Genomic DNA, 72,089 nt, shown 5'->3' with positions numbered 1-72,089 from the left:
TTGGATTATCACTTCTGTTTATGTAATATAGACAATGCAATTTCCCATAGAAACTGCCTTTGTGGCTAAAGCTGTGCAACTTTAACGATGAAGTTTAGTAAAAAAAAAATAGTCGAACATAAAGTTGATATGCACTACCGTTTTTTATTCAAAGGTCAAAACATAAGGCTCTGCGACATATTTTCAACATTTATATGCCTCGAACTTTTTAGAGTTTAAACTTATACTAAAATTATGTACTTCCCCTACTTTTATTTTTGGTCTGCGTCAGAATTCATTTTTAACCGGTGCTTTGTGTTTTTATACTAGAAACATTGCCAAGTTATTTCTCTATAAAGGTTTATGACCCCTTCTGTGGCCTGTGAATTATGAACTTTTCTAACTGCAATAGTATCAAAACACAGATAACGAAAAATAAGGTTGGGCCATCTTGTACATATACCGAGGGGAAACTTCTTGCAGAGCATTTTATTTAAAGTTTCATTGCATTTTTTCTATGATAAGCTAGCGTTTATTGTTTTCAAAAAGTCCCAAACAACCTTTAAATTCCAAAGCACCTCTTGCTGAGTCACTTAAGTCGAGCGCACCTAGAAGGTGTACTTGAATTGGTCCATATTTTTATTTGTTTTAACCAATATCTAAATTTATAAACTTGTTTTAAGGAAATCATTGCTAGCACGGCATGCAATAATCCTCTATATATCAAGTACCGAATTGCCAAATTTGAGAGTACAAGGGAAAAGGCTGTGAATTTTCTATAAAATTTCCATATGTTTAGCACTGAAGCAAAACAAGGGTACATAATCCTTAAACATAGAGATCATGTCTGAGAACCTGTACGTAAACAAATTAAAATATTCATGAATACTATATAAATAGGCATGACTTGTTCAACCTATACTTACATTTATTCAAATAGAAAACTCTTGAAAAAAACACTTTTCAACAAAACATCTTTATCCGAATTATAGCCTTAAGGAAATTACTGCATATAACTTTTCTTTAACAGTACATTTCATATCCACATCCCTGTTTCACTTTTTAAAGAAAATTTAAAAACAAGACTTTAAATATTGTCAGCTTACCCTATGTGCATGTTTGCTGAGATAAAAGGCTAGAACATTTTTGAATCAAACTGAAATCATTTCAGTGTGCTATAAATGTAAAGTTTAGTAACATTTAAGATTATATAAAGTATCCAAACATGCCTCTGTCTCCATTCCTAATCTTATTGATTGTCTATTTGTTAATAAATTTTCTCAATTTCTGGCTATAACGGTAGGATTAGAAATCTTGTTACAACAGTATCATCTCTTACCATATTTCTAACATAACTTAGCTAATACATGAACTAGAAGTGTTTAAACAAAGCCATATTTGCAAATGTTGTGTTTAAGAAGTCAACAGTCTGATGTATGAATTCATTAAAAAAGAGCTGAATTATATACCTTTATTTTTTGCATTACTGCAAAGCACAGTTATTGTTTTGGTTGGGTTTTTTTTAACAAAAAACCTTAAAATAATTAAATCATGGCATTTACATGATGAATAATCTGTTTTATAATCCTGGTACCTTTGATAACTATTATGACCCATGGGGAAGGCATTTGCTAATTTTTTCTTCTGTTTCTGTGAATATTGAATATTTAGTACGCATTTATGATAGAAAACATTATTATTAGTGTTTTTGATATATTTTTGTGTTTCTAGCTTTGATTTTTTTTTTGGGGCCCTGGTTAACAAAAAATCAGATGTAATGGTTTTTTTTATAGCTTTCTTTTGGGTTATGGACAGGACAAAAACACCCCAACAACAATAATCATCAAGTATGAGTTTAAATGACTGCAGAGAGTAAATATAAGTACTTCTTAACCATTTAAATTACATATAAGCAAATTTTTGCACCTGTCCTTAGTCAGGAATCTGATGTACAGTAGTTGTCGTTTGTCTATGTAGTTCATACGTGTTTCTCGTTCCTCGTTTTAATATAGATTATACCGTTGGTTTTCACGTTTGAATGGTTTTACATTACTATTTTTGGGGGCCCTTTATAGCTTGCTGTTCGGTGTGAGCCAATACCTTGACCTATACTGTTTTTCTTTTATAAATTGTTATTTGGATGAAGAGTTGTTTCACTGGCACTCATACCATATCTTCCTATATCTATATACATTATGAATTTATTTTGCATTCAGGGCTTTAAGTATACTATGTTTACTGTAAACTTTCAATTTATGCTGAATAAAGGCTACAATAGTATACTACTGTTCAAAAGTCATTAATCGATTGAGGGAAAACAAATCCGGGTTGCAAACTGAGGGAAACACATCAACTATAAGAGGAAAACAACCAAACAACAGAGACACTAAAGTGCAACAAAAAGACAACAATGCAACACACACAGAAACGAATTATAAAATAACAACTGCCATTTTCCTGACTCGGATTTTGTCTAATGCTTAGTCCGTTTCTGTGTATGTTACATTTTAATGTTGTGTCGTTGTTCTCCTCTTATATTTAATGCGTTTCCCTCAGTTTTAGTTTGTTACCCCAATTTTGTTTTTTGTCCATAGAATTACGAGTTTTGAACAGCGGTACACTACTGTTGCCTTTATTTGGTACAGGAGATTTTAAGAAAAAATGGTGGGTTCATGTCATCATATCTAATGCCCTGTATTTTCTCAATCTTCATAACATATCTGTAAAATTTTATAATTGAGTTAATTTCATTAAAATCTCTGAGATACACCAGCTTTGGTGAAATTCTATATGTTCTCTTTTTTCACCAAATATAGGTTGCACTTCTGTCCCATCAATTTCCCATAGGAACTCCCTTTGAGGCTAACGCTGTGCAAAATTAACTACAGAGTTTCTTAAAAAATTATATTCTAGAAAGGAAAGTTGGTGTGCACTACTTTTTTATTCAAAGGTCAAAATATAGGGCTGTTAGGCCTATTTTCAACATTTATATTCCCTGAACTTCTAAACTTATACTAAAATTATGTAATACCCCTACTTTTATTTTTGGTCTGCCTCAGCATTCATTTTTCAAGGTACTTCGTGTGTTTATACTGATGACATTCCCAACATATCTCTCTTTGGAATGAAACATAGAGATCGTTTCTGGGAACCAGTAGGTCAACAAATTAAAACATCTATGAATTTAATATATCTCCCAGTGTGGCTTGTGAAACAGTTGTATTTACATATGTGCAAACTATACATCTTCTACATATCAGAGACTTAAGTAACATACCATCACGTTTGATTAATGTGCTTTGTTGTCTTTTTTATTTCTTTTCACAAGGGAACTATTTGTTGCACAACAAGTGAGGGAGTTGAGGCAATATATGCGTTATTGATTTTACATAGGCGGTGGTGGTACCGTTCTCCTCTGTAGCACAGTCAATATCGTAAACTTGGATATGCCTGATAACTAAGTTCGAAGCTGAGACATTTTCACATATGCGATTAAATTTTTTAGGTACGAAGTGTTATTCATTTTTCCTTAAATGAGCACATCCCGAAAATCGTTTTGTGATGCGGCTCCCAGCTGGTGGTAGAAAATCTCTTTTTTCACACAATAAGTTCTTTGAAACTTAAATACTTTGTATACATTTAATAACTGCATAGTTTTTACACATATATATATTCTATGGTCCGTTACTTTTCAAATTAACACAAATGGTTACGCTCAGGCAGATAACTGTAGCCGTATTTGGAACTTTTAGAAATTTTTGGTCATCATATCTCTCGTCTTTGTTTGACTTTGTTTGTTATTTTGACCTGAGCGTCACTGATGAGTCTGGTATAGATGAAACACGCGTCTGGCTTATTAAATTATAAGCCATGCATCTTTAATAACTATAAGCTTGTCGTAATGTTCTATTGTATTGTTTGTTTGTGAGTTTCTCTGTCCTGTATATTCTTCCATTTATTTGTATTGCAGTCCTGTCATGTAATGTTGTCATTTTAATGTTATATTTAACATTAACTTAAAAGCGGGAGGTTTGGTTAGCAACAAAACCAGGTTCAACCCACCATTTTTTCTTAAAATGTCCTGTATCAAGTCAGGAAAATGGCCATTGTTAAATTATAGTTCGTTTCTGTGTGTGTTGCATTTTAGTGTTTTTGTTGTGTCGTTGTTCTCCTGTTTCTCTCAATCGATTACTGAATTTCGAACACCGGTATACTACTGTTGCCTTTATTTATCAGTCACTCGTTAAAAACAAAAATAAATCATGTCCAATATCGCAGAGATTTTTTGTTTACGCGCAACTTTTGTGTTCCTGCAGTTGAGGGACATATAATTAGAGGTATTGACCGATATTGAAATCCATAGTTCTGATTTTCACCATTATGCCTTTCTGTGTGTATCTTTGTTCATTTTTGACAGAAAAAAAGTTATTTCAACACTTTAAAGCAATTGCCCTTTACTCGTTGTATTTATCAAACCGGAACATGCTGAATACTATGTGTAAGTATAATTGATTTATTCCATATACATTTACAAGTCAAACTATGGATAAAACATCTGACTGAGGATAAACTTCAATTGCAATAGACAGATAAAATTGAGAAAGGAAATGGTGAATATGTCAAAGCGACAACCACCCGACCATAGAGCAAAAAACAGCCGAAGGCAACCAATGGGTCTTCAATGTAGCGAGAATTCCCGCACCCGTAGGTGTCCTTCAGCTGGCCCCTAAAATATGCATAATAGTACAGTGATAATGGACGTCATACTAAACTCCGAATTATACACAAGAAACTAAAATTTAAAATCATACAAGACTAACAAAGGCCAGAGGCCCCTGTTTAAGCATTTGATTTTTTCATGTCTTAAAGTGAATTTCGACTGGGAAATTATGCAAAAATATAGATTTAATCAAAAACCCAAAACATACATATATATATATTTTTACCACTAAAATTATGTTATTTCAACATTAAAAACCACACTAAACTGCTGTGAATTTCATAATTATCATATAATTAAAACACAGTGAATTAAAATAAATTTAAAAAAATTGTCCTTTCACATAATTCTATATAAAAAAAAGTTTTTTTATATGTATTTCATTGAAAACCTTTTATTAGTGAGAGATGTACATTAGGATTTTTGGTAAATATTATTAAATCACACGTTTTATGATGTCATTTAAGGGGGTAGACCTTGGTTCAGGGAGATAACTCTTTAAATCAGTTAAGCGTTTGTAAAAGTCAAGTTCATCAATGTATTTTAAGCATTTACCTGAAACAGATTGAAAATAATCTATGTAACCTAGAAGCTTAGAATATATTTTTGAAAATGGTTGAAACAAACATACTGATGATTTTAAGAGTTATTTCCCTTAACCTAGGTCTATCTCCGTAATAACGACAATTTAAAATAATGCTAAGCACAGTTTGCAGTGCTACATAACGAACAGTTGCCTCATGGTTTAACTCAAAATATCGCGTCGAGGAGATCAGTAAATAAGCATTTCTGTTTAAAAACAACACCATAGCAACAATAATCATATCAGCATATTTTTAATATCCTGACTGTAATTTGAATTGCAATAATACATAAACAATTTAGAGCTTACCAGTGATTCATAACCTTATAAAACCTCTAGTTTGCTGGAATGATATATATGAAACTGAAATCAGACAAAAATTGACTCAGGTTGGGTTAGTTTTTTTTTCATTGCATTTCAATACAAACTGTACTATTGAGAGAGAGAGAGAAATAAATTCTTCATATTTTTATCGCAATAAAAGAAAAATGACTTCCCAACCATCAGTTTAACCTTTTATTATAATTGGTTATACATGTAGCTTAATAACTAAATAGGTGAAGCACCTTGTTTTTTTAAAGGTTTGACCCTTCCCTTTTTCTCAAGAAAAGACAAAATTTCGTGATTTGCAACTGTGCATTAAAATATAGCAATAAATACTTTTCTTAAAAATATGTGTGTCAATTTATTAGCATATTTCAATGACAAGCTGCTAATTATTGATCAAATATTGGTGTAAAGCACTTGTTTTAAATTATACTCGTACGAAGAGTGTTATTTCACTTGATCATGATTATAAGCTGATCCTGTAGACTGTATTCATCTATTGATCATATCGAAATATCAATTGCAAGACCTCAAAATGTAGTCATTTTGACATGTCGTCTTGTTTTATTATATAATTTTTTTTTATATAAAACTAAATGTTGGTTATCTGAAATTTGGTAAGAAACTATTCAAATATATAAAAACTGCTGTTCAATATTCTGAATGATGTTTGTTTTGTAAATATTCCATTTGTTTTATATACCTTCTGTTTTTGGCTACCAACAGTTTCTGTTTCCTTTTTTTTTTTACCTCCTGGCCCTAACTTCAATAACAGTATTCTTCGTCCTATGAGGTTTTACGAAACCAACTTTCGGAACTTTTTTGATTCTTTCTCGGAATGTTTTGTTACGAAACCGACTTGTGATAATATTTATGTACGTATCGGCAACAAAATATATCGAAAGGTTGTAGGTATTCCAATTAATCGCAGACTTGTTTTGTACTGTTATAAATCACAGTTTTTTTAATTAGTTATTAGTGGCTTTGAACTAGCTGTCAGTAACTGCGAGTACTCTCAGATCTGTTCTAAGTGTCTTTTTGTTTTTGGGATAAACAAGTTCCTGGCCATGTCCCCTCTGTATTAGTTTTATGTATTTCTATTTGTATCCAATTGACGAGTTCAGACTTTTTCAACAGATTTTTATAGTTCTTTTTTATGTTGTACTGTTACACCACTGTTCCAAGTTAGGGGAGGGTTATGATCCCGATAACATGTTTAAAACCACCACATTCTGTATGGAGGTGCCTGTTCCAAGTCAGGAGTCTGTAATTCAATAGTTGTCGTTTGTTGGCCCCCTCACGCATTCACGATGTCCTCAATCAGAACCGATCCCTCAAGCATGAAATAATGAAAATTTGTAGTTTTTAGATTTATTAAGACGTCTATTATCTTCGGACAGTGTACACGCCGCCTAAAACGATATCCATACCCATTGACCGAAAAAAAAAACTAATTTTGAACTTGTAGGTCTGTTAATAGAACCATTTCAAAATTTAAATGTCACTGTTTCGGAAATGTCTCGTGGGGCAACAGATAATGCCACGTTTTTTTTCTTCAAATAATGTCACGAAAATGATCATGGGGGAGATTTGTAAGACTAAAGGACAAAAAATAAGATTGAACAAACCTGTTTTACTTACGATTGATTGTCAAGCTGGTCTCCGAAACATTTTGGGGGATTGAAACTTGGATTTGCATTTTGTTTTTCAAATCAAATTATTTCTTTGTTTTAATAAATGACAAAAGCACATTATACATTGTGTTCGTTTGACGTGTTTTTCTTAATTTACCTTCCCCAGGAAAGCTGTAATCTAATTTGTGAAAGCCATGAGCCTGCACATATAATAATCTTACTAAAACAAGACTGTTAAATTGTTTCTTTTAAAATTGTGAAACGATAATGACTGATGTACCCAATATTTATTATGTCTGTTTAGTTTTAGTTCACGCATCATTGTAAATATAACGGAATTTGATGAGACTGTCATCAAAGTGAGAGGGTTAGCGCTATAAAACCAGATTTAATCCACCATTTTCTACATTTGAAAATGCATGTACCAAGTCAGGAATATGACAGTTCTTGTCCATTCGTTTTTGATGTGTTTTGTCATTTGATTTTGCCATGTTATTATGGACTTTCCGATTAGATTTTCCTCTGAGTTCAGTATTTTTGTGATTTTACTTTTTGTTTGTGATTAGTGTTCATTATTCTTTATCCGTGCCAACTCTTTTTTTCATTAATAATTACATTAGATGTATGTTTCATTATAATATTTTATTCTGATTGGCTAACAGCACATCACGTGTTATTCCGTAAGCAGTTGCATTGCTCAATACAACTTTTCACTCATGATAACACGTGCTCCAACAATAAAGTGCACAGGTGAATTAAATAATAAAATATATAAAATTCGTGTTTTCATGATCATAGCTAAAACAATGTAATTATAAGTATTGAATGCTTCCTATTGTAACTTTATAGGGTTGTAAAAGCGTTGACCGTGCGTACATTTTTAGAATGAAGCGCTTCCACGCTTTATACAAAATGTACTTCGGTCAACGCTTTTACACCCCAATAAATTTACAAAAAGAAGCATTCAATTCTTAAATAAATCAAAATATACCTAGCACTGATTGATATTAAATTTGGGAGAACATATAATATAGTTTGTAATTTGATTTTTTAACATTCCAAGTACACCTATATCTGAAACAACAGACAGCGTCAAATTGTAATGGCACAGGACTCATAAACTTATTGGTACAACTGAGTTAATGAAAATCTCTATAGTCCGTTGGTCACATTTTTAAAATTGATTTAATGACAATTTCAATCTTCGTTTGGTTATCCATGATTCTTTAAAATTCATAATTCCAATTACAAGAATGAATTTTAGAAAGTAAATTGTTAAATATTTATGTTATCATATAACAACCCAAAACTGTAAAATACGTTTATTTGCACCTGTCATACGTCAGGAACCTGATGTTCAGTGTTTGTCGTTTGTTGATGTGGTTCATAAATGTTTTTCGTTTCTCGTTTTTCATATAGATCATACCGTTAGTTTTCCCGTTTGAATAGTTTTACACAAGTAATTTTTGGGGCCCTTTATATCTTGCTATTCTGCGTTATCCAATGCTCTGTGTTAAAGGCCGTACTTTGACCTATAATGGTCTACTTTTACAAATTTAAACTTGGATAGAGAGTTTTCTCATTGGTAATCATACCATATCATCTTACATCTAGACAAAGTTTTCCATTTTTGTCTTTCTGAAGGAGCGGATCGAGTCCACAAAGAGTGATAATAAGATCTTCAATTCTTCAGTCTTTTCTAAAAGATTTCTATCTTATATCCATTTACCTCAAATACACAATTTATTAGTCAGAATGGACACATAGCTGAACTTGGACGTTTTGTATAGCCCATAGTAAAATTACCATGACGAGCTCGACTAAGCGATAATATAAACTATATCGCAAATACGCAGAAACAAACCAACCCTTGACACGGAGAAGATAAAGTTTTTTATGACCATTATTATCAATGACGGATCTTGCAAAAATTCAAAAAATATCGCAGTTTGATATTGCAATGCGTATAATATGATAATTTATTTTGCTGTCATCGGTCTTCGTTTCTTGTGACCTGAACAATATATATTTTCCTGCGGCAATAGACATTATTTGAATTTAACCGGAAGTGAGACATCTTTTTCAAATGCCTTCCTATCTGAATTTTATAATTAATAGTTTAAAAAGGTCTATGCCAAATTTCATGCTTGAAGCAGGATGTGCACAATTCGTCTGAAATATGTTTGTAGCCGCTGGACTATTAGTATGCATAATTACAATTTAACAAATGATTGACTTCACAAAAAAATATGCTGAAATACTTAAATATTTGGACTGCGATGAGTTGTTTAGGCAGAAAGGTTTTATATTCAGGACGAAAATAAATAAACAAAATACACTTTAAATGAATGGGTCAATCGGGATAAAAACAGAAAATCTTAACAGCAGGTTCAAAATGATAATTTATCATTAGAAATTGGAAAAGTTTGCACTACACTATGCCACATATGAACCCTTAAAAGAGTTGGTGCAAACATTTGTTGTATATCTTGCTAAATTATATGAAAATGTGTCCTAAAGTAGGCTCGTGGGTATAAATCGATTTTTAGCTCACCTGGCCCGAAGGGCCAAGTGAGCTTTTCTCATCACTTTGCGTCCGGCATCCGTCATCGTCGTCGTCCGTCGTCGTTAACTTTTACAAAAATCTTCTCCTCTGAAACTACTGGGTCAAATTTAACCAAACTTGGCCACAATCATCATTCGGGTATCTAGTTTAAAAAATGTGTGGCGTGACCCGACCAACCAACCGAGATGACCGCCATGGCTTAGAATAGAGCATAGGGGTAAAATGTAGATTTTGGCTTATACATATAACTATCTGAAACCAAAGCATTTAGAGCAAATCTGACATGGGGTTGAATTGTCTATAGGTCAAGATCTATCTGGACTGAAATTTTCAGACAAATCAGACAATCCGTTGTTGGGTTGCTGCCACCAAATTAGTAATTTTAAGGAAAGTTTTGCAGTTTTTGGTTATTATCTTGAATAGTATTATAGATAGAGATAAACTGTAAACAGCAATAATGTTCAGCAAAGTCAGATCTACAAATAAGTCAACATGACCAAAATTGTCATTTGACCCCTTAAGGAGTTATTGCCCTTTATTGTCAATTTTTAACCATTTTTCAAAAATTTTAGTATTCTTTTAAAAAAAACTTCTCCTCTGAAACTGCTGGGCCAAATTTAACCAAACTTGGCCAAAATCATCATTGGGGTATCTTGTTTAAAAAATATGTGGCGTGACCCGACCAACCAACCACGATGGACGCCATGGCTAAAAATAGAACATAGCGGTAAAATGTAGATTTTGGCTTATAACTCTGAAACCAAAGCATTAAGAGCAAATCTGACAGATATTAAATTGTTTATTAGATCAAGATCTATCTGGCCTGAAATTTTCAGACAAATCAGACAACCCGTTGTTGGGTTGCTGCCATCAAATTAGTAATTTTAAGGAAAGTTTTGCAGTTTTTGGTTATTATCTTGAATTTTATTATAGATAGAGATAAACTGTAAACAGCAATAACGTTCAGCAAAATAAGATCTACAAATAAGTGAACATGACCAAAATTGTCATTTGACCTCTTAAGGAGTTATTGTCCTTAATAGTCAATTTTTAACCATTTTTCTAAAATTTAAGTATTCTTTTAAAAAAATCTTCTCCTCTAACACTACTGGGCTAAATTTAACCAAACTTGGCCCCAATCATCATTGGGGTATCAAATTCAAAAAATGTGTCCGATGACCCGGCCTACCAAACAAGATGGCCACCATGGCTAAAAATAGATTTTGGCTTATATCTCTGAAACCAAAGCATTTAGAGCAAATCTGATAGGAATTAAATTGTTAATTAGATCAAGATCTATCTGCCCTGAAATTTTCAGATGAATCAGACAACCTCTTGTTGGGTTGCTGCCCTCTAATAAGTAATTTTAAATAAAATTTTGCAGTTTTTGGTTATTATTTTCAATACTATTATAGATAGAGACAAACTGTAAGCAGCAATAATGTTCAGCAAAATAAGATCTACAAGTAAGTCAACATGACCAAAATTGTCAATTGACCCCTTAAGGAGTTATTGCCCGTTATAGTCAATTTTTAACAATTTTCATAAATTTTTGTAAATTTTTAGAAAATATTTTCCACTGTAATGACTGGGCCAAGTTCATTATAGATAGAGATAATTGTAGCAACAAGAATGTTCAGTAAAGTAAGATATACAAACACATCACCATCTCCAAAACTCAATTTTGTCATGAATTTATGTGTCCATTGTTTAATATGCACAAAGACCAAGGTGAGCGACACAGGCTCTTGAGAGCCTCTAGTTTTTAAATATAGGAGTTCCCTATTTTTTTCTAAATGCTCCCATTCAAATGCATTGATCGTCCAAAAAATGGGGGAGGTTCCAATCCCCCGATCCCCCTGAATCCGCCACTGCAAATTGTGAACCTTTAACTCGATGTATGAAAAAAATCATAACTGGTTGGATTAATTGCGTTTAAATTTCTTTCCCTGAATGACATGCGTAGAGAAAGATGTTATACCTAAATTCAAAATGTTTTATTAAACAAACAGAAAATACGTTTCTCTTTCCAATCTTTTACTCCCCCACTCCACTAATTTCTTTTCATCTACTGTATTAATTCTTAAGACACGTCCATTTAAATGAAGTCTGGTTGATCCCCAGCTGATCCCCCTGTTTGAAACAAACTGAAATATGATCCTCATTAAATTCGATCCTAAAATAGTCACTTTATAGGAATAAATATTCAAAAAGTCGTTATAAATTCCATTGAGTCTAAAACTAATCCAAATTAGATTTCTGTTATTCGGATATTCTTAGATACATTTCTTTTTTGGCAGAAATTACCAAAAATTGTTTTAATTATCTTTCTAACTTTAAAACACTGATTTAAGATTTAGTATATGGTGTCCCAATTAAGGTTGTGCTAGTCTACAATGTGGGAGGTTTTTAATATATAGAACGGCTACTACATTTCGAACAGGTATGTTATGATTTATACTTTATTAATATGATCACAGGTAGTACCTTCACGGTGGGTATGGTTGTCCTGCGAGAGAACGTACTGTGCTGGTGATTTGGTCCTGACGGGTGCTGGTGGGTCCTGATTCTGTGCTGGTGGGTTTGTTTACATTGTATCAGAACCGCAATAAAACGACTGTTTTGTTGCTTAATTTTTCTCTGATGCGTCATAAGTACCATGCAAAGTATATTACAACAATATAAAATTGCAAAAGTCGTGCAAGTTCGTTAAACGGAATTGTCCTGACGATGTGCTGGTGATAAGAAAAACGGTCCTGGTTCTGTGCTCCTATGTCCTGGTTCTGTGCCTTTATATTTTAGTTAAAAGTGGCAAATATTCAGTCAAGATCATTGATGCTGTACTGTTATTGACTACTAGTAATTAACTGTTGTCTGCTTTCTTGAAATTGACATTGTTATGAATCTGTTTACTGTTATTATGAGAGAGAAAAAAACCTATTTTTTAGCTCACCTGGCCCGAAGGGCCAAGTGAGCTTTTCTCATCACTTGGCGTCCGGCGTCCGTCGTCGTCGTCGTCCGTCGTCCGTCGTCGTCCGTCGTCGTTAACTTTTACAAAAATCTTCTCCTCTGAAACTACTGGGCCAAATCAAACCAAACTTGGCCACAATCATCATTGGGGTATCTAGTTTTAAAAATGTGTGGCGTGACCTGGTCAACCAACCAAGATGGCCGCCACCGCTAAAAATAGAACATAGGGGTAAAATGCAGTTTTTGGCTTATAACTCAAAAACCAAAGCATTTTGAGGAAATCTGACATGGGATAAAAATGTTTATCAGGTCAAGATCTATCTGCCCTGAAATTTTCAGATGAATCGGTCAATCGGTTGTTGGGTTGCTGCCCCTGAATTGGTAATTTTGAGGAAATTTTGCTGTTTTTGGTTATTATCTTGAATATTATTATAGATAGAGATAAATTGTAAACAGCAATAATGTTCAGCAAAGTAAGATCTACAAATAAGTCAACATGACCAAAATACCAAAATGGTCAGTTGACCCGTTTAGGAGTTATTGCCCTTTATAGTCAATTTTTAACCATTTTTCGTTAATTAAAGTAATCTTTTACAAAAATCTTCTCCTCTGAAAATACTGGGCCAAATTAATCCAAACTTGGCCACAATCATCTTTGGGGTATCTAGTTTAAAAAATGTGTGGCGTGACCTGGTCAACCAACCAAGATGGCTGCCACGGCTAAAAATAGAACAAAGGGGTAAAATGCAGTTTTTGGCTTATAACTCAAAAACCAAAGCATTTTGAGGAAATCTGACGGGATAAAAATGTTTATCAGGTCAAGATCTATCTGCCCTGAAATTTTCAGATGTATCGGTCAATCGGTTGTTGGGTTGCTGCCCCTGAATTGGTAATTTTTTTTAGGAAATTTTGCTGTTTTTGGTTATTATCTTGAATATTATTATAGATAGAGATAAACTGTAAACAGCAATAATGTTCAGCAAAGTAAGATCTACAAATAAGTCAACATGACCAAAATGGTCAGTTGACCCGTTTAGGAGTTATTGCCCTTTATAGTCAATTTTTAACCATTTTTCGTTAATTAAAGTAATCTTTTACAAAAATCTTCTCCTCTGAAAATACTGGGCCAAATTAATCCAAACTTGGCCACAATCATCTTTGGGGTATCTAGTTTAAAAAATGTGTGGCGTGACCTGGTCAACCAACCAAGATGGCTGCCACGGCTAAAAATAGAACAAAGGGGTAAAATGCAGTTTTTGGCTTATAACTCAAAAACCAAAGCATTTTGAGGAAATCTGACGGGATAAAAATGTTTATCAGGTCAAGATCTATCTGCCCTGAAATTTTCAGATGTATCGGTCAATCGGTTGTTGGGTTGCTGCCCCTGAATTGGTATTTTTTTTAGGAAATTTTGCTGTTTTTGGTTATTATCTTGAATATTATTATAGATAGAGATAAACTGTAAACAGCAATAATGTTCAGCAAAGTAAGATCTACAAATAAGTCAACATGACCGAAATGGTCAGTTGACCCGTTTAGGAGTTATTGCCCTTTATAGTCAATTTTTAACCATTTTTCGTAAATTAAAGTAATCTTTTACAAAAATCTTCTCCTCTGAAACTACTGGGCCAAATTAATCCAAACTTGGCCACAATCATCATTGGGGTATCTAGTTTAAAAAATGTGTGGCGTGACCTGGTCAACCAAACAAGATGGCCGCCACCGCTAAAAATAGAACATAGGGGTAAAATGCAGTTTTTGGCTTATACATGTAACTCAAAAACCAAAGCATTTTGAGGAAATCTGACATGGGATAAAAATGTTTATCAGGTCAAGATCTATCTGCCCTGAAATTTTCAGATGAATCGGTCAATCGGTTGTTGGGTTGCTGCCCCTGAATTGGTAATTTTGAGGAAATTCTGCTGTTTTTGGTTATTATCTTGAATATTATTATAGATAGAGATAAATTATAAACAGCAATAATGTTCAGCAAAGTAAGATCTACAAATAAGTCAACATGATCAAAATGGTCAGTTGACCCCTTTAGGAGTTATTGCCCTTTATAGTCAATCTTTAACCATTTTTCATAAATCTAAGTAATCTTTTACAAAATCTCCACTGAAACTACTAGGCCACAATCATCTTTGGGGTATCTAGTTTGAAAAATGTGTCCGATGACCTGGCCATTCAACCAAGATGGCCGCCACGGCTAAAAATAGAACATAGGGGTAAAATGCAGTTTTTGGCTTATAACTATGAAACCAAAGCATCTAGAGCAAATCTGACAAGAAGTTAAATTGTTAATCAAGTCAATATCTATCTGCCCTGAATTTTTCAGATGAATTGGACAACTGGTTGTTGGGTTGCTGCCCTCCAATTGGTAATTTTTAAAGAAATTTTGCCGTTTTTGGTTATCTTGAATACTATTATAGATAGCGATAAACTGTAAACAGCAAATATGTTCAGCAAAGTAAGATCTACAAATAAGTCAACATGACCTAAATGGTCAATTGACCCCTTAAGGAGTTATTGCCCTTTATAGTCAATTTTTAACAATTTTCATTAATTTGGTAAATTTATGTAAATTTTTACCAAATATAGTTCTCTGTTACTAATGGGCAAAGTTCATTATAGATATAATTGTAAGAAGCAAAATCGTTCAGTAAAGTAAGAACTTCAAACACATCACCATCACCAAAATACAATTTTGTCATGAATCCATTTGTGTCCTTTGTTTAATATGCACATAGACCAAGGTGAGCGACACAGGCTCTTTAGAGCCTCTAGTTATTCTTTTTATAGTTAACTGTGATTTTATTTATTGGCCTGTTAATGGAACCCTTCTTGCTTCCTTTTAAGATAAGAAAATATGTTTACGATTTTCGGGATTACGATCATTTTGCAAGATCGCCAAAATACGTTGTAATTTATACAATACTTATATAAAGTAGATGATGTTGTATGTTTGTTGTCAATGGACAAATTTCCATAAGAAACCAAAGAAAGTATGTGTTAACAACCATACGTCATTGTACGACCTTCAACAATAACCCATAAAATAAAAATGTAAAAGGTTTTGTATAAAAAGGGAGAGCAAAAATATAGAAGAAAGGACTTTCTGAGCGTTTGAATCATATGTCTTTAGCAGCTTAAAACACATTTGTTTGTGAAAAATTGAGTGCTGACTATAAGAATAACAATAGTATTGCGGGTTTGTTTGTTTGGTTTTTTTTGGGGGGATGGGGGATAAGTTAGAGCGAGGTTACAGTGAAAGTGTTAAGCTTGGAATAGTTTCCCGTAAGATTTAAAAGTTGTATTTTAAAAGAAAAATGTATCGATAGAACACTAAAAAAAATCACTATTTTATGAAAGGGCAGACTAGAATATGTCAGACAATAAGTCAGAGAATGAAGACGAGATAACCTAGAGAACATTAACAAAACTAAGATTTCTTAGCTTTTTCATTTCAAAATTCCAAAATAAATAAATATTTTTGATAAAGAATTACAGGGGAGGAAGTGAACAATGTGTTCTACTTTTCTATATTTAAATGTGCCTTAATTATGATTGAAAATGAGTAAATGGAAAAACTACCAAACTAAAATACATTTTTATTTTAATATTGGTAATATCACTAAGCTTTTAAGTTTTGTGTGTCAAACACACCATCTCTGTAGTAATGACTCCTTAATAAGATATTTCACATCTCCATTTTTTTTCTGCATTTTTTATATTGTGAATTCTTAGTATTATTATATTAAAATGTAGACTTAATTTATATTTAAAAAAACTGAATCTAAAGCCAGATAAATCAAACATTTTTGTTTCTATCTATCCGTTTTCAGGACTTTAACAATCAACGTAAACACGCATGGAAAGTAAAATGCGTACTCGGCTGTCTTTAATCGACCATTTTTAGACACCCTCCTAAAAAACAAGCCTGGATGGGGGTTCAGAGATGCAAATTAAGTACTTAGATCAATATTTTATATTTTCGTGTATGGTTTATCACCCCCTCCTGTGGCCTGTCAATTACGAAAATGTGCAAACTGCAATAGTATCAAAACAGCACAGACAATGAATAATAGAGATATAATTTTGTACATATACATGTATCAAGGGGAAACTTCTTGCAAAGCATTATTATTTATAGTTCATTATTGCATTTAGTAGAAAAAGAGAATTTGGTGAAAATAAAATCACTATTTTTGTAGAAAATTCACAGACCTTTGTACAGAATTTTTTTTTTTGTTATGTTTAGCATGGGATCAACACAAGGGTACATTATCCTTAAAAATCTATTTAAAAGTATTTGAAACTAACGTTTGCTTTGTTAATTGTGCCTTCAGTTTCAAAAATTAAAATATCTCGTAACTTCATACTACCAATTGAGTATAAAACAAGTAAATAAGTTTAAAAAAGAAATTCTTAGATTAAACACCTAGATTTAACTTTAAAAAGTCATAACAGTTTAAAACAATACAAATCTACACACACAAATAACTGGCTTAATTTCAACTGATTTTCAACCCGAATCGCTATAAGATCATATATAAGCTCAACTGTGTCGAGGGATCGTGTGAGGTTCATTTATTGTCTTGACGTCCGTATTACAATGACCAAATGTTACCAAATGATTTTTTCAAGAGTGAATCTAGGAAAAACAATATTCATCAACAAACCAGACCACTGTCTGTTAAAATGTATTCGAGTTTTTAGTTACAGCCGATTCCATTGAGTATGTAGGCAAATGTTATGTCTTTGGTTAGCATGCTTGTTAGCTAAACCGTGAAGTCATTGTTAGGTAAGGTCTATACCCTCCTTTCGAATTAGCCTGGTCCTACAGACAGAAAGATGTGTCATTTGTCGGACTAGTCTACTCTTAAAGTAGGGTAGTTTACATAACCTAACAATGACTTTTCTGTTCAGCAAGCAAGATAACCAAAGATATTCCCTTTGTCTACACACTCATTGAAATCGGCTTTAATATTGCAAATGTTCAAGCAATTAGGGCAAAACTTACCGAGTAAAAAAAATCAAAATGTCTATCACCTTGCGCATTTCAGAAAATTCAGATCAGATAACGAAACTGGGTCCAGCAACATTTATAAGCAATTTATGATTTTGACCCTCACAGTTTCCATTCACCACAAATATTCTCGTTACAACGAATCAAATACCAGTTGCAGCCTTTTGTTTATCTATTAATATATGTATACGGATAAAGTTATGAAAGGCAGCAGGGTCACCAGGGTGAGGAGTCCATGTCATCTGAAATAAATGCTAAGCATAGATCTAGAAAGCGGCAGATAATCATGGCATTAAAAAACTCTCTTCTTTTCGACTTTTTTCGAACAAATTGACACATAAAATGAATTATATAGTATTATGGAATTTTTAACTTGTGTTCAATTCATTGGTTACACATTTTACTAGGATAACAGTCCTGTCAAGTATGAGCTGGGTAAAATATTTCAGAAAAGAAGATGGAAATGTGAAAGTTTCCGTGCGTCAGGTGCAACAGCATACGAACAGCTAACATGTCTCGTCAGGGTGGAAGCTAAAAAGTCCACGAAAATTTGATCTCAAACCTTTATTCGTTCCAACAAAGATATTGTGATTTTGTTGAGGATTTAACCATCTACGACAACAAAATTTCTTTTTTTTAAGAATTTACAGCTCTTCTATAAATATATGCAAAGCAAACCATTGATTAAATTGCTTGCTATGATTGTTTGGATGTTTGTAAACGACAGGTAAGTAGTCTGTTTACTATATACTACAATTTATTTGGAAAATAAACATTAACTTCAATTCCTGTCAGTTTGTATTTGTCCAATCAAATCCCAGTATGTATTGAAACTCCGCCTACCTATTGTTTGAAAACATCCAACAAACATAGCAAGCAAGTCAATCAAAGTTTTTTTTGCATGCTTTTATAGAAGAGCTGTACTATATAATGCAAGGAAGCGTTTAAGTCTTTCGCCAAAAAATACTATCAATTTCTTTTTGTCCTGTGTAAACTTACGTACCATTTCCTTCCATTCATGAACATTAAATTGAACTGTAAAATATTGCTTGGTACCATCTTAATTCCTTTATGAGTCTTATGTAAACATAATTATGACAATAACTGTTGTGAGAACAAGATTCACTGCACACTTTTAAAGTTCTGCTTCATCAAACATTAAAATGTGAACTTAAGTTTTGAGACTTTTTTAATCTACACGATTGGGATTTTTGTATATGAGAACATGGTTTATCTATTAGTTGAAAATGCGACTTTGAACTAGCTTTCAATACCTGCAAGCATTCGTTATTCAATAATGTGTGTCTTTGTGTTATTATTTTATGTAATAAATTGTTGTGTTGGTACACCACTGTAACAATGAAGGAGGAAATGAGGAGGGTTGGTTGGGTGGAAGTGGGGAGGGGTATGCGGAGCACTAACAAACATGTCTATGCGGCATTGGCTTTGATCATTGTTGAAGCATCAATGTAAGGGGCATTTAAAATATCTTAATAAAACTATTCTTATTTTAGATGCTATATATTGTTATCTGATATTGGACGAAAGATGTTGCCCTTTTATGTAATTATTTAATACAAGTTACGATCATTTCAAAACACATATTAAACAGCCAAATGGATGCACAAGAGCTAAAATAGGAGTCATAGATCCTATTGACAACAATTATCTGCCCAATTTTATTGATTTTGTAACATTTGTTTCAAATATGACCAACTTCTTATCCAAAATAACCAGCACCGTATCAGGACCCACCAGCACAATGACAGGACCCACCAGCACAGTATCAGGACATGAATAAATTGAGAAAATGCTAAATGTTAATAAATTGCAATGTTTTTTCACAAAATAGTTTTGTCGCGTGGATTGCGGTATAGAAAGCGGACTCTATGACCATTTTTGTTTTATTTTTTCAGTTCGAGATTTTCTGAAAATGAGCATTTCTGTGTTACGCTTACTGAAAAAGTTTAGAGGGTCAACTTTTTAATGGTTTACATATGAACCCATAAGAAACAAAATTGAAAAATCTCAACCGTTTTCTTCCATTTTTTACGAGTGAATACGTCAAAAATCATTATTTTCGTCTTTGTTTACATTTTTTCATTGATCACCAGCACCCGTCAGGACCAAATCACCAGCACAGTACGTTCTCTCGCAGGACAACCATACCCACCGTGACCTTGTAAATAAAAAAAATATACTTGATAGGATACGTAACACTGAGTTCGTTGAATAACAATATCGACATTTTTACTATTGACAATGTTGTTTACTATTTGTATTTTAAGTCCTGGATCATAACATTGCAGTTAAATCTTAAAATAAACAGTTTCGAATTTAAGAATTTGTAAATTCCCCACTGTGACTTTCTGAAGGATATTATGTTTCCTTCAAAGTTGAAATCCAAAACCAACCATTCCTGTACAGAAGTAAACACTGCATTATAGTAAACAATGATGTCCCACCTTTAAATAAATGCGTATTAAAAACTGTTAAACCAAACAGGAAGACTTCCTTTTCCTTTTTTTTTTTACATTTACGCATAAAGTGTATAAGCAAATTCTCGCAATAACGTGCACTACTGCAAATATATTTAAAACAGATCTTTAGAAAGTTAAAGCGGTGATAAAAGACCAGAAGAGTCAAGGTGTGTATATCTTAATTGTAGGTTATTTATTTATATATATATATGTGTGTATGTATATGTCTTGGATATGTTCCAGACCATATGAGTATTTGGACCGTACGCGTACGGTCCAGACCGTATACGTATACTCATACGGTCCGACCATACGCGTACGGTCGGACCGTATAAGTATACGCGTACGGTCCAGTACGATCTGACAATACATGTTATTTGATCATATGGGTTAAATTGAAACAATCTTTATTTTTAGGTTATTGATAATTTGTTACAATTAGATAGATAAAATGAACAAACGAACAATTGAAATTAGGTATTTGTTTAATTGTATATATGAATCCTATTTTGGTACTCTCGCCCAAGGTGACACAATTCAAGTAACGTAATATTTTAAGCAATTTCATGTATGCAGTTCATGCATGTCCTTTTGCATTTTTTTTTTTTTTTTTTTGTAAAGTTGCTGAATACTTTAAAACAATTGAACTCCAACTTTATGTTTACTTCCGATATCTTCAATTTCAGGGTTCATAATACAATTAATGTACTACTGATCGACATGCTTAATACAAGAGATTAGTATATTTAATTAGCGTGAATTAAAAACAAGTCAAAATAAAAAGTTTTAGTTTCAATTACAATTGAACTTTTTTATATTAATTTGATAGTTAAGTTATGTTAATCTGCTATATGCATTTGTATCTCATAAACTTGACCAACTTTTTAATAATAGTCAGACCGTACGCGTATGGTCCGACCGTATGAGTATTTTGAAAAAGTACGCATACGGTCCAGACCGTACGCGTACGGTCCAAATACTCATGAATACGGTCTGGAACAGATATACATTTTCTTTTTAAGATTATCTCTTAAAGAAGGAAAGCCTTTTTTGGGACTCCTCAGTTAGGACATTTTTTTTTGTTTCAAACGGTGCTTGAAAATTTTATTAACAAACTTCAATTGTCTCTTCTCCCACTGGCATATGCTCATATGCAAGTGTCCGTTGGACTATGATTGCTGTATAGATACGCAACTACATCAAGTGGGAACTCCGGGATCCGATCTTAAATCAAATTTCTGATAAAGGATAGTCTGTTTCCCGGCCGTTATTGAAATTCTTGACAATACTTGTATATTCCGAAGGCATACTGAATGTTTTACGGAGGGGACCAACCTAGATAAAGGAATACCCTACACCATGCAGTTCTCGTATTAAACACCCCAATGTAGCAAAAGTTTCAATTTCGACGGACAAAAATGACGGAGAAGTCCGGGTATAAAAAAGTCAACCCTTTGGGTTTATATATCTATACCATTGAAAATATTTTCTTATTTACAATTGTGAGTTTAGAAATTGAATGTATATTATTTCGATGAGTTCAATCTGTAAAGAATATTGTACATGTATATTTACTAATATTTTGTAGATTAAACCCCATTTTTACCCTGAATGTTTATACATGTAGATATTCATACATTGGCCGTACGGTGACATATATCTATTTATATATATAAACAAGTGTGGACACAGATGAGTGTGGATAGTATGTTTGAATGTTTGACAGTGTTTTATGATAAATGTAGTTCTATGATTTTCCTACATGTGTTATTAACTGTGTTGCACGATGACAACCAACCAGAGCATTAAAAGTATTGTTTATTTTATATTTAGTTTAGTTTTTATGTTCAAGACAGGCATGGAAGAGACACTAATTGCATTAGTTACCAAATGATTATGATAGAATATGTTCCACATCTTTGATTTTGGATACATTTTATAGCTAGGACAGCAACACATAATAGGTTCAATTTTTCGTGATTTTTTTAAATTGGGAGATGATATCTGAGAACATGATATAAGGAGCCTGTAATTCAGTGGTTGTCGTTTGTTTATGCGTTACATATTCGTTTTTTCTTTATTTTTTGTACATAAATAAGCCTGTTATCAGTGGTTATTTTTCTCCTTTCAATTGTTTCACATTGTCATTTTGAGACCTTTTATAGCCGACTATGCTGCATTAGCTTTGCTCATTGTTGAAGGTTGTGTGGCGACCTGTAAATGTTAATTTCTATGTCATTTTGGTCTGTTGTGGAGAATTGTCTCATTGGCAATCATATCACATCTTTTTTTATATGTATTTGCTAACTATTTGTATGGTTCTATTTATATATACTGAGTGCCAATGAAAACGCAACACTTGGTTTTTCAAAAATAAAATTTATATTAGAAATCATGATCTTTCAAAATGAATTGTTCTTGAAAATTAACAATTCTAACAATAGATCGATATCAAACAAAAATGTTTCATTGTCATCTTTCGGGCGCAATAGATAAACGAAACATCCAATGTCGAATCATCAAATCACAGTCCTAACAAAAAATGTTACAACCCTGTTGTGCAGCGCAATCTCAACAGCGCCGTGGAATTGATCATCCCGGACGTTTAATGTGATCTCGAGGAATGTTATTCCACTTGTCCCGCAAAGCAAACTCAGGCCGACTTTTTGATGTTGGTGGTGGTTTTCATCGTCTAAACCATGTCAAATCTGATGCAAAATTTGCTCTATCGGACCTAAATCTGGCGAAACGCATGACTTTTGGCCAAGGCGGGTGCCAAACGTCTATGTAACCACCACTGACGATTTTTGGTACATAATGAATGATTTTTGGTCTACAGAACTCGATGTTTACACCAGACGGCCGTTAAGATGTCGGCTGTGGTGCTCTTTAACTGTTGAATTTCTGCGCAAATGGTGCTTTACTGAAATTGCTCCAGAAGATCTACCGTGACCACCATTGAACTCTCGTGACCTTTGGACATCCATCAGAGTCGATATCGGATATGTTAAAGACCAAATGTATCGGTTTTGCTGAGCGTTTCTTGCTTTTTGAACCCCGGGATGTGGCTGATCATTAACTGATCCATTTTTGTTGAATTTGTGGATGATTTGGGTTATTGTAGAGGCTACAGTCTTCTCGAAATTGTATGCTGTGAAAGGCTTCATTGGATCATACCGGAAACTGCATGTCGCTGGTTGTCAGAAAGTCCTGGCATTTACTCAGATGTTTATTGCAGTTTCCTTACATTAGCCAAGCTTTAAATGACAAAATCGTGAAAATGGTGCGTATATTGAAAAGCGGTGAACTCGGTTTATGTCCGTTCAAAATAACCCTTACTTCGCATTTGTTCCAAAAATCACCCAACCGTAAAGTTGTCGACAATTGTCTTTAAAGTCATTTTCAACCAACTTTACAAAGTTGTAATATAAAATAAATAAAAATTATCAGACTTTTTTGCAAAAACAAAAGTGTTGCGTTTTCATTGGCACTCAGTATATCTTTGTGGTGGCTTGTCAGTTTCATTAGTAAAACACTTTAAAATGTTGAATTGATCCTCAGATTAGAAGAAATTTATTGGTTTTTAGTAATGACAATGCCTAACATGATGCTTGGGCCCGATGAGCTAGAAAGTAAGCTTCTGTGCTGTTTTCTATCAATTCTTTGATAATATCTCCTTCAAAGCTGGTGAAAGCAAAACAAATTCGGTCAATGGACAAATAATGTTAAACAAAAAATAAAATGCTTTTATCTCCCTGTTACTTACATTGTACATAGAAATGATAATACTTGGAGACATCCTTGTACATGAGAGTTGTCTGTAAAATCTTTATTTCACAAAGAATGAATTGCATAACAATGAACCGAGCTCAAAGCAAAGCACTTTAATAATACACTTAGACAGAGAGCTCAATCCAGTGATATACTTTGTACTACAGGTCCTTCATGAACATCCATCAACCAGAATCATATCTCAATAAAATGCCATTCTACATGGTTGGATCAGAAGTCCTGAAAAAGACATGATTTTTTTTTTATCGTATTTAAAGTATATATGCATAGGTTAAAACTTTCACAAATTTGTGGTATAATCATTCAGTGTCTGGCAACTATCAATCGCTTCATGCACAAACTGATATAGGTTGAGCATGAGTGCCCCTCTGTTGGAAATAAAAACAAACCTCCACCTAATTTTAGTCAACTGATGAAGAAACATTCAAAACTATAAAATGTTATCCAAGACTGGTCAGTGTCTATATATAGCTATTCACCATCGCCACTGAATCAGTGATATATGTACACATAAATACATGTAAGACTAAAATTAAAGTACATATATAAGACTAAAACTGACATTCGGTCTTTACCTTCATTCCCCAAGTCCTGTTCAAATCTAATTCATGATAAAATAAATTACAACCAATGAAATCAAAGGCGAATTAAGAGCCCCCCCCCCCCCCCCCCTTGTCTGGAAAAAAAAGTTGATTATTTAGAGGACCACTGGAGCATGATCAGAGTCTCTTAGGCAGTCAGTGGGCCCACACTTATGAAAATTTCTGGATTTGCCACTGGAAATATCCCTCTAATAGACTAGCGTTTAAATCCCAATTTTCTAATATGGTAGCTAGGTGGAACCTAAAACTAAAAAATTTGAAAAAAATATTTTAAATATATTTCAAATGCATGTATATGTGATAATATAAATCCTCCAAATTTCACTGTATTTTCCCTTTTGATGTTTTTCAACTACAGCCAGTTTGGTGTGGGTTGATGTTTGATTGTTGTACATGTTATATATCGACATGAGATTTGTTTATATACATAATACTTATTTCCCTAAATTCAAATAAAATAGATGTGAGAAATTAAAGGAAACCATATGCAAATATTAAAAAAATAATTTGCATTTGTTCTGTTGATTGATAGTGGTACACATATGAAGAAATGGTGAAATCACTTATATATAGTTCTGATCAAAAGTTTCATGATAGACATGCATGGTAAATAAGTAGTAGGTTGTTTGAAGTTTGCAGCATATTCAACTTTGAAAATCTTTTTCAGGTCTACAATCCATATAAAAATCTGTATATATGTGGTATAATTTCCAATGAGACAGCTTTCCAGAGGTTAAAATAACAAAGTAATTATAGGCAACCATATATACAGCCTTAATAAGTGAGAAAAAAACAGTCTAGACATGTTAAGTAAGCAACAATTAATGTAATGGCCTGATTTGCAACTTATAAACAACAGGTTTGGAACCCTCCCCCCAAAAAAATCAAAGAGCAGATTGCTCTGAGGGATACGATTGCCGTTGTTTCGTTGACACATGTACATGTATACATGTAGCTGGATAATATTATTTTCAAAAGTAATTCAACTGCACATGTAAAATAGTTACAAAATAGCCAATCCCGGATAAAAGTGTATGAACAATGCAATTAGGCCTATTGTGTTTTATTTTTGTACTATCAATTCCAAGTTTACTTTCCACAGCAGTCACTGAGACTCAGAGTGAGAGAAGTATTTCACTTCGTATCTTATCACCTATTTTCCTACGTTAATTCTAGGAGGAACCCCATTCCTAACTCTTTAAATATTTAATTTCCTTTTGGTCAGTGATCATGACTCCTTTCCGTACACATTTATCGGTTTAAATTTCGATCATTTTTAATATAATACACTTTATTGACAGAACGAGCTAATACTCGACGTATTGTTTTAATTCAGAATTCACGGAAGTTACTTCCAGAAGGGAGACAACTCGAAACAATAATATGGAAGACTCCATTTCGCCTGAAGGGGTGTTCTAGGATGTGGACTATATTTATTTTAATTTAAATGATGCATATGATTTAAAATTATGCAACAATAATAACCTTCAATAGCAGACATACATAGAAAAGATACCATGAGTTTAAAATTAAGTGGGGAATCCAGAGCAACCATTCAATCGAAAAAACCCTCGAAGTCAAGAAAACTATACGCATGCGCATAATTTCCAAAAAAAAACCTGGAGCAAGAACGTATATTATATGTTTATTAAACGACCTAGATGGTTCTCTATTTCTTTATGGAAGTACAATCTCAAATATCAGTTTCATAAAGGTAAAATATAAGAAAAACTCCACTTCAGTTCTTATATGACAGAAATAGATTTATCGGAATTCAGAGAACTCTCGCATTTTATCAAACTGGGAATTCCCTCTAACGTGTTTCTAAATTTAGAAAAACACTAAATATAAATACTGCGTAATTCTGATTTTCCGTGTTGTTAAAAACACGCATATAAGTCAAGGGAATTATCAAACATGAAGATTATGAAAAGAACATTATAGGAAAGTTGTTAAAGTTCAATCCCTTTGTTTGTTTTTACCTTTTAAAGCAAGACAATCATAAGAATCTGAGATGTTCCTTAATGTTTAGAATAAAACAATTGACGTGAGGGCAATGCTCTGAGCCACCAGTATAAGTCTACAGATTGCTTGAAAGCAATCGTATCCCAAAAATTGTTCCAATGAAGATAAAGGCAAGCCTGGAGGGGATTCATTACATTTGGAACAACTTTTCTGAAGGATGGATACGTATAAAAATTAAAATATGTAATAAGATTGCCAATAAGACAACTACCCACAAATGTTCAAATGACAAAGCAATGATAGGCAACCCTACAGCCTTCAAAAATGAGGGAAACTGTCCCAACATGAAAAGTATACATTAATACAATTGAGAAGAGAAATGGCCTGATTCACAATTCCACTAATAAACAGGTCAGGAACATCTATCCTTCAAACAAACCAGATGCTCCACAGGGCGCAGCTTGATACAACAGCAGAGGCCGAACCCTGAACAGTTGGGGCAAGTATGGACACAACATTAAAGCCTGATACAGCTCTGAATTTGGATTGTGATCAAATAATCAAAACAGAATAGGTTTCTGACACAGAATGAATGTAGTCTAAGAACTTAAAACATTTAATATTAAATTGGACTTTTACCTATTGTGGTCCTTTATCCAAAAATCTTAATACATGGTTTGAGGCACTTGTCGCAGAAAAAAATCCTATATATAGACTATGGGGTCGACCATTTGATATTCTGGGGGAGGGGGCAGGAGGATTTGTTTTTGATCGGTTATTTATTTTTGTAATCTAAGAGGACAAATTATTCATTTTCTGCACTAGTGAAGCAAGATTTTTCATTTTCATTAAAGCAAGGGACTGATTATTCATTTTCACAACTGTATTTATGATATTTGAAAAACATACAATTTTCAAATGATTTTTTTATTATAAACAACATATTTGTGTTTCCTTTAAATTTTATTTTGACATTTTTTTTTTTGCATACCGAATGCTGTAAATTTTTATTTTGACATTTTTTTTGCATGCCGAATGCTATAAATTTTTATTTTGACATTTTTTATTTGCATGCCGAATGCTATAAATTTTTATTTTGACATTTCTTTTTGCATGCCGAATGCTATAAATTTTTTTTGGCATGCTGAATTGATATGCACGCAGTTGCGTGTTGGCATATAGGGAGCTATGCGCCTGAATACAATTTAATTAAATATATTAAATAACTTGGAATCCTCCCCCTTTATAAGTCGAGACAATCCATAACCTCAGAAATATTAATCTTAAATTTATATAAATGAAAAGAAAGCTTCCATAAATAAAATTCAACAATGTTTCTTAAAATTGGTAAAAGTGGTATAGTCATACCCCAACATGTTGACCATAGATAGACGAACAATTCACTTGCATTCGATTCACATTTGAACTATGTGTTTGTTAATGTAAACCGTTTCAAATGTGAATTAAACTAATTCAAATTAGTTAATGTCAATCCATTTCAAATTAGGTGTGAACTCAGTATGATTGTCAGGTAGTTTCAAACTGAAGGATACTTTTAAGGGAAGGGAAAGAAACGGATAAAACCATGTGTGTTACAAACACTGTTTATTCAAGTCAGAATCCTGGATCTCAATAGTTCTTTCATAATGTTAAATAAAAACAGGAATATGATAGTTACATACAATGCTACATGTATTTAATACGTATTAAATAACATTTATTTTAGTGATTGGTAATTCGGAAAAATCTGAAATTCAGGCGTAAATTGAGACAAACAATATCACTGAATGCAGTTTCTAGTCAAGTGACCAGCAAACATGGAAATTTACCTTTTGAATGAAAGGAGAACTCTTACATTGAAAATGAATGATGTAAATCTAGATTCTAATAATAGCCGAAGGGAGCTCACATTCACAACAGTTAAAGCATTGCTGAATTAGTGAACAAAGCATTTTTCTCATTAACTTGAAAATCCACCTATTTTTATAATGGAAAAAACCCGAATTTTAAGACATAAATTATAAAATTCCTGATAAAAAGTGGTGCTGAGCATGCATGTAATATGCTTGAAACATATTCAAAGAATAAAGTTTTATTACTTCCTAATGTCATTTCCAAAATTTATCAAAACCTAAATCTTACTGTGGATTCCTATATTTTTCGTGGATGTCAATTCTCCTGGATTGTTGAAAACTTGCATATTCATCGATATTTGATTTTGTGGTTTTAACAATCCAGACAGACAAATAGCAATAAGGTGTTTAGGAAAACATGACCTAAAACCTCCTTCATATAAGACAAAAATACATGGGAACTCATACTGAATGGTCAAATGTGTTCAATATGAAAATTAATTGCAGTTAAGATGGTAAAATCACAAATCAGCCGTTACTGTAAATGGACTATGACTTTTGAGCAAATTTAAAAGTAGCCAGAGAATACTCTGACGTCCAACGGCTGTTTTGCCAGACAAGCTGGGGCCGTGGGACGTCAGAGCTCGTCCCATATCAAAAAGTGGATATTTGCCCACCCAAAATAGATGCGCTGCTTCGCCGCTTCTGATGCCGACTGACGGCCATGGAGTTATATAAATCGGGCACCAATCTGTTCATTTTTCATTTATCTCTTCATTTATGTAAGTTTCACCTACCTGTCAACCTTTATTTTTCCATATTTTAACAGTTTTCACAGTGACCCATCGATTTCAGCATTTTGCCTTTCATTTTCAAAGATAATCACGTGACCACGAGAAAACAGTGTTGATTTATGCAAATGACCTGTCACCATAATGTAACATCTTGTTCATTTACGATGCAAGTTATCTAAATGTCCGAGAGCTTCCGATTGTAACGTGGTCGGAACTGAATGCTTCATACTGATTTCCTGTAAAGGAGGTGAAAAATCGTGGTCGGCTACTAAATGTTAAACCTCGATCTATAAAGGAGGTGAAAAAATATAAATATTTGCATATTTTGAGTCTCGAGACCACGAACTCTCTCGTAACTTGACGTCCATTTGAAAGTGAAAGTCAAAATGCCGAAATCGATGGGTCACTGTGAAAACTGTTAAAATATGGAAAAATAAAGGTTGGCAGGTAGGTGAAACTTACATAAATGAAGAGATAAATGAAAAATGAACAGATTGGTGCCCGATTTATATAATTCCATGGCCGTCAGTTGGCATCAGAAGCAACGAAGCAGCGAATCTAATTTGAAGGGAAATGACAGGGAAGGGGCCAAATAGTGTTCAAGGGGAGCAAATGCTCTTTCATTTGGTATGCAGGTTACAAAAATAGAGGGAGAATCAGAGGGAAAGTTGAGTCATCTTATTAGACTTCAGTTAAATAATGACGTATGAAGTTATGTAGACTTACCCACTAATTTAAAAAAAAAAAAAAAAACACAATACTCAGAACTATGTCTAATTCACTTTGACTACTGATATGCAAACCTTAAAACAGAAAAATATATCATAAAATAGTGATTGAAAGATTCATAACACTTTGAAAGGATAATTCAGACACGTGTTCCACGGGGAGCATGTTTGTTTACAAATAATAATGTCACGTGATCGCGCAGACCTCACATGTTGCATCGCCCTTACAATCCACTAATACACAACCCATTATCATGCAACGTGAATGTGATTGGTTATCAAATAATACAGAAATAATGCATGCACAGTTTATGAAGAAATTAGTTCATCAAATAAATCGATTTTCACTTTTGACACGAATAGGTCGGGTTGACATTTCTGTCATCGGGGATAATATTGAGATAAATGGGATAAAACTGACCGTCAAAAAGGTCCAGAGAAGCACATCAGTAGAACCTTAACATTAATAAGTAATACATGTACTTACCAAAATTTCTCTAATTAATAAACTATATAACTGAAATTTCACAAAGATAACGGTAAATAATTTTGATGGTGGTGCATGATGCTGGTTAAATTGGCGCGAAATAATATTCTTACTCCTATTGCTTTACGTAAATGTATAGAATTGAATTTGACTAAAGTTGAACATAAAAAAACGTGAATATGCAAAAGCCTGGTAATATATTAATGATAAAAGTGTGTATAAATTTCTGTAAACGAATTTACCCGTATACTTCACTAAGAATTACATTTGAGCGCAAGGAGATCTTTATTGTGAATCGGTTAATTAACTCAGGGTCGAAGTTCAACATGTTTATATTAACGGAATTTTTTTTGCGTTGCTTTTAAATCATTGAGGCCATCTATTTTTATTACGGGTTTCCACATCTTTAAATTGGAATTATAGAAAAAATGGAATGTTGTTAGCAGAATCAAAACAGAAATGATGAACACTGCAACATTTTCAGCAAAACATAAATAGGATGGAGGATCTGTGTATTCACATTATTTGTAAAACTCTCCTTATTCCTGTGAAGCGTGTGCTTTACATCGAGGCTTGTGCTTTACATCGAGGCTTTCTATGCTTATCATCGACGCCACAGTACTTCAACCAATCCGACAACGTTTATTTGGGGCATTCGACCTGTTTTAACTCAGATTTTGGAATTTTTTAATCGAAATTATAGAAAAATGGAATGTTGTTAGTACATATAAAATAGAAAAAGATGAATACTATTAGTTAAAGCAAGTTTGGATGGGGTTCTGTGTATTTACATTGTTTGTACAACTCTCCATACTGATGCCATATTTTGGAATTTCCGTGACCTAAATGGTTCGCGAAAATTAATATTTTTATATATAGTATAGTAACGAGTCTAAATTGAAAACTACGTTCAAACCAAGTATGATTGCGTTGGATAAAAACCGCAATTTTTATACGTGTGCATGTAAAACAAATTTCGTTGTAGAAGGGTCTAAAAACAGCACAAACAACATTTTCCAAAAGACCAAAAAAGTGAAAAAGTATATTTAAACAAAACGCATTTGACTAACAGGTCGAACAACTGATGTTCTTTAACCCTGCTGACTGCCATTGGCGATTGCCAAATAAAATTGATCACAAGATGAAACAACATGGATCTTAATATAAATTTAATACTAAACAGAATGTTTTTTAACTTGTGGCCACGATGTTATGCCACAAACATACGGTGTCAATATTTTTTAGTACACCAGATCCGGATTTCGACAATAAATGTCTCTTCAGTTATGTTAGGAATCGAAACGGTATTTGGAAGGCCATATAAAAAGTACCCTCATTTTTAGAAAAAGTACCCTCATTTTTAGAAAAAGTACCCTCATTTTTAGATAGACTCTTGAATTTTAAGAGTCAATATAGGATGAACGGATCATATATAAACCGGAGGGAAAATATGATACAAGCCCAAACGAAAAAATATAAACGAGTCTAAATTGAAAACTACGTTCAAACCTATGATTGCGTTGGATGAAAACCGCAATTTTTATACGTGTGCATGTAAAACAAATTTCGTTGTAGAAGGGTCTAAAAACAGCACAAACAACATTTTCCAAAAGACCAAAAAAGTGAAAAAGTATATTTAAACAAAACGCATTTGACTAACAAGTCGAACAACTGATGTTCTTTAACCCTGATGACTGCCATTGGCGATTGCCAAATAAAATTGATCACAAGATGTAACAAAATGGATCTTAATATAAATTTAATACTAAACAGAATTTTTTTTAACTTGTGGCCACGATGTTATGCCACAAACATACGGTGTCAATATTTTTTAGTACACCAGATCCGGATTTCGACAATAAATGTCTCTTCAGTGATGTTAGGGATCGAAACGGTATTTGGAAGGCCATATAAAAAGTATCCTCATTTTTAGAAAAAAGTACCCTCATTTTTAGATAAACTTGAATTTTAAGAGTCAATATACAGTGGAGATCACTTCTAACCTCTCATTAGAACTGTCAGAATATTCTGTCATAGAACTGTTCTAACCTGTCCTAGAACAGTTCTAGCTAGAACAGTTCTACCCTAGAACTGTTCTAGGTAGAACTGTCAGGATCAGTTCTAGGTAGAACTGACTAAATCAGTTCTAGGTAGAACTGTCAGGATCAGTTCTAGGGTAGAACTGTCTAAAACTGTTCTAGGTAGAACTGACCAAATCAGTTCTTACCGTAGAACTGTCAGCAGAGCTGACTAAATCAGTCAGAACTGTAGAACAGTTCTAAATGACGTCACTGCAGAAAGGGCAATTTAGAATTTAGAAGAAAAAATCAGTTCCAATTACTTTACTATATATAATAGCAGATGTTTCTATATTTTTTACTGACCAAAAGTTACATGTACAAATATCGAAGTGGATAGGAGGTTATCCAACTCATCGGAGAAATATTTTTATGAGATTGCAAATGAAACATCATTGTTTACGTTTCTTCGTTCCCCGTTATTAACAGTCTCTTCGTAAATATAACTCTGCATTTAATATTCAAGTAAATTTAATCTGAATTTACCTTGTTTGCCTTGGATTTACATTCATGATTTAAGATTCTGTTTTGACAAATGTTCAAACGAAAATTGTACAGTGGATGAATTATGGGATATCATAGTAATGAACACAGTGTTGTTAAACGCAAGAAAACTATGTACATTTGCACTGAGGTCTCAGATTTGCATTGTCTCGTTGCCAAACTTATCCATAACGATAATGAATAATATCTGGGAGTCTGGAACGTCAGAAAAATATACTCGATCTGAACATGAATGAAATATTTGCCACTGGACGTAAGGCTACAAACAGAACCAATCATTTTCCTTCTTCAAATTATATTAACAGTAAAGTCAGTATACCTTTCCAAGAAGAGAACTTCTCATACATGTACTTTTCATTTTAAAATAAAGTATATGAATCAGTGATGTGAGTGTTGGATGATGCCATTAAATAGTTTTGTTTAAAAAAAACCATCATGAACTACTGACTTAAAAAGTCACTTTTTGTGACGGATCATTATTTAATAATTTAAGTTTGGATGTAACGGGTCTTAAATTCTGTTGTTATTGTGTTATCAGCGCCCATAGACATAAGTTAGTCATGTGACCGTTATGTCATCAACGTTTTTTCATGGTTTGGCAAGGTTTAAAATGGAATTTAGAATTAAATTATAAGAAATGACTTATCATTTTTTTCTGTCTATTCGAAATAACGTAAAAAATGTGGTGCACACTATTAAAAAACCCGCTTCGCACATTTTTACATTAAAAAAAGCAAAATGATCAGTTTTGGCTGATACAGTCATCATATTATGGTCAGATTTGGTTGATGCTGTCAAATATGGTCAGTTTTGATTGATGCAGACACATATTTTTGTTACATGAGTCAGTCTGAGGTATGAAAACTTCTGAAGTTTGTTCAATTTCCAATATTTCAGTTATTTATATATACTACAGTAAAAACAAACATAACTGTACTGTGCAACTATATAGACTCACATAAAAAAAAAGCAAATATGGTCAGTTTTGGTTGATGCGGTCAAAAGATTTTATTATACAACTCAGTCTGATGCAGACACATATTTTTGTTACATGAGTCAGTCTGAGGTATGAAAACTTCTGAAGTTTGTTCAATTTCCAATATTTCAGTTATTTACATATATACTACAGTTAACTGTACTGTGCAACTATATAGACTCACATAAAAAAAAGCAAATATGGTCAGTTTTGGTTGATAGGGTCAAAAGATTTTATTACACGACTCAGTCTGAAGTATGCAAACTACTGATATTTGTTTAGGATTCAATACTTTGAATAAAAAGAGGACATGCTGGCACTATAAATTCATGCGAACAAAATTTTTAGGTCATTGTTTTCCAATGTTGCTGTAACTTGTATATTACAGTCCCTCTTGACCTAAAATTATAACTGAATTACTGTACAGCTATATAGATTTGCAGAAAGAAAGAGCAAATAAGGTCAGTTTAGATTGATGCGGTCAAAAGATTTTATTACACGACTCAGTCTGAAGTATGCAAACTACTGATATTTGTTTAGGATTCAATACTTTGAATAAAAAGAGGACATGCTGGCACTATAAATTCATGCGAACAAAATTTTTAGGTCATTGTTTACCAATATTGCTGTAACTTGTATATTACAGTCCCTCTTGACCTAAAATTATAACTAAATTGCTGTACAGCTATATAGATTTGCAGAAAGAAAGAGCAAATACGGTCAGTTAAGATTGATGCGGTCAAAAGATTTTATTACACGACTCAGTCTGAAGTACGAAAACTACTGATATTTGTTTACGATTCAATACTTTGAATAAAAGAGGATAAATTATGCTGGTACTATAAATTCCTGCAAACAAAATTTTGAGGTCATTGTTTTCCAATATTGCTATAACTTGTATATAATACAGTCCCTCTTGACCTAAAATTATAACTGAATTACTGTACAGCTATATAGATTTGCAGAAAGAAAGAGCAAATACGGTCAGTTAAGATTGATGCGGTCGATAGATTTTATTACACGACTCAGTCTGAAGTACGAAAACTACTGATATTTGTTTACGATTCAATACTTTGAATAAAAAGAGGATATGCTGGCACTATAAATTCCTGCAAACAAAATTTTGAGGTCATTGTTTTCCAATATTGCTATAACTTGTATATATTACAGTCCCTCTTGACCTAAAATTATAACTGAATTTCTGTACAGCTATATAGATTTGCAGAACGAAAGAGCAAATAAGGTCAGTTTAGATTGATGCGGTCAAAAGATTTTATTACACCACTCACTCTGAAGTATGAAAACTACTGATATTTGTTTACAATTCAATACTTTGAATAAAAAGAGGACATGCTGGCACTATAAATTCATGCGTACAAAATTTTGAGGTCATTGTTTTCCAATATTGCTATAACTTGTATATATTACAGTCCCTCTTGACCTAAAATTATAACTGAATTACTGTACAGCACCCTTTTTATTGACGATCAATGCATTTGAATGAGGACAATAAATTTTAGTTGGACCCCCCCCCCCCCCTTTTTTTTTTAAACTGCTGGACCCGTCCCTGGTGGTTTGGGCCGGAATAACGTATTACATTAAGGTCAGATTATTTTGTTATGTAAAACGAGTCATCCTGACTCCCCGAATGACAAATGTAAAATAAATGAAATAATGATGCCCCCCCCCCCCCAATATTAACGGCTTAATTTATGTTAAAAAAATGAAAGAAAAACAAATAATTTATGAAACACATCAACAAAAGAAAATCACTGAATAACAGGCTCCTGATTTGGAACAGTCAGTCACATACATGCAGAATATGGCGGGGTTAAAACCGGCAAAATAGCAAAACTCTTTATAATATTAATCGCTATTTTGCCGAAGCCTTTATATTTAGACAAAGAGTTCTTTAATTTAAACCAAATCAATTCTAGCCGTAGAATTTATAAATCAATTTTAGCTGTAGGATTTATAAATCAATTCTAGCCGTAGAATTTATAAATCAATTTTAGCTGTAGGATTTATAAATCAATTTTAGCCGTAGAATTTATAATTTAACTCTGGCCGTAGAATTTATAAATCAATTCTAGCCGTAGATTTTGAAATCAATTCTAACCGTAGAACTGTTGTAGAAGTAGAACTGACCAAAGATTTGGTCAGTTCTAGCTAGAACTGTCTAAAACTGTTCTAGGGTAGAACTGTCAGGATCAGTTCTAGCTAGAACTGTCCAAATCAGTTCTAGGTAGAACTGACCAAATCAGTTCTAGCTAGAACAGTTCTAACCTAGAACTGACTAAAAGGTGTCAGGCTGACAGTTCTACATACTGTTCTAGAACAGTTCTCCTGACAGATTCTGACAGAATTTATGAGAGGTTAGAACTGATCTCCACTGTAGGATGAACGGATCATATAAACCGGAGGGAAAATATGATACAAGCCCAAACGAAAAAATATAAACGAGTCTAAATTGAAAACTACGTTCAAACCTATATATATATATAGTTGTTAATTTCTGTGTTATTTGTTCTCTTATGGAGCGTTGTCTCATTGACAATCATACCACATCTTCTTTTTATATATATATATATATACTAGGTAATTTCAAATAAGTATAACTTAATGAAAAAGAGAAATTATTTTAAAGTTGTTTTATTTAAAGATCAACGAAGATGTGGTTTGAAAGAATTCATTCTTAATCACTTTATTTTCATATATAAAAACCAAATAAAATTCCACTTAATAACAAATACACATTGCTGAAAAAAATGCTGATTGCTACACACAATATTCAGGGCTTCGTCTAATTTTTATACCGCGAAGGTACGGGGATGGTGAGGGTGGATCTCAAATAAAAGTACAAAGAATAAGCTTATAATATATACGCCTCATTATGATTTTGACCAAGATTTCATGGTCCACCGAACATGGCAAAGTGAATGAACGAAGATGACATATGGTGTCAGGACCTATCGAAAAAAGATTGTTTAACTTTTTTTTGTTTGTTTGGTTTTCCATAAAGGGCAGTATCATGCAGCGATAGTTAATGAAAGTACATATGCGTACACAACTTGTAGGTCAACAATTTATACGCAACATGTAATAATCATGATAATGGCAAAATGTATCTCTTTCAGGATGGCTTCAAATATTATAAAAGAAGATGTACAGCTGCCAAAAGACTATCAAAAATGTCTGGCATTTGTGTTGTACAACGTTTTCACGAAAGAGGTAATATATATTTTGCATTTTTAATTTGTTTTTTTCATTCATATATGATGAGCAAATTCATCTTTGTTATATTTTTTTCGAAACATTTTTTTTTAGCATACATTAATGATTGTTTTATTTTCCTTTACCAGAAAAACGCCGCCAAAAACCCAGCCGCGCAATTTGGATTTAATGTATATTTTATATACTATCAATGTAAAGCGATAAAATACATATTTTAAAAAGAAAAAGTTATTTATATTATGTGCACGACTGATTGTTATCTTCTTCAAGTCCAGTGGAAAATATTTCTGGTATATTCAGGGCGAAACCAACTATGTGGGTTTTTCGATTAATGTGGACCTGGTTGAAGGATGAAAAAAATCAGACTACCACTGCAAATGTTCTTACACGTGCAGAGAGCGCGATGTTCTTACTGCACGAGGCATCGGAATTTCAGCTTAATTCCAACTGGGTGTGGCTTCGTGTTTATATATCCCGCAGTAAAAATTAAAACGATGCCCTTCTTTAGTACTGATTTTATTGCCAGTTCGAAGAAGTCCAGGTTACCATATTCTTTACCATAAAATATTGGCAATATCACATAAGAAGAAATTATTTTCCAAAATGAATCTTTTGGGGAATAATAGTTTTAAAGAATTTAAGTTGTCATATAGACAATATGTTTGTTTTAGTCCATTCAATTTGTATCTCAGTATGATATTACGAGTTGCAGCTCAGTGTGAAACAGAATTAGTTTTTCGAGAAAAAAAATTGGAAAAAAAAACTGAGAATGGAAATGGGGAATTATTTTGACAAATATCACAGACCCCCCCCCCCCTCTCATCACATTATTCAATTGTGAATCTGCAGATTAAGAGGCATTTCACATAAAAATAATAAATTAACTAAATAAACATATTTGTTTTCAGGAATGCGAAGAATACATAAACATTGCAGAGAAAAAAGGTTTTGAAGCTGCACTTCTTAATGCCGGAGGAGATAGGTAAAAATACACGAATAATTATAGCTTTGATTGACATGTGATTTTTTGCGCAGATCGGGTATTGATAGATGAAACTCACTTTTTAAACCGTAAGCTTTGAATTAGTAAAATATTCATCAAATGTTGCCCAAAAAAGAAAATTAGTCTGGTAGAAGAAGATGAACGAGTTAACATGACGTCTATCATGATGTCATTCTATATATAGCTGATATAAAAAGATGTGGTATGATTGCTAAATAAGACAAATCCACCAAAGTTCAAATGAAGTGGATGTAATCAATTACATGCAACCGTACGACCTTCAACAATGAGTAAAGTCCATACAGTATAGTCGGCTATAAAGAGCCCCAACATGAAAAAATTGAAACAATTCAATTGAGAAAACAAACGCCCTAATTTTTAACAAAACAATTTACGAAAAACAAATATAACAGACATGAACCAACGACAATCAACAACCGAACTACAGGCTCCTGACTTTGGACAGGCTCACAAAGAATGTGGCGGGATTAAACATGTTTGTCGTCTAGCATTACTGTAATAAATCCTCGGAATAGCCGGCAGGCGTTTCGGCCAAAAGTACACAATCTTAAATCTTGCGATCAGACTCTTTTTTGATCGAATCATCGATTGAAACGTTGTAATTGCATTTGGTTTTTTATATATGGATAAATGAAGAACGATAAAAAAAAAATAATACGTTGCCTAGGTGTAGTTTATATCATTTGAAAAAAATGTAGGAAAAAAAAAGTACGGGCCACGGATTTTTTTTAACCAATTCTGTGCCGTGAATAGAAAGAAAACTAAACGATTTGTATGCCCCACCTACGATAGTAGAGGGGCATTATGTTTTCTGGTCTGTGGCTCCGTTCGTTCGTTTGTCCGTCCGTCCGTTCGTTCGTTCGTTCGTTCGTCCCGCTTCAGGTTAAAGTTTTTGGTCAAGGTAGTTTTTGATGAAATTGAAGTCCAATCAACATGAAACTTAGTACACATGTTCCCTATAGTATAATCTTTCTTATTTTAATGCCAAATTAGATATTTACCCAATTTCAAAGTCCATAAAACATGGAAAATGATAGTGCGAGTGGGGCATTCGTGTACTTTGGACACATTCTTGTTTCATATAAAATATGAGAAGATGACTCTGTTTCTTCATTCCAATGAACTATTGATATAACTTTATGAATTAATTCCTTTCACAAAATTTAAATATTTCATTAAAGGTCTAGATATATATTATGTTCTGCTATTTAGCAATCCAAGATGGCGAAAGACACCTGATATACCTAAATATGAAATAATTTCAATACTTGATAACAACGGCCTTATGGTTAAATGATATTTAAATGAAAGGATTCTTTTCTAAAGACGTGTAGAAATCTATTATTCATTATTATTTCAATATTTACACTCTGCTAGTTTTCCGAGAATGCCCTTGTGTGTAAAACAGATTAGATAAAGACAAAGTCACCATATATCCCTTTCTTCATAAATTAATTTAACGTACATTTTGTATTTTAAAGAGTTCCATAAATTAAATGATTTTCTAACATCTTCAAGGTGGCATCAATACAACAAACAATCAGTGATTATTTACAGACAAGTATTAGTCACAGATGTAAGAAATAGTTCAAGGTGTATATGGGATACCAAAGAAGAGGTTGATAAGATATGGAAAAGAATCAAAGAATATGTTCCTGATGTATGGTGTCACAGAGAGGTGATGGGATTGAATGAAAGGTGCAATATTTAAAAAAAAATAAACTTTGTATTTAGATAATAAAATTGAGAATGGAAATGGGGAATGTGTCAAAGAGACAACAACCTGACCATAGAGCAGACAACAGCCAAAAGGCCACCAATGGGTCTTCAATGCAGCGAGAAACTCCCGCATCCGGAGGAGTCCTTCAGCTTGCCCCTAAACAAATATGTATACTAGTTCAGTGATAATGGACGTCATAAACTCCGAATTATACACAACACTCTTTAAACAACATTTTATGCTCCACCTCAGGTCATTATGTTTTTCGGTCTGTGCGTCCGTTCGTTCGTTCGTTCGTTCGTCCGTCAGTTCGTCCGCCTGTCCCGCTTCAGGTTATGGTTTTTAGTCCAGGTATTATTATTGATGAAATTGAAGTCCTATCAACTTGAAACTTATTACACATATTCCCTCTAATTTGATCTTTCTAATTTTAATGCCAAATTAGAGTTTTGACTATAATTTCACGGTCCACTGAATATAGAAAATGATAGTGCGAGTGGGGCATCCGTGTACTATGGACACATACTTGTTTTATCAATTTTGAGACGTAGTAACACACGTAGCAAAGGTCTAAAATAATTTTACTTTTATCTTCTAGATTAAGGATTCTTAGATATGATCCAGGCGAATATTTCAGACCGCATTGTGATGGCATGTATAAACGGGATAATGGAGAGACAAGTTATGTGACTGTCCAGATATATCTAAACGAGGTAAGGAAGACTTATTTAATTACCCATGTGGTCGAGTGGTCTGAGTATTCGAACTACTGTATCTTTAGCCTGTCAACCTAAACCTCTCACTTGTATGACAGTCGCATAAATTTCATTATACTGACAACAATTTGTGATCCAAACAGACAGACTTAATCGGTAAAAATGTCTAAAATTGGGGTACAGCAGTCAATATTGTGTAATAATCTTAATCACAATAAAAACAAACAACTTTGGCAACAAAGATAAACAAAATGGCATATAGGCACTCTATAGACAAATCACATAAGCAAAAATGAAAGACAAGAATAAAAAAATTGACTATTATAGTACAATATGTATGAATACCGAGCCACGCCAAAAGGGTATTACCAAAAATGGAGAAGTCATGAAAGATGTCATTTGAATTGTATTAATGGATTTGTACTGATTCGAAGTTCAAATTCAATGGGCCACAACAGTGGCTTATAAGAAATTGTAAAAATCTGACAAAAGGAGACAATCTATATTATCAATAGATTTCACTGATAAAAATAAGACATCCATTTCTTGAATAAACAGACAAAATAAGAATAGTAGTCAGAATGCAGTGCTCTTTTCATCGGTTTTCGGATTTATACTTGACATAAGTAACACGACGGGTGACACAAGAGGGGAATGATTTGCCAACCTTTCTTATTACCTGTATCTGTCCTTTTTGTAGAGTTCAAGTTACCCTATTTTTGGTTTCTGTTGAGTGTATGTACCCTTCTTGATCGCTTTAGGTATCTGTTCGTTTTGTAGAGTTCAGATTACTCTATTTTTATACGACTGCAAAAAATTTTGCGGTCGTATATTGGTATCACGTCGTCGTCGTCGTCGTTTTCTGAAAACAGTTGGTTTCCGGACAATAGCTTTAGTATAATTAAATAGAAATCTATGAAATTTAAACACAAGGGTTATAACCACAAAAGGAAGGTTAAGATTGATTTTGGGGGTCATGGTCCCAACAGTTTAGGAATCAGGGGTAAAAAAAAGGCCCAAATGTGCATTTTTTAAGTTTTCAGACAATAACTTGTTGCACGGTGTTCGGATCCCTCTGAAATTATACCACAAGCTTCCATACCACAAAGGGGTGGTTAGGATTGGTTTTGTGGGGTTGTGGCTCAAACCGTTTAGGAATTAGGGGCAACAAAGGGGGAAAAACAAGGGTTTCCTGACTAATGATCAATTACTTAAGACAATTTAAAAGCATTGTAAGGGAGGTAATCCAAACACATTATGTTTTAGATTACCTCCCTTACCCTGCTTTTAAATTATGTATAAATAAATGTTGTATTGTCTTGAGGTTATGAGCTGTCAATTTATTTTTATACGACCGCAAAACATTTTGCGGTCGTATATTGGTATTACGTCGTCGTCGTCGTCGTCGTCGTTCGAAGACATTTGGTTTTCGCACAATAACTTTAGTATAAGTAAAAAGAATTCTAAGAAATTTAAACACAAGGTTTAGGACCACAAAAGGAAGGTTGGGATTTTGGGGGTTATGTTCCCAACAGCTTACGAATTAGGGGTCAAAAAGGGGCCAAAATAAAAAAATTTCTAGTTTCCAGACAATAACTTGTGGAATGGTGGTTGGATCTCTCTGAAGATCCCTCTTTGGGAGGGGGAGGGGGTTATGGCTCAAACCGTTTAAGAATTAGGGGCAAAAAAGGGGGAAAAACAAGGCTGTCCTAGTTAATGAACAATTACTTAAGTACAAAAACATAATTTAAAAGCAGTGTAGGGGAAGTAATTCAAACACAACATTTTGAATTACCTCCGTTCCTTTTATGATGTATTTTAATAGGTTATTATGGTTGCAAACTTCATTGGAAATTTGAATTGAGATTATGATCATATCTTGAGGGGGGTAGGGGGTTAATTTTTTTTAGGGGGGAGAGGGGTAGATTCGCAACAGCATAGTGTATTGCTCAAAAATTCAAACCACATAACCAATTCAAGTTCTTTGACTACAGTTATTCTGTGTCAGAAACCTATTATGTGTCAAATATTTAATTACAAACCAAATTCAGACCTGTATCAAGTGCGAATATTGTGTCCATTTTTGCCCCAAAAGTTAAGGGTTGGACCTCTGCGGTCGTATCCAGCTGCGCTTAGCGAAGCAGTTTATTATATCCTGTCCTTGTTTTTGAACTTTATGTTATTTTGTTTTTGTTTTAGGCTCCGTCCTGGTTTTTGAACATGATCATCCTATACTACATGAAGGATCTCTGTTTGGTTTCTGTTGAGTGTATGTACCCTTCCTGATCACCCGAGGTATCTGTTCGTTTTGTAGAGTTCATGTTACTCTTTTTTTAGTTTCTGTTGAGTGTGTGTACCCTTCCTGATCACCTGAGGTATCTGTTCTTTTTGTAGAGTTCGAGTTACCGAATGTTTTGTTTCTGTTGAGTGTGTTTACCTTTCCTGATCGCTTGAGGTATCTGTCTTTTTTTGTAGATATCAGGTTGCTCTTTTTGTAGGTCTGTTGAGTGTATGCACCCTTCCTAATCTCCTGATGTATCTGTTCTTTTTGTAGAGTTTTGGTTGCTCTAGTTTTAGTTTCTGTTAAGTGTGTGTACCCGTCCTGATCACTTGATGTATCTGTTCTTTTTGTAGATTTCGGATTGCTCTATTGTTAGTTTCTGTTGAATGGGTGTAGTCTTCCTGATCACTTGTGGTATCTGTTATTTTTGTAGAGTTCGGGTTGCATTATTTTTAGTTTCTGTTGAGTGTGTGTAGCCTTCCTGATCACTTGAGGTATCTGTTCTTTTTGTAGAGTTCGAGTTGCTCTAGCTTTAGTTTCTGTTGAATGCGTGTAGCCTTTCTGATCACTTGAGGTATATGTTCTTTATGTAGAGTTCGGGTTGCTTTATTTTTAGTTTCAGTTGAGTGTGTAGCCTTCCTGATCACTTGTGGTATCTGTTCTTTTTGTAGAGTTCGGGTTGGTCAATTTTTAGTTTCTGTTGAGTGTGTTTAGCCTTCCTGATCACTTGAGGTATCTGTTCTTTTTGTAGAGTTCGAGTTGCTCTAGCTTTAGTTTCTGTTGAATGTGTGTAGCCTTTCTGATCACTTGAGGTATATGTTCTTTATGTAGAGTTCGGGTTGCTTTATTTTTAGTTTCAGTTGAGTGTGTAGCCTTCCTGATCACCTGTGGTATCTGTCCTTTTTTGTGGAGACCGGGTTGGTCTTTTTTATTAGGTTTGTTGAATGTATGTACCCTTGCTGATCACCTGAGGTATCTGTTCTTTTTGTAGAGTTCGAGTTACCGAATGTTTTGTTTCTGTTGAGTGTGTTTACCTTTCCTGATCGCTTGAGGTATCTGTCTTTTTTTGTAGATATCAGGTTGCTCTTTTTGTAGGTCTGTTGAGTGTATGCACCCTTCCTAATCTCCTGATGTATCTGTTCTTTTTGTAGAGTTTTGGTTGCTCTAGTTTTAGTTTCTGTTAAGTGTGTGTACCCGTCCTGATCACTTGATGTATCTGTTCTTTTTGTAGATTTCGGATTGCTCTATTGTTAGTTTCTGTTGAATGTGTGTAGTCTTCCTGATCACTTGTGGTATCTGTTCTTTTTGTAGAGTTCGGGTTGCTTTATTTTTAGTTACTGTTGAGTGTGTGTAGCCTTCCTGATCACTTGAGGTATCTGTTCTTTTTGTAGAGTTCGAGTTGCTCTAGCTTTAGTTTCTGTTGAATGTGTGTAGCCTTTCTGATCACTTGAGGTATATGTTCTTTATGTAGAGTTCGGGTTGCTTTATTTTTAGTTTCAGTTGAGTGTGTAGCCTTCCTGATCACTTGTGGTATCTGTTCTTTTTGTAGAGTTCGGTTGGTCAATTTTTAGTTTCTGTTGAGTGTGTTTAGCCTTCCTGATCACTTGAGGTATCTGTTCTTTTTGTAGAGTTCGAGTTGCTCTAGCTTTAGTTTCTGTTAAATGTGTGTAGCCTTTCTGATCACTTGAGGTATATGTTCTTTATGTAGAGTTCGGGTTGCTTTATTTTTAGTTTCAGTTGAGTGTGTAGCCTTCCTGATCACCTGTGGTATCTGTCCTTTTTTGTGGAGACCGGGTTGGTCTTTTTTATTAGGTTTGTTGAATGTATGTACCCTTGCTGATCACCTGAGGTATCCATTTTTTGTGTAGCGTTCGAGTTGATGATCTATTTTTAGTTTCTGTTGAGTGTGTGTACCCTTCCTGATCACTTGAGGTATCTGTTCTTTTTGTAGAGTTCGGGTTGCTATAGTTTTAGTTTCTGTTCAGTGTGTGTACCCTTCCTGATCACTCTTGAGGTATCTTTTCTTTTTTGTAGAGATCGGGTTGCTCTTGTTTTTTTATAGGTGTGTTGAGTGTATCTACCCTTCCTGATCACCTGATGTATCTGTTCATTTAGTTCGGGTTGCTCTATGTTTAGTTTCTGTTTGGTTTTCGTCTGTTTTCTTTTGTCCATTATGCAGAAGTAAATCTACCGTACATTATTTAAATAACAACTGTCTAATTAATAGAAATGATTAGTTAAAAACGTATATTCATGAAACAATACAGGGCATGCTTAAAATACAACTGTACACATTATCTTTATTTTTAAGAAATGAGATCAAATTCAGTTATGTATGATACAATCAAATAAAACCAATCAGTATTGTAAAAAAAAAACATGTCAAATGGTTGGCTAGAATAATTTTGCAGTCTTTTTAAAGTGATATGCAAGTAATATTTTAACAAGATTCTTAAGTACTTATTTGATTTGCAGGGTTTTAAAGGTGGAAGTACCACATTTATAGGAGATCATTCAGATGAACGAGTTGAAGTTGTACCAAAAACAGGTAATTTTTTATAATCAAATCAAAACAAAGAAAAATGACGAATTTATATGATTATTCTTTTAAAACCAGCTTTTAATATTATGCACCTGATATTCAGAGATAATTATTTTGAAACGGTAAAGCTAGACATACAGTACAGGGCCAGATACGGGCTTTTGAAAAGGGCGTTATTCTATAAAATATATTTTCAAATCAAAATTGAGGGGGTGGGCATATGCCCTCTACGCCCCCCCCCCCCCCCCCATATGAATCCACCACTGCAGTAACTATATATTTAGTATGCATAAAAATTGTAACTAAAAGCAAGTAACAACTGAAAATGAAAAATGTATGGTTTCGTGTAAAATGCCTAATATACCCCAAAACATGAATTAGATATTCTGCAATGTTCTTTTCCATCCATCTGTTTGTATTTTGAGCTCACCTGGCCTTTTTTTGTTTTTCTCATCACTTGGCGTCCGTCGTCGTCGTTGTCCGTCGTCGTCGTCGTCGTCGTTGTGAACTTTTACGAAAATCTTCTCTGAAACTACTGGCCTAAATTTAACCAAACCTGGTCACAATCATTATTGGGGTATTTAGTTTAAAAAATGTGTCCGACGACTCTGCCTGCCAACCAAGATGGCTGACATGGCTAGAACTAGAACATAGAGGTACATGTAAAATGCAAGTTTTGTCTATTATTTTGAAAACTGTTATAAAAAGAGAAAATCTGACAATGTTCAGAGTGATGAGCTCTACCAATTGTCTATACACGTCAAAGCTATCAGACGATTTCTTATAGGGGTTATTTCCCTAGGCTTAAATGGCAAATTTTACCATTTTTGTTCATTTTATCTATTATCTTGAACACTATAATAGATAGAGAGAAACTTTAGATTGCAAAAATGATCAAGTTCTCCAAATAAGTTTGCACGGTCGAAATCATCAGTCGACTTCTTATTAGAGTTATAGCCCTTTGATGAGGATTTTTATCAATTTTTTATACGACCGCAAAAAAATTTTGTGGTCGAATATTGGTATGACGTTGGCGTCGTCGTCGTCCGAAGACATATTGGTTTTCGCACAATAACTTTAGTTTAAGTGAATGGATCTCTATAAAATTTTACCATAAGGTTCAATACCACAAAAGGAAGGTTGGGATTGATTTTAGCGGTTATGGTACTAACAGTTAAAGAATTAGGGGCCAAAAAGGGGCCAAAAATATGCATGTTTGTAACTTCCAGACAATAAGGTGTGTGTTAGTGTATGGATCTCTCTGCCATTGTTCCACAAGGTTCCATATCACAAAGGGAATGCTGGGATTGATTTTGGCGGTAATTGCCTAAACATTTTAGGAATTAGGGGCCAAAAACAAGCATTTTTCTAGTTTCATGACAATAACTTGTGTGTAAGTGTATGGATCTTTCTGAAATTGTACTACAAGGTTCCATATCACAAAGGGAAAGCTCGAATTGAGTTTGGGGGTAATTGCCCGAAAAGTTTAGGAATTAGGGGTTAAATCCATTTTTGTAACTTCCAGACAATAACGTGTTTGTTAGTGTATGGATCTCTCTGACATTGTTCCACAAGGTTTCATATCACAAAGGGAATGCTGGGATTGATTTTGGCGGTAATTGCCTCAAAATTTTAGGAATTAGGGGCCAAAAAAGGGCCAAAACAAGCATTTTTCTAGTTTCATGACGATAACTTGTGTGTAAGTGTATGGATCTTTCTGAAATTGTACTACAAGGTTCCATATCACAAAGGGAAAGCTGGAATTGAGTTTGGGGGTAATTGCCCGAAACGTTTAGAAATTAGGGGCCAAAAAGGGACCAAAAATAAGCATTTTTCTAGTTTCCAGACAATAACTTGTGTTCAAGTTCATGGATCTCTCTGAAATTGTACTGTAATGTGTCAAACCACATAGGGAAGGCTGGGATTGATTTTGGGGGTGATTGCCCTAAAATTTTATGAATTAGGGCCAAAAGGGGCAAAAAACAAGCATTTTTTTAGTTTCAGGCAATAACTTGTGTGTGAGTGTATGGATCTTTCTGAAATTGTACCACAAGATTCCATACCAAAAAAGAAAGGTTGGGATTGATTTTGGGGAAAAAGTAAAAACACAAAAAATACTGAGCTCCGAGGAAAATTCAAAAAGGAAAGTTGCAAAAGGCAAAATCAAAATTCCAAACACATCAAACGAATGGATAACAACTGTCATATTCCTGACTTGGTACAGGCATTTTCTAATGTAGAAAATGGTGGATTGAACCTGGTTTTATAGCTAGCTAAACCTCTCACTTGTATGACAGTCGCATTAAATTGGGGGTTATGACCCAAACTATTTAGGAATAAGGGGTCAAAAAGGGGTCAAAAACAATACTTTTCTAATACTTTGTATAAATTGCTTATTTCTTGACAAATTTCAATGGGGTTTTATTCTTAAATTCTTGGGGTTCTTTAATATGCTGAATCTAACAGTATATTAAGTTTTTGGATTTTGGGCCCCGTTTTTAAATTGGTCCACATTGAGGTCCAAAGGGTCCAAAAGTAAACTTTGTTTGATTTCATCAAAAATTGAATGATTGGGATTCTTTGATATGCCGAATCTAACCGTGTCGTGTATTTAGATTTTTAATTTTGGGTCCAGTTTTCAAATTGGTCTACATTAAGGTCTACGGGTCCAAAATTAAACTTAGTTTGATTTTAATAAAAATTGAATTCTTGGGGTTCTTTGATATGCTGAATCTAAACGTGTATTTGGATTTTTGATTATGGGCCCAGTTTTCAAGTTGGTCCAAACCGGGGTCCAAAATTAAATTTTGTTTGAACATATGGAGTTCTTTGATATGCTGAATCTAACCATGTATTTATATTTTTGATTTTTGGGCCCCGTTATCAAATTGGACTACATTGAGGTCAAAAGGGTCCAAAATCAAACTTTGTTTGATTTCATTACACATTTAATTCTTGGGATTCTTTCATATGCTGAATCTAACCGTGTATTTCGATTTTGGATATTGGACCATAATAGGTAAATTTAATATGTTTTTAAAAGTTCTTAGACCACATTCATTCTGTGTCAGCAACCTATGCTGTGTCAAATATTTAATCACAATCCAAATTCAGAGCTGTATCAAGCTTGAATGTTGTGTCCATACTTGCCCCAACTGTTCAGGGTTCGACCTCTGCGGTCGTATCAAGCTGCGCCCAACGGAGCATTTTATTGTGTTTTTGCCTTATATCTTAAAAATCATAAAAGATAGATAGAAACTTAAATAAGCAAAAATGACCAGCAAGACAAGTTTAAGATCTATTATAATTCAGACGAAATGGAGGAAATCGTCAACGACTCCTTATTGAAATTATTGCCCTTTGATGACGATTTTTACATTTTTTTTTTTTACATTTTTTTTTTTGCGTTTTGCCTTATATGTAGAAAAATATAATAGATAAATAGACACTTGAATTTATTGAATACTAAAATTTATGATAAAAGGGATGATTTTTCATTTCCTATCGTTAATTATCCGTTTTTAGATGGTGACGTTCCCTTGTCACCATCTTACGGTGTTTATATATCTCAACTTGTACGATTCGCTCGTGTATGTAACAATGTTTTAGATTTTAACGAGAGAAATTTATGTATTACTGAAAAATTATTACACCAGGGTTTTCGATATCACAAACTAGTCAAAACATTTACTAAATTTTATCATCGGTATAAAGACATTATTCGTAAATATAGCTCAACATGCAGACTTTTAATACGTTCAGGTATTTCACATCCAATTTTTTATGGTAATATTCTTTATAAAGCACAAAGGTGTCAGTATTCACCTCAGAAACTTACAAAACCTTTGAATAGACTTATTAAGAAGGGATATAATTACGATACTGTTGTCAAGTCATTAAAGATTGCATATTTTGGCGTTAATATTGAGTCATTGATAAGGTCTTTGCATCGGAACTAAACACATTTATTCTAAAAACAGTTGTTGGCATGACACGGGTTATGTTCTTCTCATATATGTTATGATGGTATGATACTAAACCCCTAACGGGAAGGATTGTGCCTGATGTTCATATTGATGAAATCATAATCTTTCAGTCAGTTTAGTTGAAGTCTGGAGCTGGCATGTCAGTTAACTGCTAGTAGTCTGTTGTTATTTATGTATTATTGTCATTTTGTTTATTTTCTTTGGTTACATCTTCTGACATCAGACTCGGATTTATCTTGAACTGAATTTTAATGTGCGTATTGTTATGCGTTTACTTTACTACATTGGTTAGAGGTATAGGGGGAGGGTTGAGATCTCACAAACATGTTTAACCCCGCCGCATTTTTGCGCCTGTCCCAAGTCAGGAGCCTCTGGCCTTTGTTAGTCTTGTATTATTTTAATTTTAGTTTCTTGTGTACAATTTGAAAATTAGTATGGCGTTCATTATCACTGGACTAGTATATATTTGTTTAGGGGCCAGCTGAAGGACGCCTCCGGGTGCGGGAATTTCTCGCTACATTGAAGACCTGTTGGTGACCCTCTGCTGTTGTTTTTTTATTTGGGCGGGTTGTTGTCTCTTTGACACATTCCCCATTTCCATTCTCAATTTTACTTAAATCACAAAAAATGATCAACAAGGCTACTAACAAGTCAAATTTTGCCCAATATAGTTTGTAGACTGTCCCTCTTTGTAGGAGTGATTGCCCTTAAATTATGATTTTTTTTTACCCTCTTTTGTGTTTTGAGCAAAAAACTAAAAAAGAAAAGGGGCACTAAACAGACTAAATGATCAGCAATACAAGATCAACAAAACAGATTTTTTTTTTCATGAATTCTGTTCTCGTCTACAATGTTGGAGAGTGTCCTTTGTTGAATATGCACATAGACCAAGGTGTGCGACACAGGCTCTTTAGAGCATCTAGTTTTTACTTCCATCGCGTATTTCTCAGTAACTGTATAAAGGAAACATCTTATATTTGGTTTGACACTTTGTAATGTGGATTTTTGTTCGTTATGTAAGAAATTTTTATACTACCGCAAAAATTTGCGTTCATACATATGTATATTGCTATCACGTCGTCGTCGTCGTTGTCCGAAGATATTTGGTTTCCGGACAATAACTTTAATTAAAGTGTATGGATCTCTATGAAATTTCAACGAAAGGTTTAATACTACAAAAGGAAGGTTTGGATTGTTTTTGTGGGTGATGGTTTCAACCGTTTAGGAATGAGGGACAAAAAAGGGGCCCAAAACAAGCATTTTTCTAGTTTCAGGACAATTATAACTTGTGTATAAGTATTTTGATTGCTCTGAAATTAAACCACAAGATTCAATACCACAAGTAGAACGTTGGGGATTCATTGTGTGGGTAATTGCCCAAACCGTTCAGGAATTAGGTGACAGAAAGGGGCCAAAACAAGCATTTTACTAGTTTTCAGACAATGATTTGTGTTTAAGTGTATGGATGTCTCTTAAATTGTACCACTTTTACAAAAAAGAAAATTGTTCATATATTATTTTTTTTGGAGGGGGCGGGGTAAATTTGATTTTGCTAATTCTTTGTATATAGTCTGAAAACAGATTTACTAAGTATTGCGCAACAGCACAGTGTATTGCACAACAGCAAGAAACGCTTGAATATTGTGTCCATTTTTGCCCAAACTGTTCAGGGTTAGACCTCTGATGTCGTATCCAGCTGCGCTCGGCGATGCACATTTTCAGATTTGCCGGGAGGTCACTTGCTTTGGCGATATTTTGAATATTTATTATACCAATTTAGCAAGGTTGGGCGGCAAATACCACCCCCGGTATTTACCAGTATTTACCGCCTCGGACAATACTCCCCAAGTGGTCAATACTGGCAAATACTGGTCGATTAAAATTTTTATGGTTGTTTTTACTATTAATTTAAGTAAAAACTTGGTAAAAAGTCAAATATACTTTAACTTTAATTTTTATGTTTATGCATGGGTCAGCTTATAAATTTAATGAATTTGATATGTTTTATTCATTCATAACACTTCTTTCTACTGATTTAAAATTTAGTTAATTTATGAATTATGATATTGTATTCATTTTACATTTTACATTTCTGAGTTATGGGTTTTTAATCATTAAAAAAGGGGGGATTTTCCAGTTTTCGGACAATAACTCAAAAATGCTGTCAGCAATTCTCATGAAACTTTGGTGAATTGTTTATATCTATTGATGTAAGCTCCCTTTACATTTTCATAAATTTCTAATATGACATTGAGAATTAATTGAACTTTATTTGTTTATAGTCTGATAACAGATTTACAGTGGAGATCAGTTCTAACCTCTCATAAATTCTGTCAGAATCTGTCAGGAGAACTGTTCTAGAACAGTATGTAGAACTGTCAGCCTGACACCTTTTAGTCAGTTCTAGGTTAGAACTGTTCTAGCTAGAACTGATTTGGTCAGTTCTACCTAGAACTGATTTGGACAGTTCTACCTAGAACTGATCCTGATAGTTTTACCCTAGAACTGATCCTGACAGTTCTAGCTAGAACTGACCAGATATTTGGTCAGTTCTACTTCTAGAACAGTTCTACGGTTAGAATTGATTTCAAATTCTACGGCTAGAATTGATTTATAAATTCTACGGCCAGAATTAATTTATAAATTCTACGGCTAAAATTGATTTATAAATTCTACGGCTAGAATTGATTTATAAGTTTGAAGAAATATTTGTCATAATATAAAGGCTTCGGCAAAATAGCGATTAATATTATATAGAGTTTTGCTATTTTGCCGGTTTTATTTCAGATTTATAATCGGCAAGAGAACATGTTTCACCTCGCCATATTCTGCATGTATGTGCCTGTTCCAAGTCAGGAGCCTGTTATTCAGTGATTTTCTTTGTTGATGTGTTACATAAATTATTTGTTTTTCTTTCATTTTTTGAACATAAATTAAGCCGTTAATATTGGGGGGGGGGCATCATTATTTCATTTATTTTACATTTGTCATTCGGGGAGTCAGGATGACTCGTTTTACATAACAAAATTATCTGACCTTAATGTAATACGTTATTCTGGCCCAAACCACCAGGGACGGATCCAGCAGTTTAAAAAAAAAGGGGGGGGGGGTCCAACTAAAATTTATTGTCCTCATTCAAATGCATTGATCTTCCATAAAAAGGGTGCTGTACAGTAATTCAGTTATAATTTTAGGTCAAGAGGGACTGTAATATATACAAGTTATAGCAATATTGGAAAACAATGACCTCAAAATTTTGTTCGCATGAATTTATAGTGCCAGCATGTCCTCTTTTTATTCAAAGTATTGAATCCTAAACAAATATCAGTAGTTTTCATACTTCAGACTGAGTAGTGTAATAAAATCTTTTGACCGCATCAATCTAAACTGACCTTATTTGCTCTTTCGTTCTGCAAATCTATATAGCTGTACAGTAATTCAGTTATAATTTTAGGTCAAGAGGGACTGTAATATATACAAGTTATAGCAATATTGGAAAACAATGACCTCAAAATTTTGTTCGCATGAATTTATAGCGCCAGCATATCCTCTTTTTATTCAAAGTATTGAATCGTAAACAAATATCAGTAGTTTTCATACTTCAGACTGAGTCGTGTAATAAAATCTTTTGACCGCATCAATCTAAACTGACCTTATTTGCTCTTTCTTTCTGCAAATCTATATAGCTGTACAGCAATTCAGTTATAATTTTAGGTCAAGAGGGACTGTAATATATACAAGTTATAGCAATATTGGAAAACAATGACCTCAAAATTTTGTACGCATGAATTTATAGTGCCAGCTTGTCCTCTTTTTATTCAAAGTATTGAATCGAAAACAAATATCATTAGTTTTTAAACTTCAGACTGAGTCGTGTCATAAAATCTTTTGACCGCATCAATCTTAACTGACCTTATTTGCTCTTTCTTTCTGCAAATCTATATAGCTGTACAGCAATTCAGTTATAATTTTAGGTCAAGAGGGACTGTAATATACAAGTTACAGCAATATTGGAAAACAATGACCTCAAAATTTTGTTCGCATGAATTTATAGTGCCAGCATGTCCTCTTCTTATTCAAAGTATTGAATCGTAAACAAATATCAGTAGTTTTCATACTTCAGACTGAGTCGTGTAATAAAATCTTTTGACCGCATCAATCTAAACTGAACTTATTTGCTCTTTCTTTCTGCAAATCTATATAGCTGTACAGTAATTCAGTTATAATTTTAGGTCAAGAGGGACTGTAATATATACAAGTTATAGCAATATTGGATAACAAAGACCTCAAAATTTTGTTCGCATGAATTTATAGTGCCAGCATGTCCTCTTTTTATTCAAAATATTGAATCGTAAACAAATATCAGTAGTTTTCATACTTCAGACTGAGTCGTGTAATAAAATCTTTTGACCGCATCAATCTAAACTGACCTTATTTTCTCTTTCTTTCTGCAAATCTAGAAAGCTGCACAGTAATTCAGTTCTAATTTTAGGTCAAGAGGGACTGTAATATACAAGTTACAGCAATATTGGAAAACAATGACCTCAAAATTTTTCGCATGAATTTATAGTGCCAGTATATCCTCTTTTTATTCAAAGTATTGAATCGTAAACAAATATCAGTAGTTTTCATACTTCAGACTGAGTTGTATAATAAAATCTTTTGACCGCATCAACCAAAACTGACCATATTTGCTTTTTTATGTGAGTCTATATAGTTGAACAGTACTTCGGTTATATTTTTTTTACTGTAGTATATATAAATAACTGCAATATTGGAAATTGAACAAACATGACTAACTTATGTCTATGGGCGCTGATAACACAATAACGACAGAAGACCCATTACATCCAAACTTAAATTATTAAATAATGAACCGTCACAAAAAGTGAATTTTTATTTAGTCAGTAGTTCATGATGGTTTTTTTTTAAACAGAACTATTTAAGGGCATCATCCAACACTCACATCACTGATTCATATACTTTATTTTAAAATGAAAAGTACATGTATGAGAAGTTCTCTTCTTGGAAAGGTATACTGACTATACTGTTAATATAATTTGAAGAAGGAAAATGATTGGTTTTGTTTGTAGCCTTACGTCCAGTGGCAAATATTTCATTCATGTTCAGATCGAGTATATTTTTCTGACGTTCCAGACTCCCAGATATTATTCATTATCGTTATGGATAAGTTTGGCAACGAGATAATGCAAATCTGAGACCTCAGTGCAAATCTCGAGGTGCAAGTGTACATAGTTTTCTTGCGTTTAACAACACTGTGTTCATTACTATGATATCCCATAATTCATCCACTGTACAATTTTCGTTTGAGCATTTGTCCAAACAGAATCTTAAATCATGAATGTAAATCCAAGGCAAACAAGGTAAATTAAGATTAAATTTACTTGAATTAAATGCAGAGTTATATTTACGAAGAGACTGTTAAAAACGGGGAACGAAGAAACGTAAACAATGATGTTTCATTTGCAATCTCATAAAAATATTTCTCCGATGAGTTGGATAACCTCCTATCCACCGATATTTGTATATGTAAATTTTGATCAGTAAAAAATATAGAAAAATCTGCTATTATATATAGTAAAGTAATTGGAACTGATTTTTTCTTCTAAATTCTAAATTGCCCTTTCTGCAGTGACGTCATTTAGAACTGTTCTACAGTCCTGACTGATTTAGTCAGTTCTGCTGACAGTTCTACGGTTAGAACTGATTTGGTCAGTTCTACCTAGAACTGATCCTGACAGTTCTACCCTAGAACTGATCCTGACAGTTCTACCTAGAACTGATTTAGTCAGTTCTACCTAGAACTGATCCTGACAGTTCTACCTAGAACAGTTCTAGGGTAGAACTGTTCTAGGACAGGTTAGAACAGTTCTATGACAGAATATTCTGACAGTTCTAATGAGAGGTTAGAAGTGATCTCCACTGTACTAAGTATTGCGCAACAGCACAGTGTATCGCACAACAGCAAGAAATCTTTAATTGAATATAAATTCAATTCATATAACCAATTTCAAGGTCTTTGACAAAATTTATTCAGAAACCCATAATATGTCAAATATTTAATTACAATCCAAATTCAGACCTGTATCAAGCTGGAATATTGTGTCCATTTTTGCCCCAACTGTTCAGGGTTGTACCTCTGCGGGCGTATCCAGCTGCGCTCAGCGAAGCAGTTTATTACATTCTGTCTTAGTTTTTGAACTTTATGTTATTTTGTTTTTGTTTTAGGCTCCGTCCTGGTTTTTGAACATGATCATCCTATACTACATGAAGGATCTGAACTTATTTCCGGAAGAAAATATGCAATAAGGACTGATGTGATGTATTCATCTAAAATATCAAAGTCAAAGAAGGCAACGGATTCAGAGACAACCGCAAGCGAATCAGACACTTAGCATTCACAGAACATAGAGAGTGTTGAATCTAGTGATGAGGTGACAGACCCTTCAACAACTGAAAATTCTAAGAAGAAGTCGAATTTTCTTAGTAAACTATTTGGGTGAAATTTTTGTGATAGAAAGCTACTGTGATTTTAATATTTGCACTTCTTCTTTCTTCATGTCTTCTGGCGCATGTACGGGGCGCCGAATGGGACTCTTGTGGTTTTGTACTCAAAATTCAATTTTGTAAGGACAAAAGTGACTTTTGTTCAACAAAAATAAGTTCAGTTTAACAAAATTTGTATCATACTACAAATTTAAAATTTTGTCATACAAAATTATCTATCAGCGGACAAAAGTCACTTTTGTCATGACAAAATTCATTTTTGTTACACAGACTTGAATTTTGTTACCTAATTTGAAAATTGGGCGACAAAAGTCAATTTTGTATTCAAATTAGTTTATTTTGGTTTCTGTGAACTAATTTGCATACAAAATCGACTTTTGTTACACAAAATTGACAAAAATGAATTTTGTCTCAACAAAATTGACAAAATTGACAAAATTGAATTTTGTCTCAACAAAATTGACAAAATTGACTTTTGTCTCAACAAAATTGACAAAATTGACTTTTGTCTTAACAAAATTGACAAAATTGACTTTTGTGAGACAAAATTGACTTTTGTCTCAACAAAATGACAAAATTGACTAATGTCTCAACAAAATTGACAAAATTGGCAAAATTGAATTTTGTCTCAACAAAATTGATTTTTGTCTCACGAAAGTCAATTTTGTCTCACGAAAGTCAATTTTGTCTCATAAAAGTCAATTTTGTTGTTACAAAATTGAATTTTGTCGTCACAAAAATGAATTTTGTCGTCACAAAATTGACTTTTGTCTCAACAAAATTGACAAAATTGACTTTTGTCTCAACAAAATTAACAAAATTGACTTTTGTCTCAACAAAATTAACAAAATTGACTTTTGTCTCAACAAAATTGATTTTTGTCTCAACAAAATTGACAGAATTGACTTTTGTCTAAACAAAATTAACAAAATTGACTTTTGTCTCAAAAAAATTGACAAAATTGAATTTTGTCTCACAAAAGTCAATTTTGTCTCACAAAAGTCAATTTTGTCTCACAAAAGTCAATTTTGTCTCACAAAATTGAATCTTACCTCACACAATTGACTTTTGTGATTTAATTTCCATATCAGGTAACAAAAGTCAATTTTGTATGCAAATATGTTTATATTTGCATACCTTTTAGACAAAATTGACTTTTGTCATGACAAATATGAATTTTGTTTACAAAAATGAATTTTGTCTACAAAAATGAATTTTGTCATGACAAAAATGAATTTTGTCTACACAAATGAATTTTGTCATCACAAAATTGAAGTTCTCACAAAACAAGTCTGTAGCACATAGTTTTGTAAGACAAAAATGATTTTGTTATGACAGAATTGAATTTTGTACAAAACCACAAGAGTCCCATTCGGCGCCCCGTAGCATGGGGTATGCAATATAAAAAGCGGAAGTGATCAGAAACTTAAAATCATCATTTTTGTTGTTGATAATAGTATTATCTTTTTAAAGTACATTCATATCCTTTGTGTATCCGTGATATATATCTTGTATTTTTAATTCATAATTGATATTGAATTATGAGATGTTAATCTTTTTAATGTTACTCGTTGTTAATGATGTTGCGTTGTTCATGATGTTGTTATTAATTTATTTTGTTATTTTGTTATTTTGTATTATTTTTGTATGTGATATTTAAGTAAATGTTCGTTTCATTTGTTTTTAACCCGTCATTAAATTTAATATATTGAAGTAGATGTTTTTTAAACTATGTGTTATTGCTTTATATTAAAGTTTTTAAAAAAAATGAGTACACGTGTTTAATTTCAATAGCGTAGCAGCTATCCACAATATTGTATCAAAATCTATTTGTTAAGTGATAATCCCCGGTTGTATCACCAGCAAAGTAGCAAGTACTTCGATAATGACACATTGCGAAAAATATTGATAGAGTTTTATGGAAATTTGCTGTTATGCCTCGGGCATCACAAGGTAAATATAATTCACCGTTCAGGAATTATGTTTTTTTTCAAAAATGTACTAAAAAGTATGGGTCACCGAGCTTTTTTTCACGCTACGGGTCGTGCAAAATTGTCATATTTGGTATAGATTATGCATGGAAAACCCAATTTTTGTGTGATAAAAAGAAAACCACACCATAAAATTTAAAGATAAAATATGAGGAAATAGCTCTAATAATATGCTTTCAGATAAGAAAAAGAAAAATGGGGCCACCGGACTCATTTTCTTGCTACACAATAAAATAGGTTAAGGTAGATCATCGGTATATGTTTCCCGAGATAGAATTTTCTTATACTTTGCCAAAATGAAGATTTTACTATGCTCCTTTCAAATATATATTAATAAAAAGTATGGGTCACCGTGCTATTTTTCAAGCTACATGTATGAGTCATTGAAAATTGCCTGAATTTGCATAGAATGATCATGCAAAAACACATGTGTGTGCATAAAAAGAAATCTATGAGATGGAGTTTTGAAATAAATTGTGAGAAGAAAGCTTTTATAATATGTTTTAAGAAAATAAAAAGAAAAAAAGGTGTCACCAAACTTGTTTTCTTGCTACAAGTAAAAATAAAAAAATTCCCTACCATTCCAGTATAATTTATTTACTAAAAGAGTGATCTCCCCTTACATGGCTTTGGTGAAAAAAATGATTCTAAAACACAAATATTTGGTATTTGTTTAAATATTTTGGATAATGCAATAAATCAGCAAATTTTCTTCATATAATTAAACAGTCTAACCAATAAAATTGCACTTCTGTCTACAAATTTGCAGATTTGGGCAAATAACTAGACTGATTGTTTACTGCAGTAGTACAATCCAAGTGGCGGTATACCATGAATTCTATTATAAAAATTACTTTATTTGAGTTATCTCCCCTTATATCTGAGTTACCTCCCCTTATGTTGCAAAGTTAAAAAAAGGGAATCAAACCAAAAATTCTGTTTTTTTTTTTGTAGAATACGGCAGTAAATATGACAAAACATATAATTTTCTATATTAACACAAAAAGTCTTACACATGAATTACATACAACTCTAGAAATTTGCACATTTCATTAAAAATCTAGAACGATTGTTATCTGCTTTTTCAAAATCCAAGATGGAGGAAAACACCCCAGCCACCTTTATTTTTAACCGGATTTTCGACGAAAATGTCGGTTATTGATTTGGGGATGTACGGCGGGCGGGCGGGCGGGCGGGCGGGCGACAGCCAAATGTTGTCCGTGCATTTACTCATGAACCGTTCAACCAAAGCTTTTCAAATTTTAATACATTGTAACTGATGACAAAATGGAGGTCAAGTTCAATAATGACGATTTTGACTTTTTCCGTTCAGGAGTTATGGTTCTTGAAAGATTGAAAAATGGCGTTTTCAGTCGTGTCCGTGTATTTACTCATGAACGATTCAACCAAAGCTTTTCAAATTTAAATATGACTGTTGTTACTGATGACAAAATTGAGGTCAAGTTCAATAATGGCGATTTTCACTTTTCCTGTTCAGGAGTTATGGTTCTTTAAAAGATTGAAAACTGGTGTTTCCAGTCATGTCGTTGCATTTACTCATGAACCATTCAACTAAAGCTTTTCAAATTTTAATATGTTGTTACTGATGACAAAATGGAGGTCAAATTTGATATTGACGATTTTCACTTTCACCGTGCATAAGTAATGGTTCTTGAAAGATTGAAAAATGGTCTTTCCAGTCATGTCCGTGCTTTTTAACTCATGAACCGTTCAACTAAAGCTTTTCAAATTTTAGTATGTTGTTACTGTAACTGATAAAAAAAATGGAGGTCAAGTTTGATATTGACGACTTTCACTTTCACCGTTCAGGAGTTATGGTTCTTGTGATATTGAAAATTTCCAGGACACCAATAAATGTTAATAAATCCGGTTTGCTGTCGCTCTGACAGCCTCTTGTTGGAAAGCGTAAAATGCAAAAATGTTGGACCTCACTTCCGTATTATTTTTTTTTATTAATCTTCAAAGTGCAATTTTACAAATATTTTGCAACAACCAGAAATGAATGAAATGTCTATTATAAAGATTTGACCTTTTTCATTAGACATTTTTATCATACGAAAACAATATAAACGAACCACATTCCTTCAAACTGTTTTAGCATTTAAGGTATCCTTAAAAGGGTAAAATGTACTGCATGTAAATTTATTGTCCGTTAAAAAATCCATTTGAAAATATTACCGTTATGCACATTGTCAACACGTATCACAAGGTTAGTGCATATTGATATTGTTGATAGTACTATAAAGATATAAGAAGATGTGGTATGAGTGCAAATGGGAAAATGTTGATAGTACTATATACTCGTCTTAGATATAAGAAGATGTGGTATGAGTGCCAGTGAGACAACTCTCCATCCATGTCACAATTTGTAAAAGTAAACCATTAAAGGTTAAAGTACGGTCTTCAACACGGAGCCTTAGCTCACACTGAACAGCAAGCTATAAAGGGCCCCAAAAATGACTAGACTAAGTGTAAAACCATTCAAACAGGAAACCCAAAGGTCTAATCTATATAAAAAAAACGAGAAACACTTATGAACCACATCAACAAACGACAACCACTGAACATCAGGTTCCTGATTTAGGACAGGTGCAAACAAATGCAGCGGGTTTAAACGTTTTAATAGGTACCAACCTTCACCCTTAACTGAAACAATAGTGTAACATCACAACATAGAAAGACCCACTGTAAAATATGAATTGACCTGTTGATACTATTTGTAATGCATTTTTGTTATTTTATGTTAATATGGATTTTGTCTATATACCAGCTTTGATTATTTGGAATATCTACAAATTTTCACTTCTACATACTATGAACATCAAAATGATTTCATTTCTCCTTAAATACTGTTCTCGCACCTGTACAGGAAGTTTTATCCAGCTCTAATTGTATAGTTTTATTGTTGATATTCACCCCATATGTACCAAGTGTTAGATTAGTTTTTTTTATATTACAGAACTTTCTTGGTATTCCTAATCGGAAGATTTTATACACACAGACGAAGAAGTATACTTAACGACAAAATTATTTTTCATTTACCTATGTAAGATATATATGAAACAGGTTATTTTCAAAAGTGATGATTTTCTAAAAATTGTTAAATATTTCACAGTGGTATCTTACTTTAACTTTGTTTAAACCTGTTTATTTACTTTTGACCTTAATTATTTATCCCTAATAATTTTATTAACTTTGTATTTGCATTCAGGTATCGCAGATCAAATTTATTCGTTCATAGTATGTTAATTTACGTTTTTTGATTGAGTTAAGCCTTCCAATTAATATTTTATCGTGTGCTTTTCTTTGTTGTGATGTTATACTATTGTTTCAGAAAAGGGAGAAGGTTTGGTACCATTAAAACGTTTAATCCCGCTGCAAATGTTTGCACATGTCCTCAGTCAGGAATCTGATGTACAGTAGTTGTCGTTTGTTTATGTAATTTATACGTGTTTCTCGTTTCTCGTTTTTTATATAGATTAGACCGTTGGTTTTCCCGTTTGAATGGTTTTACACTTGTAATTTTTGGGGCCCTTTATAGCTTGTTGTTCGGTGTGAGCCAAGGCTCCCTGTTAAAGGCCATACCTTGACCTATAATGGTTTACTTTTATAAATTGTTATTTGAATGGAGAGTTGTCTCATTGGCACTCATACCACATCTTCCTATATCTATGAAATGGCTGAACTCAATGAAAAGACATATTAACACAAACAATTGAACTATGTTTGTTTGTTCATGTGCCTTAAATATTCCAAAATAAAAATTGCTTTATAATTGTTATCTGAATATCCAGTAGCAAATATTTCATGCATATTCAGGACGACAACAAATTGGCAAAAAATCCAATAGGTAAGTTGAACAGTTGATACTTGGCATTGTAAAAGAGTATCTACAAAATCCCTGAAAGAGTTTTTGCACGGGTTTACTTAACGATGAAGAGCGTGTAGAACTATCTGTACACCAGACATCAGATTTCGACCAGACAGCTTATTTGAACAATTTCACAGCTCCCCTTTCTCCCCTCAGAGAACTACCCTATGTCCCCTCAGTATAGGTTTTAAAGTAAAGAAGGTCCAGTTTATCATATTTTTGTTAATATTATAAGTCAAATATTGAGTCCTAAAATTTAGTTTAGTTTAGTAAAACTTCAAAATCGTTTTAAAAACTGTTAAGATATTATTTTAAAACACAATTATGAAATACAATAAATTCAAAAAGAAATTTGAGCATTTAGAATCTTCGAGATATTGAATGAAGACATGAAAAAGGACTAGACTATTATAATGATATAAAAGTATACTACATGTAGTATGGGTTCTTATTTGTGAAACCCTTGTTTAATGGTACCATGGATTATTTACAATTATTCAAAACTGTAATTATAAAGCTTTGCTTACTAATTTCCTTAAAAAATACTTTGTACTGGATTCCAGAAATCAAACTCGAAAAAATTTCGAATTTGTTTTGCATGATTACAAAAATTATACGCCAAACCCTTGCCAATTTTCCGGAGGGCCTTTTTTATGCTTTTACACACTTTACCTAATTTTCAATTTAATTCTTGGAACAAATTCAAAGCGCTTAGGACGCACTTTGTGTAGCTATTTATTGACAAAATTATCACAGAGAACAATATCATTTGTTTTCATCTTTCATTTTTACATCAGAGGCCCCTGAGGGGCCTCGGGTGTATTGCCATCGCCTACTTTTCAATTCGCGCAAAGATCAAAGAGATGCATATATAATTAGTTTTGGAATAATAACCGACATTATAGACCCGCGGACCTATATAGTGCAGAATAAAATTCCGTATCACTTCTTTTAAATTCATGTTTTCAATGGATACTCAGTTTTTTTAATTTTTCTTAATGCAAAATTTATAATATGAAAATGTTTTGTCGTTAGAAATATTTGTATTTTCATCAAACGATCTTCAATATCAAAAAATTGTTGTTGCGGATGAATACCACGAGTGCGCAAGAGGGCAAGAGCGAGCGTGTAGAAAATCGAGAGGAAATCAATTCACACATTTATACACAGAAAGGTAATTGTATTTCAATTATTTGATTTGGAGTAACCTTTTTAAACCGTTTGTAGCATATATTTGTCTATAATATTAACGTAGCAAAACCAGGAAAATTTAATCTGTCATAATATTAAAATAAATTATCAGGTCACGTCCCCCGCAGCCATTTTGAAAATACCAGCAGATTGGGTAGGAGTAACAAGAACCTGCAAGGCCTTTAAAGATAAGGTTACTATTTGTGTAATTTTTATAACAACAATTTGTTTTTATAAAGATCTCAACAATTTTTTGAGTTAAATTTCTTTTCTTCGTAAATAACAAGTAGCCTAGATTGATCACTTGGACACACACACGGAACTATTTTCTGTTTTTAAGATACTGTTTCGGATTTTCGCTCCTTCTCCGACTTAGTATGTTGCATTAGTATATGTAAATATGTCCCCTTGACTGGAAAATACGCGGAATTTGTAATGACTTTGACTATGTCTATGTAAGTAATTCTAATATATAATTATTGGTTGAATTTATTGTTTATATAATATTCAGAGAAGACTTTCTGGTTAACACCAGAAATAAAGAGACTTATAAGAAAAAGAGACAGAATACATAAGAAAATAAAGGCAACAAAATCAGAAAAAAATCGGATACCATCAAAAAGCACCGATCCTTAAAACACCAAGTACAACAAAAGCTTAGAACATCATATTGGAACTATATAGAAAACATTATAATTGAAGACAGCAAACTGAAAGATAGTAAACCAAGCAAAAAGTTTTGGTCATTCATAAAAAACCAAAAAAGTGAAAATATGGGTGTATCACCACTAAAGGCAAACGGTATTACAAAAACAAACCCCCAAGATCAGGCTGAAGCACTAAACCATCAGTTTCGCTCAGCATTTACCACACCAAAACCTTTGAAATTATCTCACATTTGTGAACTAAAATCATTAAAATCAGCAACACATAAATTCGAAATGAAGCAAATAAACATCACCCCAGAAGGAACATCTAAATTACTAAAAAACTTAAACCCATCAAAAGCAATTGGACCAGACAAGATATCACCTCATTTTCTAAAAGAAGTTCATCATGAAATATCACCTATAATATCTGACTTGTTTAACTCATCAGTAAATACAGGCACAGTACCAAACGACTGGAGAGAGGCCTTGGTTACACCAGTTTTCAAAAAGGGAGCAAAATCTAAACCTGAAAACTATAGGTCCATCTCTCTAACCTGTATTCTTAGTAAATCACTAGAACATATAATTGTATCATCCATAATGAAACATCTAGACATTCACGATTTACTATACCCACTGCAGCATGGTTTTAGATCAAAAGTTAGCTGTGAAACACAACTTTTAACTTTTACACAGCAAATACTTGATTACATGGCAAACGGTAAACAAACTGACGTAGTTGTCATGGATTTTTCAAAAGCGTTTGATAAGGTGGACCACCAAAGACTTATCCTAAAACTGAAACGCATGGGAATAAATAACAAAACAACAAATTGGATAGAGGCATGGTTATCACATAGATCCCAAAAAGTGGTGGTTGACAGTCGCACATCAAATAGTTGTCCTGTATTGTCAGGCGTCCCCAAGGCTCTGTTCTCGGGCCATGTCTGTTCTTAATTTACATCAATGACATGCCAGACAACCTCAAAAGTAATGTTCGCCTCTTTGCAGATGACACTATTGTGTATCTAACAATTTCATCATTAGATGACTGTCACACCCTTCAATCAGACCTACATAAACTGGAACAATGGGAGCAAGAATGGCTTATGTCCTTTAACCCAGACAAATGTGAAATCATCCACATAACAAGAAAACATAAACCTATCATCTATAAATACACATTACATAATCATATTCTAAAATCAACAAACAAAGCAAAATATCTTGGCGTTTCCATCACAAAAGACCTGACATGGAACTCTCATATAAATGACATCACAAACAAAGCAAACGCATCACTGAGATTTATTAAAAGAAATGTAAAAACAAACAGCATAAAAACAAAAGAACTGGCTTACAAAACATACGTAAGACCAAAAATAGAATACTGTAGTGTCGTCTGGGACTCGTGGCAGAAACAACAAATACATAAAATTGAAATGGTACAGAGAAGAGCTGCCAGGTATACACTCAACCAATACAGCTATCAAAGCAGTGTAACAGCCATGCTTGAACATCTAAGATGGCCAACATTACAACAAAGAAGAAATCTTGCATCCGTCACCATGCTATATAAAATCCAACACCAATTAGTCTCCATCCCAGTAAATACATACCTAATACCATCTAAGGAACATAAATTTATACAGCCATTCTCTCCCACAAACTATCATTTATATTCATTTTTTCCTAGAACAATAAGGTTGTGGAATTCCCTACCATACCAAGTAGCCTGTAGCCCAGACTTAGAAGCTTTTAAGTCTGGTGCAAAACCACATATGTACTGCTAAACCAAACCATGTTTTTATCTATATACAAAAAAATTTAAAAAAAAAAAAAAAAAAAAAAATGTTTTTTGAAATTAATGTAAATATGTTTAGTTAATTTGTTTCCCTAGTATGTGCCTTCTTGTAATCTTCAACATATTGAAGTTAAGAAGTATTATGTAGATGTAGATGTAGACTTTTTCTTCTTCCTATAGAGTTGGACTCTTTTTGAGTGTATAAAGACTCTTGCTCGTAAAATCAAGAGTCTTACTTTACACTGAAATGTCAGAATTTGGGTTAATCACATTTACTGAATTACTATAGATATATTGGGAGAAACCTTACAGTTTTTGAGATATAAATATAGATTAACTGTCCTGTTTTTTAAGTCTTCCTTAGCTTGTAGTATTGTATTATTTTGACCATACATGACATGTATCGCCAAAATTATATGATAATTTGATGACATACTTGTGCTTATCATTCTCTACAGCATTATTTAATTTAAATGTGTAACCATATCCATGTCAAATTTTAGTAACTTATATTAGACATTTGTTCACACATACATGCATATGTGCATATGAGAACTTGAATTGAGCAAATATGATTAGTTATATCTATGAGAAATACAATCAGTTAACTTTATCTATGAGCACCCATGAGATCTTAAATTGAGCAAATATGATCAGTTATATGTTGAGTAAAATTTGAGCTAGATCTACTCAATTGAGTTAGATATATATCAATATTGAGACTAATCTAAATGGTTATTTGAGCACACATGAGCCTATTTATACTATTGAGAGCAATATTGGGATACTGCATGAGCAAACTATGCAAATCTTTATTGAGACAAACCTATGAGCGCTATAAGTTTAAATTTGTTCTTGACAATTTTTTGTTTATTTTTAAAAAAAAATATAGGGACAACAGAGTTGGTGTATGTGGGTTCGATTCCCACCCTAGGCATTCATTTATATTGGCTGGTGCAAAGCGGGCAGTTTAGCTTAGTGGCCCCACACTGACTCTGTTGTTCATATGTTACTTGAAAAAATTAGGCGGCATCGTTCTTTATTTTTCTATTCGAAAATCAGACACAACAAAACCATTGAATAATTGTGAAAATTATACCACAGATAACTATGGTAAAACTTTAATTGTTTTTGGCATAATTAAACTTGGCTGCCATCCAAGATCTAAAAAGTTTTTATATTGATGAATTATATATATCAGATTTGGATTCTTTTGGTTACAAAACATTTTGGATGGTACATGTAGGTAGCGGCCAAATCTTTATTCCTAAAGGCTTAAAGCTTTCAGGTCTGAAAATTGCCCAAAATCATCACATTTTGACAAATTTGGAACATAAAATGTACTTTTTTGAAAAGAACTGATTTATTGAGCATGTTGAGTGTTAAGACTTTTGAAATAGACCCAAATTACGAACCAAATTGAGAACTTTTTGGAGTTTTATAGTTTAGGCTATTTTGGGCAATAAGTGAAAATTGTCCTTTGAAGCAGTGGTTTCACAATAACCATTATATACTAAGTATCTGTTAGAAGATAGCTCTTTCACAGTACATTAATGTTAAACTTAAAGATAAATATATACCGACAATGACCAATATTAATGATGGAATGAGATTATACATGTATATATCATGTATATACTGTTTTATATTGTTACATGTACATACATAAATGAAAATTAAAACCAAACTGTTGTCATTATTCATAAAAAAAGAAAAGGGAGGTATGATTGGTATAAATCAGACAACAGCTCTAGACAAAATGATGAAAAAGAAATAAAGCTTATAACCATACAACATTTTTACAATCAGAAAAAAACTATACATAAATCAGTTAGAAATAGCCATGAAATGTCAAATGTTAAACAATATATACAAGAAAACTAATGGCCACATCAATGTACAATCGGGAAATCAAGATATACACCAAAAAATTACAAGGCCTGTTTTACAGGTTTCTTACAAAGGACCGACACATTCATATGGTATTTGTGTTCTATATGTATAGTGCAAAATGTTCTCATTGCTAAACATTTCTAAACCAGTGGTATCCAAAGTATTAAATCCAGAACAAAGTAAAAAAAACCTAACAGTTGAAAAACTATCCAAATGTTGTGATATTCAATTAACAAAAATGCCATCATTAGCAAATGGCTATCTACATATAATTCATTGTAATATTTACAATAAACCATTTAATAATTAAAAACCAATTGTTCAAAGAACAATTGAAGGTCTTTCCACAAGTGAAGATCTATTTTATTATCAAAATATTAAAAATCAATCTAAAATGTCAGTTCCTATGGCTTTATAATATATAAATATGAATTTAAAGCAAAGGTCAAAATCTAGAACGTGCAAATTACCCATGACCTTGACCTCAATTTCAAGGTCATAAACCAAGTATCTCAAATCAAAAGACCCTAGGTCTTTATTATGTATGGTTAATGAGTTATATGACTTTACGCATAATTCTAAATATAAGATGGGCAAAAACTCCTATTTATTGTTAGCGCACCCTTTCAACCAAAATTTATAAGTAACGGCATGTCGCAACTAACAATTTAGTGAAAATAAGATGTAGATATGTTATAAGGTTTTGAAAATAAGTAAAAATAAGCCAAAATAAAAAATTTAGAATATGACCTTGACCCTTGACCTAATTTTCATTTTTTTTGGACCAAGGTTCTCAAATTAAAAGACCCTAGGTCTCTATCACTTATGGTTTACCAGTTAGAAATGCAAATCACTTATATCAAATACATAAGGGGTAATAACTCTCATATGGAGTATCAGGATAGCTTCGGTTAAAACTAAACTCGAATCCTGAAGATATAACGAGCAATTTGGTAAAATAAATTTGTCGTAATCTTTTGCGGTTGCGAAGGAGTAGTGGCCACAAGAAAAACAGTGTTTGGGGAGATAACTCTTACTGCGCGGTTGTCAGTTTTAAAGCGTATAAACTATACGATATCATATTCCAAATATCTAAGCGACATCTTTTGAAACAACAAAATTACGCAAGAAAAAAAATTAGGCGGAAAAAAAAAAAAATAATAATCAGAACAAAATCAATAGGTCTTTCCACGGAAAGGTGGAAAGACCTAATTAGAAAACAGAACCTACAATGTACATGTATAGCTGCTAATTTAAAAAAAAATATGATGGATAAATGATTGACTGTGTTACAATAAAACCAAGATACATGTACAAATGTAACTCAGTGAAGCTATTTATGAACATTTAAAGAGTTTGTGTTGACTGCAACAAAAATCTAGAATAAGGGATAGTAATCTTGCTGTGTTAACATCCATTTAATTAGCAATTGATCCAAAAGCTAAATGTTTCAGAAAAAAGACCTGGATACTACATGTACAAACATTGTTAATTAATGCCATTTGTAGAGCAGGATCTGCTTACCCATCCGGAGCACCTGAGATCACCTGTTTTGGTGGGGTTTGTGTTGCTCAGTCTTTAGTTTTCTATGTTGTTTCTAGTGTACTTTTATTTGTATGCATGTCTTTTTCAGTTTTAGTCATGGAGTTGTAAGTTTATTTTCCATTTATGAGTTTGCTGTTCATCTGGTATCTTTAGCCCCAAAGTTTCCCCTGGGTCAATTATTTTTTTCGCCACCTCTTTCGCCAAATCAATATATTTTTCCCCACTTTATTTTTTAATTAGCCACAATATTACAATTTATCTGTTTTGATATGATTGTCTTGAACCTCTTTTTCATAGTTCAGTGAGTGACTATATAGCTACTCGAAGAATTGTTTGCTATGTTGATTCTCTATTATAAGTTATACGCTAACGATCTTTGTATGTGTGCAACTATATGGTCATAATGCCAATCTAACAGTTCTCATTTGACCAAGTAATCATTGATAATTCACAAAGTTAAGTTTCCTAGTTCAAGTCAGTATCTCAGATATGATAGCATATTATATTTAATATTTGTACTATATTGTATGGTGAACATATCTGTCTGGTAGGTATAATATAAACACCTGTCATTTATCAATAATTCAACACAACTTGAGGTCCTCTGATGTTCAGTACTTCAGTACTTTGATTGTAAATTTGTATATAACAAAATGTGAATTTAATCTTAAAGGTATGTACTACATTGCAAGTCAGAAAGTGCTTACAGATGTTAGACACAGCTCACAATGTTTATGGGATACAATTGAAAAGACAAATAAAATCTGGAACAGAATAAAGCCGTATATACATGCAACATGGCAAAACCGGAAAGTAATAGGCTTGAATGAAAGGTAACTTAATGTACGACATTTCTAGTGGTAAAATATTAAATACGAGTTTAACAAGTTTTGTGTACAGTATTTTATTAAAATCAAATTTTATATAAGAAAAAGATATGATTATTTGCAACTTAAAATTATCATTGAAAGGCAAATAATATATACTATTTTATTTAGTGTAAGATTAAAACAAAAGCTAATAACTACCGGTATTAATTAATTAATAGAATTTAATTAAATGAAAATTAAATTCGTTTTTTGAATTAACATATACGTGTTTTTGAGACTCTACAAATCGAGTCGTCCTTTACTCTTATTGTTATGCTAATTTGAGCATGTGAGAGTTATGTGAGCCGTGCAATTTAACGGTGACTTTTACCTTGAAAACCGGACGTTGAAAAATTTAGAGAAATACTACATCAAGATAAGTATAGATTGAATTAATTTATTTAGGAAGTCATATTTCAAATTTAACACATGACATTGGCAAAATCTCTTTGTTCTTACTGTGCTATAATCTGGATAATGCACAGCAAAGGTGTGCATTAACTACCTCAGATATACTGCACAGTTCAAAAGTACTCTGACCTTTAGGAGGCGGACCCTGGATTTTGAAAGCTGTGTAATTCAATAAAGTGAAAAAACTATCACCGAGTGGTGCGAGACTAAAACAATTTTTTGACGATTGTATGCTAAAACATAATATGTTTTCCAATCAAAGGGTGGGACTTACAATATTTTATGTTCCAGTCAATGTTAAATGAGTGTTTCACACGGTCAAACCGAATAAGAATTATTTTTTGTACTTTCTGCCAAAAAAGAGATGTATTTTGAAATATCCAAATAAATAAAACCTGATTTGGATTAGTTTTGTGCTCAATGGATTTTATTACGACTATTTAAATATGTTTGCCTTTTTAGTGACTATTTTAGGATAGAATTTAATGAAGATTATATTTATGGGAAAGGGGGAGGGGTATGCTGAAGATCAATCAGACTTTGTTTATATGCGACATGTTTTCAAAAAATAAATTATACAGTAGAAAAAAAAAATTTGGAGGGAGCGGGGGAAGTTAAAAATTGAGAAGAGAAACATTTGTTTTCCAGTTTACTTAATTTTTTTAATTTAGGTACTCTCCTCGGTTCATTTCCCTCTAAGCATATTATTGAGGGAAAGAATGGCAATTAATCAATACAGTACTTGCAACCTTAGGCGTTACTGTTTGACGTGAACTTGACTGATCGGTGAATGATCGGTGACGGATGTTTGACTGATCGATGAGTGATCGGTGATCGGTGACCCATAGGATCCGTCAGATAAGTCAAATAACCTATGTGAGAGTTACCCTGACAACAGTCACCGATCGATCAGTAAATTAAATTTATACACGGATCGGACGGATACGTATATATTTAAAATTCTTATGTAAACCGAACTCGACAGTGTTTACAAACGGGTTGCACTAATGACAGGATGATTGCCCGGATAGTGACAGGACGGTTGACCGGACGACATATAAATAGTCATAACTTTTTTATTATCCGATAGATTTGTTTAATATTTGTAAACCTGAAAGATATTAAACTATATTTTATGAAAATTAAAAAAAAAGAGGGAAAATAATTATTTTTGAGCAAAATAAGTTGACCGGACGGTATTCACACTCGCCAATATACGCTATATATATATACAACTGGTCGACGACAAGTGTTAATATCTCTTTTGTTTTACAATATTTGTCCATGAAACTCAGGAATCTGTGAGATTTATAAATATATTATACGAAAATATAAACTTGATTGCAAAAAAACGTGTTTTTCTCAAAAAAAAGTTGACCGGACGGTATTCACCCTCGCCGATATACGCTATATATATATTGAAATGGTCGACGACAAGTGTTAATATCTCTTTTGTTTTACAATATTTGTCCATGAACTCAGGAACCTGTGAGATTGAATAATATATTATACGAAAATATAAACATTAAAGTAAAAAAGAAAAAAAATCTGCAAAAAAAGTTGAATGGACGGTATTCACCCTCACCTTGTGTTGATCAGTTCAATATATTTAAATAATAATATCGGCGAATGTTAATTCCGTCAGATCAACTTTTTTTTGAAGAACAACATTTAACATATTTGATATAAAGTTTATATTTTCATATCAAGTACTTATTGATCTCTCAGATTTCATAAATTTGATA

At 33.0% G+C, this 72,089-nt stretch overlaps 1 protein-coding gene across 2 annotated transcripts; it reads left to right on the top strand.

Annotated features, from left to right (window-relative positions):
* The first annotated feature begins 12,229 nt into the window (after positions 1 to 12,229).
* Positions 12,230 to 56,243, top strand: LOC143077469 (uncharacterized). Of its 2 annotated transcripts, none has more exons than XM_076252973.1 (7): positions 12,230 to 12,252; positions 37,205 to 37,298; positions 38,210 to 38,283; positions 39,883 to 40,023; positions 40,644 to 40,758; positions 45,518 to 45,590; positions 55,820 to 56,243. In XM_076252973.1, the coding sequence occupies exons 2-7, from the start codon at positions 37,206 to 37,208 to the stop codon at positions 55,984 to 55,986; spliced, it is 663 nt and encodes a 220-aa protein (XP_076109088.1). In that variant the 5' UTR covers positions 12,230 to 12,252; position 37,205; the 3' UTR covers positions 55,987 to 56,243. The 2 variants fall into 2 exon arrangements, with proteins under 2 accessions (XP_076109088.1, XP_076109087.1); XM_076252972.1 differs by lacking the exon at positions 12,230 to 12,252 and adding an exon at positions 20,334 to 20,455 and having other exon boundaries at positions 55,820 to 56,241.
* The last annotated feature ends 15,846 nt before the right edge of the window (positions 56,244 to 72,089 follow it).

Source organism: Mytilus galloprovincialis, chromosome 1, assembly GCF_965363235.1.
Source record: "Mytilus galloprovincialis chromosome 1, xbMytGall1.hap1.1, whole genome shotgun sequence".
In the NCBI taxonomy this organism is placed as follows: domain Eukaryota; kingdom Metazoa; phylum Mollusca; class Bivalvia; order Mytilida; family Mytilidae; genus Mytilus; species Mytilus galloprovincialis.
Note: the sequence above shows the minus strand (reverse complement) of the source record. Positions and strands in the feature narration are given on the sequence as shown.

Excerpts from the sequence above, each read along its gene's own strand:
- LOC143077469 (XM_076252973.1), top strand. The coding sequence starts at position 37,206 with ATGGCTTCAAATATTATAAAAGAAGATGTACAGCTGCCAAAAGACTAT. Across the intron at positions 38,284-39,882 it reads CTTAATGCCGGAGGAGATAG|ACAAGTATTAGTCACAGATG; the intron begins GTAAAAATACAC and ends GATTATTTACAG. Across the intron at positions 40,024-40,643 it reads GTGATGGGATTGAATGAAAG|ATTAAGGATTCTTAGATATG; the intron begins GTGCAATATTTA and ends TTTATCTTCTAG.